At 42.9% G+C, this 69684-nt stretch overlaps 1 protein-coding gene, 1 non-coding gene and 2 pseudogenes across 3 annotated transcripts; all 4 read left to right on the plus strand.

The window, feature by feature from the left end:
- The first annotated feature begins 29170 nt into the window (after nt 1–29170).
- LOC136520319 (peptidyl-prolyl cis-trans isomerase CYP59-like) lies at nt 29171–34769 on the plus strand. Of its 2 annotated transcripts, none has more exons than XM_066513785.1 (14): nt 29171–29535; nt 30182–30286; nt 30531–30648; nt 30756–30806; nt 30904–30995; nt 31119–31218; nt 31705–31824; nt 31920–31997; nt 32195–32241; nt 32321–32415; nt 33056–33096; nt 33601–33706; nt 33813–33945; nt 34037–34769. In XM_066513785.1, exons 1-14 carry the CDS (start codon nt 29438–29440, stop codon nt 34557–34559), a joined length of 1707 nt encoding a protein of 568 aa, XP_066369882.1. In that variant the 5' UTR covers nt 29171–29437; the 3' UTR covers nt 34560–34769. The 2 variants fall into 2 exon arrangements, with proteins under 2 accessions (XP_066369882.1, XP_066369883.1); XM_066513786.1 differs by having other exon boundaries at nt 32321–32376.
- A 245-nt stretch (nt 34770–35014) lies between these two features.
- LOC136524986 (U5 spliceosomal RNA) lies at nt 35015–35133 on the plus strand. Its single transcript, XR_010776326.1, has one exon. It is a non-coding gene; the product is annotated as a U5 spliceosomal RNA (small nuclear RNA).
- Nucleotides 35134–36454: 1321 nt separating this feature from the next.
- Nucleotides 36455–49823, plus strand: LOC136520320 (peptidyl-prolyl cis-trans isomerase CYP59-like; annotated as a pseudogene).
- A 72-nt stretch (nt 49824–49895) lies between these two features.
- Nucleotides 49896–50006, plus strand: LOC136524999 (U5 spliceosomal RNA; annotated as a pseudogene).
- Nucleotides 50007–69684: the final 19678 nt, after the last annotated feature.

A 69684-nucleotide genomic window follows, 5' to 3' on the forward strand; every position in this document is an offset into this window, starting at 1 on the left:
TTGATCTCCGTGGCTCAGCGCAAAGCTTCTACCTCCTCCAGATGTTGTCTTCCTAGTCCAAGCCTCATCACGCCGCCGCCACCACTTTTGTGTGCTCCTCGTAGTAGGTGATTTGCTTCCTTCACTTGTTAGCTGCGGTGACTGGTTGTTACAGTGAGCTGAGATTTTTGTTTTATCTAAGCATTGGGTTAATGACTTTGAATGCATAGATTAGAACATGATGAATTTTGCTGAGATTACAGTTCTTTTCTTTCTAGTTTCTGATTTTGCCTTGTAGCTATGGCAATTAGCAATTCATAAATAGTATGTTCCATATGAATCTGCTGAAACAAAATGAATGCATTGAAATGTTCTGTTGTCTTACTTATGAGGAGCTGGTACTTCTTGATCAAGAGTGTAGTGAGCATAAGTATTGTATTGTTTAGTATTTTCTTTTCAGGTGTGGTGTATACAGATATTGCCTTTATGAATAATACTTATGTATTGCCTCTTCTTCTTGTTGTAGAAGAGTACTGATGTTAGCTTTGTCTCTAGCATGTTGGTTTGCTTCTAGCATTTAATAGAAAAAGTTGCATTATGAAGTTCATCATTTGAAAGTGCTTTTTGGCTGACTATTAGACTACTCCTTTATTTCATTTACAATTTCTATACCGATCTGTTAGTTCTTTCTTCAACTTCTTTACAGAAACTGAATCCAGTTTTTGCTCTTTCTGCGTTTCATCATAATATGTATTAGAAGAAATGCCAAAAACAAAGTATGAGCAGGAGAGGGACGGGAATGTTAAGAAGGTTCATGATGTTTTTAAGTCTTTGGGTATTCTAGTGTTAGCACAGACTATTAGGGATGTTATTTCAAAAGGGAAAGAGGGCAAAGGGAAGAGACTAGTGTCTGACAAACCAGAATATGACATTGAATATGATCCATCCTCTAACATTGATAACCAATCTGACAGTGATGATGACCTCAATACTGAGGTGAGATGGATTACTAGGCCAATTTACAAGTTTACATATCCTTCTATTTAAAACATATACTTCATTGTAGTTATTTAATCTATTGTCGTCTTCTTAATTTATAAGATGCATGTTTCTCTTGCCAGGTAAGACCGATGGTTCCTGAAACTCACCCTCAATAGATGAAGCAAAAGGCGGCTACAATGGCAGCTACCAACCAGCAGCCATCATGCATGCCAACCAGATTCACCAGGGCCAGTGCAGCCATGTCTTCACCTAGTGCAAAAACTAGGACCACTAGAGGTTGTCCGCCACCTAGGCCAAGACAGAACTTGCCTACTAGGAACAATTTGAAAGCCAACCCTAATACAAATGTCATTTCTAGTAGTAGCCATTTGCAAGGCCATCTCACTACAAGCGTTAGCCAGACCACAAAAACTATAAACATAGTACCTAGTTCTCCTAGATTCACCAGGATCAGTGCAGCCATGTCTTCGCCTAGTCCAAACATAGTGCCTAGTCCTCCTAGATTCACCAGGAGCAGTGCAGCCATGTCTTCCTCTGGTGCAAACAGAGTGCCTAGTCCTACCAGACCCACTACTAACCTATCTCAGCAACCTACTCCCACAAACAGTGTTAACCGAATAGTTCATATGGACAACTCACCAGGTGGACAAAGCTTTAGGCAAAGCAACGACATCAATGAGTCGGCTGAGCAATTTGATGCTGCTAATTTAGAGGGTCATACAACTGAAGGAGAACCAGTCCATGACTCAGTTCCAGGTAAACAATGTGTTTCCAAGCATTAGTTTCTCCATTCAATATCTACAATTGCTACTGCTATAATAAAATATTTCTATTATTATTTGCCAATGCAGCGCCCCAAAAGAATGTCCACAAGAAAACCATAGGTCATGGCTTAGAGAAGATGATTAATAGAGGAAAGAAGCTGGCTATTGAGGTGGCTAAAGGGAAGAAAAGACCTGAGGTCCCACTTCAAGCCGCGAAGCTGGCATCAGAATGTGGTGTTGCCCTTAGAGACAACCTGCCTATCTACACATCTTGGAAAGATTATGATAATGAGCAGGGGCAGGCTAAAGTATCAAAAGTGCTTAGGAAAGTGGCGGTCAGACAGCTATTTCATTCTTCCAAATATTTTCATGCATTACAATACTCCCATGTGAAAATTGTGTCTAATAATTCATTTGTGTGGCTTTAGTCAAGGTTGGATGTGGATGTTAGGAATGAGGGACCAAGCAAAGCTGCATGCACTGATATCATTAAGAGGGGAGTAAGGTAGCAGAGGTATCACCTTAAAAGGAAGTACTTCGATGACTCACTGACAATAGAACAGTTGTTGGCCAAAGAACATCCACCTAAAATGAAGAAAGAGGAACGGATCCAGCTGGTTGAGTACTGGTGTGACCCAAAGAATTAGGTCTATGCCTGCATTATCTGCTTTTGTTAATATGCAATGCAAACTATGCATGTGAATGAAACCTCTATATTGCATTTGTGGTGCAGGATAAATGTGCTAAGAATAAAGTAAACCAAGGCCAAGTGCAGCTTCACCAAAGGACTGGATCTAGGTCCTATATTTCCCATCGATACAGCCTGGTACTGATACTATTGCTTTCTGTGTATTCCAATTATAAGGAACTATGTGCCATTAATTAGTTCTTGCACTGAAATGTGAAATGTTATGGAGACAAACCTGATTGCCTGATGTTTGGTTGGATCGAATCTGTCCAGGTTGCATTGGTGCATGTTTCTATGTTGTTTTTCTTGATCTATCCTGGTTGCATTGATGCATAATTTTTTTTATGTCGATGGCCAACTGGGAATCAAATACATGTGAATGTTGATTGTCAAAGCATAGTAGTAATTAGTTGACTATGCCAGTGATTGCATTTGTTGTTGGCATAAAAAATCTGGAGGCTGATACTTGTATGATCTGTAGTGCATACATATTTTGGTATCTTGCTGTTGACATGTAAAAATAATTTATGGCAAATCTTATATCCCATGTTTGTCCAGCCCTCTCTTTACCTTCATGGATATCATTGTAATCCAAATTTTTTGCATGCTGCAGAGGCCTAAGTACAACAACATGGATCTAGATCCTATTGATTTCTTTGGGGAATGTATGAATAGTCCGCAAAATGGTCGTACTCCTCTTACAAATGAGATATATGTAAGTTACATATTTATTGGATACATGTACTGTCCTTAAGTAAATGCCTGGTTGAACACTATTGTATGGCCTTGTTAAGTGGATTCATTCTATGTAGGAACATATGGTTGCAGAGAAGGAAAGAGAACCAGAAGAAGGAGAAGCACAAAAGTCTCCATCCAAGATTGTTGCTGACAGTCTGAGCCAGATTAGTCATTCATCCACCTTCCTTCCAAACATTGGTATCGCTCGAGTGTCGAAGACTGCTCGGTCTACATCGACAACCGTAGAAGCATACCTGCAAGCTCAGTTTGAGGCAACACTCCAAGCAGAAAGAGAGAAAGCTGCTAGGAAGCAGGAACAGTTGGAAGCACAGCTTCTTGCTCAGTAGGCCTCACTTGAAGCCAACCAAGTAGCACTTGAAGAAAACCAAAATTTGCTACGCTAGACCCAAGTGAAGGGGATGCATACCAAGTTTGAAGAGACTAATGCACTGCTGCGAGCTGTGTTGAAACTTTAGAAAGATTGAGGTAGGTCTAAATGCAGTTTCTGTTGATGATGCCTTTGCCTAAGCTTTTGCTACCTTGCTAGAACACCAAACTTTCTCTGTTGCAACTTTGTTCACTATGTTGTTAGAACCTATGTGCAATATGTTTGTATGTTTGAACCTGTGTGGTGGAACCGTTTTAACCTGTGTGGTGGAACCTGGAACTATGTGATGTTTGAACCTGCAAGCACTATCTTATGCTCTAGAATGTATGTCTATGATGGCTTGGCTGAATTGTGTATGATTTATGAGCTGTGATAAGAATGTTGTGGATGATGACTTGGCTGGTATGTGTATGCTTTTTATGAGCTGTGATGAAAGATCTGTGTGACATTCGTCATTGAATTAGCACATATGGCTGCCACATTTGTCATCGAATGAAAGGAAAATTTATGACGTCCTACAATTGTCTGAAGATGTCTCTAACTACTATACATAACAAGACACAATCAGAATGTCACAAAATCTGCACACTTATATATGATGTTACCGTGTCGTCACAATAACTAGTCTAAATCAGGGCTCCTAACGTACAATTTGTGATGGTTCATGTATTAGGTGATGAGTTGACCAACCAATATGCGACAGTTACAGTTGGCATTAAATGACAATAATATATGACAACACAACAAAACCGTCACAAAAGGTCATCACATTTTGTGACGGTTTTCCATATTATCGTCACAAGGTACTTTTTATGACGGTCGTTATATGACGATCGGTATGACGCTACTTTTTCATCATAAGATTCTTTTTATGACCAATCCTATATTTACCATGATATTTTCAGTTTGTCATACAAACCCAGATTTTTTGTAATGATCCCTGAGGGTTCGGCGCTGATCGGACCCACGACTGTACCTGAATTGTACCAAAGGGAACCCGACTCGACCCCGACGGGGAAAGTATGGATTTGTGTTAGGAATAACTCCCCAGCTGGTTGGAATCGATTCGAGTTGCCGTCTCTTCCGGATAGTGAGAACTTGACTGAGCAGTGATAACATAGCATTAATTGATGGAACTTGATGGTTATGATGATGCTCAAATTAATACACCGGATATGGTTACTAATGCTTGTTAGCTTAATCACGTGATTGCTTTAGTACAGGTGCTAATCTAGAGGTGCTTAATTGAATAGTTATTCAATTTGATGATAAAGATATTAAATCTCCAAGTTTTGTTACTTCAGCTTTTATGCAAAATGTTGTCAAGCTAACTCCACCGATAAAGCCTTGCATACTCCTTTGTGTCATATTATTTCTAGTTTACGATGGGTAAGTCTAGCTGAGTATATTCTCGTACTCAGGGTTTATTCCCTCTTGTTGCAGATGATATGATGTATCATGGGTACTGTAAGAACTGCCTTCATCCTACCGTGGATGAGGAATAAACCATGGGGCATGGTACTCCTAAGTTATCCTCTCTGTTATGCTTTTGCTAGAAATGACCGTGGTACTGGAATGTATTTGAACTAAGTGTGATGTTGATGTCAAACTACTTTGCTTCCGCCATTTGAACTTAGTTTGTAATAATTATGTGAACTCCGATGTATGTGAGATACTTGTGAACCATTTGTGAACTATGATGTAACATGTGATTTGTTATGTTCAATCATGTACGATCTTGGTTTGTATGTTGGTTGGTTTGAGATCCTTCATGATTTTATTAGACTACCGGGTTTATATGGGCTCAAGTATGATAGTTTGATCGCTTCAATGATTGCTATTGTACTTGTGCTCTTATAAATTGGATGATTCTGTTACATGGTTTACCCGGTTTTAGAGTTCAGGGTGGAAAAGTAGACTTTCGGCAAAAGTTGAGTGATATAATGTGGACTTTTTCTTTTTTTGTCTTGGGAAGTTGATGGGACTTGGACTGGGCTGTAGCGGCCCAACTGCCCAAGAGAGCCACGTAGGACACACGGTTTAATGTAGACAGGTCACATTTTCCTTCAACGGCGTACGCGAGCGACGCGCGACGAGCGGGGGACGACGCACGCACCAGATTTAGTTGGACAAAAGTGTTCCCTATTTTTTAGGTGGTAGTAGATAGAGGCAACTCCTGATTGAGGCACCCTATCAAACAAGCCAGCTCTGAAGATGATTTACAGAGGCGGCTCCAACCCCAGTCATCTCTATAAAATAATCTTCAGATGCGACTGTTATCTGTAGTTGTCTCTAAAAGTAGGGCATTTTTAGAGGCGGCTGGAGACAACAGTGCAGTTGGAGCCGCCTCTTGATATCTTCAGATGCGGCTCTATACAAATCGTCCAGTGCATAAGTAGCAGTCCCCTTCTTTCTTCTTGGTATTTTTAGTGTACACTGAGAAGGAGGAAGGTGGAGCCTCGGGCTACCTCCCCAAAAAACAAAAATCTAAGGGACAAGATTTTCATCTTGATTTCTTTGGTGGAGGCTTTAAATGGTAAGTAGATGCTAGTCCAAGCCCCATTTTGAAGTTTTAGTGGTAGATTGGTGTAATTATATATGGTTCTCGTTGTCTCTCTTCCATGGTGGTTTAGAAATTTATGGGTGCATGTATATCAAATCTTCGAAGGTGATAGGATAAATTTAGTAGGGTAACAAGATTGTACCATCATTTAGCGGCCATGTCTTCATTTTAGTGGTCTATTTAATAGTTTTTAGGGAGAGATGGTTGCATCTAGATCTAGATCTAGGACTAGGGTTTGTGATTAGTTTTTATATTGTTAACATTCGTATTATTTTATTTAGTATATAGGATTACTTTTTCATGAACAATAACAAGTGAAATATTAACTGGTGCTAATTCATTTCTTAATTTAAAATTGTTTATTTCAATTAAGAAAAGTAAAAAAATAGTAGTTTAGTGGTACATTATATTATTTTGTTAACTAGGTTGTATTAATATCTTGCTTGAAGAACACGATGAAAAAAGTTGAAAATATATATTATCTATAATTTTAAATAAGAATGGTCTTCCATAATATATTGTTACATGCTAATTATTATAATCTTTTGGTTTATTAATTATTCTTATACATAACTTTGTATTTTTGTTTTTGCTTTGTTGATCATTGTAGGAAATGATGGAGCACATGAAGTCATGGGTGTATGGTTCTGTAAGGTGGAAGACAGATTTCCAATAAGAAGTGGATGCATTTCTTAAAGCCGCAGAGAAGCATTCAATGGCGACAAAGAACAGAATCAAAATTCTTTGTTTGTGTAGCGATTACAAGAATGGTATAGCATGGAATGAGGTGACTAGAATTAGATCACACTTGATCATGCGAGGTTTTGTAACAGACTATATAGTTTGGATCCATCATGGTGAATTAAAACACCAGTTAGCATTGAGACACGAGATGTAGGAACTACAACAAAAGATCTTGATGCATTTACAGATGGGCTTGATGGAGAAGTATTGTTTACTCATGGCCATGAAGATTTTGGTGTTGGTGGTGGTGGTTGGATTGCTGAGGATGAAGCTGGTGGGAGTGATGGTTGAGGGCATTTGGGGGATGAAGCTAGCGACAATAATGATGGTGGAGGGCGTGAGGGGGATGAAGCTGATGGTGATTATTTAGAGGAAATGCTTCGGGCCAATGGACCAGAGGTGATACTCAAGAGAGCAAAAGGTTTAGAAAATTTAGAAAGGGGTTAAGATGGCAGCAAAGGAGAATCTATATGGTGTCGAAAAGGGTTGTCCGACACACTGGACAGTGCTACGTTTTATGCTTGAGTTGCTCATCCTGAAGGCTAAGTACACTTGGTTGGACCGTCTGTTGCAACTCTTGTCATGGTTGCTCCCATAGCCAAATTCAATTCCTACCGACACATACGAGAGAAGAAGGTTATGAGTCCATTGATAATGGGGGTTGAAAAAAATCCATGCATGCCCGAACCATTGTATCCTTTACCATGGTGATATGTTCAAGTCACTAGATAAATGCCCCATGTGTGGCGCCAGTCGGTACGAGGGCAATGACCTTTACAACAGGGATGAAGCCTCCGTAAGGAAAAAGAGGAAGAAGGGTGGGAAAAAGGTGGTACATGATTCTCAACCCCAAGAGGACACTCCTTTAGGCAACGATGCGAAGCAAAGGAGAATTCCTACCTTGGTAATATGGTACCTACCAGTCATTGATCGCTTGAGGCGTATGTTCCTAAATCCTAAGGAAGCTGCACTAATGACATGGTGGGATGATGAATGCAAGGTGGAGGGGGGTAAGATTGGACACCTGGCTGATGGTACCAGTGGCAATTTGATGCAAAGCACACTGACTTTAGCTCGGACCCAAGGAATGTACGGTTTGGCTTGAGTACCGATGGAATGAATCCCTTCAATGAGAGGATGAGCGACCACAACACATGGCCAGTGATCTTAACCATGTACAACATCCATCCCCACGTGGCTATGTTAGAAGTGAAAGTACCGTTTGCTCACTATTCTCATCCAAGGGCCCAAGTAACTAGGCATTGATATAGATGTGTTCCTCGAGCCTTTGATGCAAAAAATGGAGAACCTATGGAGGTACGTGAAAGGGTCGAGATGGCGACTAGAGGGGGGTGAATAGTCTTTTCTAAAATTAATCGCGTCGGCTAACCGATATAAATGCAGAATTAAAACAATCGGTCTAACCAATACTACACCCCTCTATATATGTTCACTAGCACCTTGCAAAGATACTAATTATGCAACTAAGGTGACGGGCTAGCTAGAGCTCTCCTAAACAATTATAGGAGCAAGGTCACACAAACCTATGCTACTAGTACTTTAAGCAACAAGGGAGCTCCTATACATGCTAGTAAGCAAAAGCACAAAGCTAACTAAGCTTACTTGCAATGCTCAATAACAAGGCAACCAATGCCTAATTAGAGAGCGCAAATACTTAGCTACACAAACTAAGCAATATGACTAACAAGGTTACTAAAACCAAATTAGCCACGTAAGGGAGCTACTTCAATGCTACACAAGCAAGAAGGTAATTAGCAAGCTACACAAGCTATCTAATTACAAGAGCAACTACACAAGCTTAATATGTATAAAAGTAATTGCAAGCTTATGTCATGGGGATGCAAACCAACGGGAAGAACAAGGTTGACACGATGATTTTTCTCCCGAGGTTCACGTGTTTGCCAACACGCTAGTCCCCGTTGTGTCAACCGCTCACTTGGTGGTTCGGTGGCTAATTAGTATCACCCGCTAAGCCCGCATGTTGGGCACCACAAGAACCTACCCCGGAAGTGAGGGTAGCTCGATGACACGCTTTACTAAAGTTGCTCTTCGTGGCTCCCGTGGGGCGAGCACAATGCCCCTCACAAAGCTCCTCTTCGGAGCGCCGCACTTCTTACGGGCTTCGACGGAGACCACCACCAAGCCATCTAGGAGGTGGCAACCTCCAAGAGTAACAAGAACCACCGGCTTGCAACTCGATCACCTAGTGCCACTCGATGCAACCTCACGATGCAATCGCACTAGAATTGCTCACTCACACAATCGAATGATCACTATCAAGTATGTGTGAGATGGAGGGCTCCCAAGCACTCTCAAGCATGGACACAAAGTCCCCCGAGGTGCTCATCCCCAGCCATGGCCGAAGGCCACTTCTATTTATAGCCCCAAGGGCTAAACTAGCCGTTACCCCTTCACTAGGCAACTATCGGGTCGACCGGACGCTCCGGTCATGTTGACCGGACGCTGGACCTCAGTGTCCGGTCGCCCACAGACGGCCACGTGTCCTGATTCCAACGGTCACTTGACCTAACTGGACACAGCAGCTTCAACTGACCGAACGCAGAAACCCCAGCATCCGATCGTTTCCAGTAAGGTACCGGTCATGACCGGACACGTCCAGTCGGACGTGATCGGACACAGCACCAGCGTCCGGTCACTCTCTAGCTTCTCTGCTCTGCCTGCGTCACCATACGTCACTCTGACCGGATGCAAGACCCTAGTGTCCGGTCACTACGTGACCAGTGTCTGGTCCACTCTGTGAGACCCGTCTTTTCTGTCTAGGGCACCGGTGGCACCGTCGGACTGTTCACACTCTACGGACGGACACTCCACCGGTGGAGTTCCTTCACCAAGTTGATCCACATCAACTCCAACTTTTTCTCCTTTGTAAATGTGCCAACACCACCAAGTGTACACCACCATGTGTATGTGTGTTAGCATTTTCACAATCATTTCCCAAAGGATGTTAGCCACTCAACTTGCCACGCCACTCGATCCTAGCGACGATGCAAAGTTAGATCACTCGAGTGGCACTAGATGAACGATATGCAAACAAGTTTGCCCCTCTTGATAGTACGGCCATCTATCCTAAACCCGGTCATAAACTTCTCTACACACCTATGACCGATGAAATGAAATGCCCTAGGTTATACCTTTGCCTTGCGCATTCCATTCCATCTCCTCCAATGTCGATGCAACACATGCACCAACACGATCAACAATGATATGATCCACTTCATATCATCACATGATCATATTGGTTCATCGATCTTGACTTCACTTGCTTTTCACCATTGACTTCGTCCATCGGCACCAAGTCTTGCTCAAGCTTCACCGCCACGTGGTCCATCACTCCAAAGCCTCCGACTTGCCCTTCACGCTTGCAACCGGTCCATTAAGCCAAGTCTTGTCTTGATCTTCTCCACCTTGATCACATGACTCAATGTCATGTCTCATGTGCAATAAGCTCCTTCATCATCACATGTGTGAGCTTTGCAACATCTCTAAGCTATTTTCACCTTCATGGCATATGTTGCTCACACACATGTACCTGTGGACTAATTACCTGTGTATCTCACATAAACACAATTAGTCCACCTAGGTTGTCACTCAATTACCAAAACCATACAAGGACCTTTCAGTACGGGGAGCTAATGTTCGATGCGTTCCGAAAGGACTTCATATTCATTGGTATGGACTTTCAAGAAGCAGTCCATCTTCTTTAAGTATCTGCCTTATTGGCCAGACTTGGAGGTCCCTCATGCCATTGATTATATACACATGCAAAATAATGTGTTTGAGAGCCTCATTGCACCCTTGATGGACATACCGAGCAAAACAAAGCATGGTCTAAAATCACAAAGAGACATGGTGTAGCTAAATTAGATGCCAAAGCTTCACATGGATCCTTAGGGTAACGATAAATACCTGCTTTCTATGGTAGCTTCAACCTTACACTAGAAGAGAGGAGGGTAGTGTGAAATTTATTGAGGGAGGTAAAAGTTCCCACCAGGTTTTTAGCTAACGTGAAGAGACTACTAGTGTCAATGAAGTACCTATCGATGACATACTTGAAGGCTCACGATTGCCATGTTATGCTGACAGTGCTACTACCTATTGCAATCATGGCTATAAAGCTAGAGTTTTTAAAGATGGTCATCACCTGCATGTGTTACTTCTTTACCAAGATCTCGTAGAAGATGATCAATAAAACTAAGCTTCGTGACTTATGGAAATTCGCGGTGGAGACCCAAAACCAACTGTAGATGTGCTTACCTCCTGTTTTTTTCAATATAATGTCACATCTCATGATTCACATGGTTGATCAGATATTAGCGCTAGGCCCTTCCTACTTACATGAAATATGGCCCTACGAGCGGTTCATGTCAGTTCTTAACCGTTATGTACTAAATCAAGCATACCTAGAGGGCTCCATGATAGAGGGCTACAATACTGAAGAAGTCGTCGAGTGCTGTCAAGAGTACCTAAAAGATAAGGAAGGGATTGGCCAACGAGATTCTTGCCACAAGGGAAGGCTTGCTAGGAAGGGTTGCAAGGGAAAAAATTCTTCATCCACAATGATTATAAAGAAGTGAGTCGAGCACATTATAGTGTCCTACAAAGTGTTGAATTGATGCAACCATATATTGATGAACACTTGGATACCATTAGAGTGGAGAGTCATGGCCGTATAGAGGAATGGGTCATGAAACAACACAAGCTTTGATTGACTAAATGGTTGAGGGAACAGGACATACCAGATGGCGAAACCACAAATGATATTACTAGAAAAAGATCGAATGTGGGCCCATCGAGCCAGGTGATGTCATGGCAGTCTTTTTTATTTTCCTCTATTACATAACTTTTTTATTTTTGTTTCTCTTATGCTTTGTTCTATCTTTTATTATTTTTTTATTTGTTTTATGTTATTTATTTATCTATTTCTATATATTTCATAGCTTTTGTTGTTTCTTTATTTTGACGAATATTACAATACAAATCACATGAACCTATAATTTGTTCTTCTAGATCTGGAATAATATTCACCTAAATCAAGAACAATTTTTCTATCAAGACGAAACATTGTTTCCTAAACCTAGAATACTGCCTCTGCTCAACAAAAACATTCTATCTTCATAAGATAAATATTTGTCAACAAAAATTTAGCTAAATCTAATTCATATGGGGTCTTGCTTCGAAGGATTTATTGCAAGAAACGTAATGATATAATCAAAATTTAATTTGGATGATCGGTTTAACAACTATGGCTTCTTTTGTTTACTAGATACATGCCCGTGCGTTGCACGGTGTCCAAATTTTTTTTGAGTGAACCTTAGTATTTGGACGTAAACGTGTGAGCTATGAGGACTTTGTACTGGATGTGGATACGTAGATTTTGTCTTTGTATTGGAATCGGGTAGGACATGAACGCGTGAGCTTTGAAGACTTCGTATCGAACGTGGATGCATAGATTTGGTCTTTGTATCAGAACCTAGTAGAACACGAACACATGTCGAATGAAGGATGAATAGTGATCTTTACATGATCACTTGAAATCGATTAATTCCATTTATAGTGCAACCCATGTGTTCACTACATCTATCTAAGTCGAATTTAAGTGAATTGTTATTTGCATATGTTTACTTTAGTTAAACTTCTTATATCTTATTTAAACTATTTTATTTGATTTTTTAGGAGATTGATTTATTTTTGCACAGAGAGAGTTTATTGATATGTTTCGTCAGTGTCAGCAAAGATTATCTGTGTACGAATATGTGTGTCCTCTTTTTGAATAGAGTTAAATGCACTCTAGGTCCACAAACTTGTTTAGGGGTGCCAGATAGGTCCATAAACTTGGAAAATGCATTTGTGGCACAGTAATCTTGAGTTTTGGTTCACTCTAGGTCCATGTTGCCAAATAAGTAGGTTTATGCTGATGTGGCGTGTCCAGCTGTGTCACGTGAGCGGCGCATGATGCACCCAGCCAGCCCGGTAGCCCGCATCCTCACCAATATGCAGAAAGCCCCCGCCGCATCCTCCTTTGCTCTCTCTCGGTCACTGTCTCTCTCTCGGGCTCCCCTGCTCCCCTCATTCTCTCTGCCCTTGCCTACACCCTCCACTCTGTCGATCTCCTCCATGGCGCAATAGTGGATCGGCTCGGTCCTGAATCGGCGCAACCTTGACCTCCCTCTCATCATATGCTTGGATTGCAGCCGGCGAAGGGTGGTGCGGCGGGTTTCAACGTAGGAGCACAGCTGAGGGCAAGTTTTTTTTACTGTTGCCCCTTCCATAAGGTAAGTTAGGGTTTGGAAAGTTTGATTCTTGGTTGCCTGTGAGCTGCATCTCGATCTTGATTTCATTTTGGCTGCAGAGGAATTCGGGTTGTCCTTTTTTCTACTGGGAAGATGAGTATGAGGAGCATCTGAAGGTGCTAGCCAGGGAAGTACTGTTGGCTCCATTGTTGGCAAGTGATGGAGAGCACAGCACTAGAGTTCCCAAAGTGGAGGCAGTAGCTTCTGAGATGAAGGATATTGGGCTGGTAGCACCTAGGGAAGAACCAATGGTGAAGGAGTCAGGAGTGTTAGCAGTAACACCTAGGGAAGAACTGCTTGTGACATTGAAAGCTCTGTGTTTTGTGTGTGTTTGTATGCTAGTAGTTTAGGTGCTGATCTTGTTAGTGTTGTTAGTGAAGTGAATGGCACCATGTAGTGTTAGTACTGTTAGTGTAGTCAATGACATCATGTAAATTGTTAGTCTGTACTTTTGTTAACCATAATGATGCAATGGAATGGCAGTTAGTATCATGCCATTGATCTTGAAATATTTGACACAAATTGTGAACCTAGTAATCTTTGAGGCTGACAGAAATATTTGACAGGCAATGTGAACCCAAGCAAAATTTTAACAGAAATTATGGACATAGGAAATATTTGACACCAACTGAGCTTGACATTGCATTGAAAAAGTTCACAAGCAGCATTCATGGCAACCAAGTCACCAACAGTAGCACTTTCATCTTAAAGAACCAAAAGCATGTCATCTGTGCGTAACTGGTATCACCACCAGTCAATCAAAAGCATCTATCACCACCTGTGTGTACTAGTGCCACCACCACTAAGTTACTCTAGTAATCTGACTTCCACTAAGTTACTCTAGTACCAAAATGATATCAGCATCCAAGTGTTACATCACATTGTTTTGGGTGCTACATCACATATTTACAGACAACAGCTAGATCAGGCGGTTTTTTCTGTTGGAGTAGTCTTCTTCCCTGGCTTCTTTGCAACTTGAGGTTTCTCCTTGGGATTTGTAAGCACCTTGCGCTTTCCTACTGCGGCTCTTCCTTTCTTGGTAGCAGTAGATGGTGCTACAGGTCTTGCAGCAGGCAGGTTTGACATGATGAAGGTTGAGTCAGGCAGAGGTTGAGGTTAGACGCTTGATGTTGCAACCTGTGTGTACTAGTATAATTCTATAGTCAGGTTGTGAAATGCAAAGGAAAATAGTAATAGTCATGATGTTCTATACATACCTCTTGGTCCAGATGTGAAATCATTGTCTCTATTACCTCTACACTTCCTTCTGTAATCTGAGACCATGGTGGCTGACTCCCATCTACAAAATGGTACACAATCTGCAATAGAATAATGTCAGTGAAATGAGACAAATTTGTTGCATGGTAGTGAAATGAGACAAATTTGTAGCACTGCAAGTACCTAAGCCCTTGCATAATCATACATGTCTTCTTCATGCATATTACTTGGCATTGCTTCCCCTTGATCTGACTGTCTTATTTCTTCATCTTCAGCATTGGTCTATGGCTATTTTTTGGGCATCAGTCCTGCTTTCCTAAGCTGACAGCCCTTCTTATTGTGGCCTTTGTCTCCACAGTAGCTGCATGTCATAGCCACTCCATGTTTTGACAGTTTACTTCCTGTAGCAGTTTCTATTTCTGTTGGTAGTTTCCTTCTATTCTTTGAAGGCCTACCCACCTTTTTCTCATACTTGGGAGGTAGAACCTTGGGTGCAGATACCTTCTCCTAGGTGGTCTTATCACTACATGTCATGATCTTAGGACCATATGCTACAAGGAACCTTGCAGAACTGTAACAGTCATGGACCATTGATTATGTAGGAATTCTTTCATGCCTAAGACATGAGATGGCATGAGAGCAAGGTATTCCAGTGAGATCCCATCTCCTGCACTCACATTTCTTGAGTCCTATATCAACTATGTAACTATGGTCCCTATCTTGAACCTGAAAGCTTTACCAGAAGGGATGGTATAACATGTGTTTGCCCACTCAGAAATCTTATTGACCTTTTTCCTTATTTTGGGACATATTGGACCCTGCCACATATCTCCATGTTCTTTCTCCTTGGAGTAGTGCCTTGCCATCAATTGATTCTTAATTTGCTCTATCATACTCAACACATGCATTTCTCTAGCATCTAGGATGAATTTGTTGAAAACCTCACAACTGTTATTCAATAGAATGTCACACTTGCTGTAAGTACTAAAAACGATCTAGACCATGTGTTAGGGGGCATTTTCTCAACTCACTTATAAGCCTTCTCATCTAGCACCCTAAGTTTGTCCATGTTTTTTGTCCACTGAACTACAGTACTAGATCTTGCACATGCCCAGAGTTGTTTTTTCAAGTTCTCACCTTTGAAGTGTTGTTGGAAGTTGGAGTACATGTGTCTAACACAAAATCTGTGCTCAGACTCTGGAAATACTTCACCCATAGCTTTAATTAGGCCCTGCAAAATTCAAGTACACAGATTGTCATAAGTATACAACAATCACACACAGTTGTCATAAGTTCATAGATTTAACATAACTTGGACTACAATGAATGGAAAATTCCTCACCTTCTGCTTGTCAGTCATTAGTGTCCAGGGGTATGTGTTCTCAATCCCTAAATCCTACTTCAGTGTTGTCAAGAACCATCTCCAAGAATCTAAACATTCCACCTCAACTACACCAAAAGCAATAGGGAAGATGCAATCATTAGGATCAATTCCAACTGCACTAAGCATTATACCACCATACTTAGTCATCAAATGGCACCCATCCAAACAAATAAGAGGTTGAATATGTTGCCATCTAGGTTAAGGTAGAAGGTGCTATAAGGATTGGTCTTCCTCAACTCATGTGCATAATCCCAAAGCATGTTATATTGTTCCTCTTCATCTCCCAGCACCTTTTTCATAGCCAACCTTCTAGCTCTAGCAAGCTTGGTCCTTGATGGAGTAAGATTCCACTCCTTCTGCACTGTCCTAGAAAAGTTGGACAGTGACATTTTTTGGTCTGCTCTGAATGTCTCAATGTATTTCTCAGCAAGCCAAGTAGATGTGCAACTCTTCAAGACCCATTGCTTCTGGCAATTGTGTTTCCTAGTATAAGTCTTGATCATCATGCAATTAGCCCTCTTATCATATGATGCATAAAGGAACCAAGGACATCATTCTGAACAGTTAGCTTGAAGCCTTTTCTGTTCATTCCTAGGCATCTTGATATCCACTCTGTTCCTAAGACTGTATTCAATTATAGCCTTCCTTAGCATCTCAACAGTGTCAAACATCATACCCACCTTAAACACTGGGTGGGACATGTCCTCTGGTTTGAATGACTTGAATTTGAATGCTGGTTCACATTCACCATCAGACTGAGGTAATTCTAGCCTATCATCATCAGTTGACTCCTCATTTTCATCATCATCATGAGCAACTACTGAAGTTCCAGTACTAGTCCTTCCTGTTGCCCTCTTGGTTCCCTTAGCTATCTTCCTCCCTTTGGCAACACCTTCATCTGTCACATGTTCATCAACATTGTCAACAAAAAGGTACTCATCATCCTCTAAGTCATAATCACTATCATCAAAATCATTGTCATCACTTGAGCTATCATGTGCATCTTCAGGGCCTTCATCATCTGCTGCCTCATTGTTTCTCTGCCTTGTCTGACCTTTGGATGGGCTGAGCACTCTAGGCAAGAATGCAACAGGGTTTGCAACTACATCATCCCAATCTGAGCCTAATGTAATGGCCTCATGATCAAAATACAATACAAGTGTCTTCACTTTGTGCACAACTAAAGCCATCACTGAAGTGTCTTCTTCTGAAATAATCAGCCTGATGCCATCTGGGAAATCCTTTCTAGGAAGTAACCAAAACACCTTCAATTATGGATTCCTTGGATAGTGAAGCATGAAACTGAGGTCATGAAAGGTCTGTGGACACAAAGTTTGAGCTTGAACATGATCGATAAAGCTCACTCTCTCATCAATGTATGCCCGATTCGTACCATGACCAACAAAGAAACCATTGTGATGTATCTCAACTGTAAACTGATCACTAATTCCACCTACATGAACAACAACAGAACATATTCAGGCATCCATCCATCTAATTCGACCTAGAACAACCAAGTCAGAAACCCTAGCCTAGGCAAAAAAGCTTCTATATGACCCCATCCATGAATCCTTCTCAAGAAATCAGTGATAAACACTATGACACACAACCAAGATTGGACCTTGGAGGCACTTATTGTAATCAGGGGGTGGCTCCCCTTTCCGCCGCACTCTAGCCTTCATTCTACACTTCCACCAGGATCGCCGGGGAAGATTGCCCTCACCGCGGGGAGAACGACCCGTCGTCGCTGCACAACACTCCAATCGCGATGCCGATTTCACTCCACGGTCGCCTCTCCCGCTCGCCTGTCTCTTTGCCTCCCGCACGACGAACTCGAGAACAAAACCCTCGGTCAAATGGGGAAAAGGAGGTGCGGCATGGGCTTTCTGCATATTGGCGAGGATACGGGCTGCCGGGCTGGCTAGGTGCATCACGCGCCGCTCACGTGACACAGCTGGACACGCCACATCAGCATAAACCTGCTTATTTGGCAACATGGACCTAGAGTGAACCAAAACTCAAGATTACTGTGCCACAAATGCATTTTCCAAGTTTATGGACCTATCTGGCACCCCTAAACAAGTTTGTGGACCTAGAGTGCATTTAACTCTTTTGAATATGTGCCTGATTTGTTTCATCGGCATGTAATCAGTTCTTTATATGATTTTGAACGTGGAAGAATCTGTTTCGTATAGGGCGGGGGCGTGGGGCACGCAGACGATACATTTTATTATTTTTTAGGTGGTAGTAGATAGATAGAAAATATGACATACATCCATGGAAGTTCCTAGTCTCTCGTGTGTTGCTTGTGGTGGAGCGAGAGGCTTGTCGGCGCATATCTCGATATCGACAGGTGGGCCTCTACTAGAATCGATGCAAATAAGATAGATCCTCAAGACTAGTGTAGGAGATGTCTCAAATCAAAAGTAAGAATCCTGACTTGTCTCCTGTTGAAGATGCTCTTACTTGTGGTCCTATTTTCTGACATGGCGGTTGATTGGGCTCCTAAGGCTAATGTGGTTACGGGTCCCATGCTGACTAGCTTCTAGGGCTGATGTCATTTGATGCATCTGCTGGTTTCGCCTGCGAGTCCTTAACGAGCTAAAACTGGATGGATCTTGGGCTTTCCTCCTAGCTGGGCCGGGACATACAGCCTGTTCGGTTGGCTGGTTCGTTTCGTTGCTGGTTCGTGAAGAAGTACTGCTGGCTGGTTTGTGTGAGAGAAAAATACTATTCCGGCTGAAAATTTACGATCGTTTACAACAAGCCACAGCCAAACGAACAAGCTGATAATTTGTTTACCAGGCTAGCAAGGAAGGGAGAGGGGAGGGTTGGGGACTTGGGGGCGCACACAAGGTGCTCGGTGAAATGACCCCGACGGGTTGGCCGTGCTCGAGCGCGACACCGTGTCCTGGCTGCGGCGCACCAGCACGCGTGCAGTGTGCAGGGCTCGCGAGACAAGAAAGAGGGCCAGGAGCTCAGGAAGGAGACAAGAGTGAAGAACACTCGGGGCGGCTGGTGGCGGCGCGCATGCATGCGGCGGGGCGCCGTGGCGAGGCAACCGTGTGAGTTCAATTCTATTCCTCTCGTTGAATTCAGAAAAGTTTCTTTCAGCAGCCACTCTGAACTGAAACAACTGAACTGTTGCTGCGAGTGCAGGAGCCGGACTACAAGTCTACAGGCGCGACCCGGACGCGGACGACGGCGAGTCGGCAACAACCTCTATGTAAAAGAGTACAGTGAGCTGTCATGTTCGGATGTTCTCACCGCGGCGTGAGGGTCGGCGTCCAAGGCTGCCTGGGCCTCGGCGTCGGCATCGGTGCTGGCCTCCTCGCATTAGCGCTTATCTAGAGATGCTGCCATCGTCAATACCAGCAACGAGGTCTCGATTCCTGTTCCACCTCCTCGCGTTACTGCTGCGAATTGGGTTGAATTGTGGTCCTAGCTCCTGACTTTGTTCTCAGGTTTTATGCAGAGCACAGTACAGTGGTCCCAGGCTACGTGCCGCTGCCGCGTCATTGTTCACCGTGGAGTGTGTTACCTTAAGCTGCAGGCGCTGAAGAAATTTATTTCAGTTGGAACCCATTAAGATGGGCATCTACTGGTAAATTTCATAGTTTCGGCAGTATGCTATGAGCATGCTAAGCGTGTTAAGAGTTTAAATGAGCAGCTCACAGTTCTTAATTTTTTTATTACCTCGGCAGCACTTCTGTCTAATGCAATAACTGTACCAAATTTTCTGTACCTTAGTTATGTGATGCTTTCTATATTCTCATTATAGTTGCATGAGAGACAAAATAACTTTGCAGAATTTTTTCTTTTAAAGATCGAGAGCAGTCTGCATAGATGAATTTAGGTAAATATATTCAGCTTTGTTTTTTTTTCCTTTCATTCCTCTCCGAAGAGCATTCTGACACCTTGCATGGGTGCAGGCAGGAAGTTTGGTGAGTGTGGTGTAACTACCTGCTTATTTTCTGATAAAATCAAATCAATTTCAATGTCCTTTGCGGTAGTGTCTCTGGCTTCGGTTGTCATGGTTAGCTTGGTTTAGGACCAGCTGTTTTTTCTGTGTCTCTGTTTCTGAACTATCTAAAACTTCTGTATTTCTGTTACTTTGTCAATAGAAATGGAGTAAGCCTCGGTTCGAAAAAAATTCAATGTCCTTTGCCTTTCTGACTGCTGATCATGTGTTATTTTCAACCGCAGGATATTCTACCCTAAATTCTTTCCCTGTCAAGTCCTTTTGTTTTCTGTGTTACGCTGCACTATGTTGCTCTCTAAATCTGAATGATCTTTGGCCAGGGCATTACCTCTGAGAGAACTGTTCATGATTGACAAGGAGGGAGTGGACTCAGCGCTCTACCATTAACAACCATGCCATCAGGTGCTGTGTAGATGACCCTTCAGGTGTGCTCCATTTTGGTTGTGCTACAATTCTGATAGGTCATTGCTCTATGCTTGAGAAATTTAAGTTCTTTTGGAATTACTAAAAGATAAAATAAAAAGAAGATATACTTCTGTGTTCATAGTGCTTGTGATACACTATGCAACTTGAACAAGATTCAACATTGCTGTGAATGTTACATGATTAGTTGTTTGTCAATGTTTAACAGTGCAATACAGTTTTCCTGTCACGTGGACTTTGGATGATTATGGAACATGCTTTTCTGGGTTCTCGACTTAAGTTGCCAGTTCCCGTCCGTCTCCGTTGCATTCCCCGAGCATGTTTATTCGTTTTAGTATACCCATACATCCTGTTCTCAGCTGTCCTGCCCCTAGTAAAGAAATGCAGAAACGGAAATGGCTGAGGGCTTTTCAGCCCATTCCCATCCATTTTCTTTCCTACGTCCAAAGAACCCAAATGAGTTATGCCGTGTGCCCGGTTGGATGGAAGCCAGGGGAGAAGTCGATGAAGGCTGACCCTAGGGAGGCAAAGAGGTACCAGTCATACCACAGTCATCAAGACATACCGACACTGAGACTGAGCTGTGCTGCTATTTGCAGTGGATCCTTGCGGAGTCTTGCTGTGCTCCTCTGTTAATTGTAAGCTACAAATTTAAAAAGAAGAAAAGAGTAAATAGAACTGGAGTTATGGACATGAAGATTATGCTTGGGTTTGTGTAGGGCATAAGAACCATGGATAATGCAGAAGAAGATATTTTTAGACCCAACATTAGAAAAATAAAGTGCCCAGTACAAACTCCGCCTATGTTGTCTCAACATAGCAGGTCAGCAAGCCCTGGTAAATAATGAGGGTTGTAATAGGCGTGGCGAGCCAACGTTAAATCTAGCCATTCTAATGGAGATGAAACCCGAAAGAAAACGTAACCCTCTTAGCGACGCGCCATATCGGAACCCGGATATGGTGTTAAATGGGCAAGGGCCGGGTCGGCACCCCCTTGGTAACGCGCCGTGTCGTGATCTGGGCATGGTGTCAAGTGAGCAAGGATCGGGTCGTCGCTTCCTTAGTGGTGCGCTACATAGGCATCCGGGTGTAGTGAAAAATGAGTAAGGGTCTTCACATCTGAGTCGACGAGTGCGAAGGGTAAGGAAGCTATTCGAACCAACTAGGATCCGTTTAGGTAGTTGGAATGTAGGGTCGCTTACAGGTAAGTTAAGAGAATTAGTTGATACCGCGACTAGGAGGCGTGTAAATATATTGTGCGTTCAAGAGACTAAATGGAAGGGTCAGAAGGCGAAGGAGGTGGACAATACAGGTTTCAAGCTTTGGTACACAGGGACAGTCGCGAATAGAAATGGAGTAGGAGTTTTGATTGATAAGAGCCTCAAGAATAGTGTGGTGGGAGTGAGAAGGCAAGGAGATAGGATTATCTTAGTCAAACTTGTCGTTGGTGATATGGTCTTGAACGTAATTAGTGCGTATACCCCCCAAGTAGGCCTCAACGAGAGTGCTAAGAAACAGTTCTAGAAAGACTTAGATGGCCTGATTAGAGCTGTACCTAGTAGTGAGAAGCTTTTTATAGGAGAAGATCTTAATGGGCATGTAGGTACTATAAGCGCAGGTTTCGAGACAGTTCATGGAGATTTTGGGTATGGTAGTAGGAATTAGGAGGGGGAGGAAGTTCTGAACTTCACGGTAGCTTTTGACCTGATGATAGCCAACACTTTCTTTAGAAAGAGAGAATCTCATCTAATGACCTTCAGTAGCGAACAACACTTTAGCCAGATTGACTTTGTCCTCGCAAGGAGAAAGAACAAACGAGCATGCTTGGTTTGCAAGGTGATACTAGGGGAGTGTGTTGTTTCTCAACATAAGCTTTTGGTGGTAGACTTTCATTTTCAGGTGCGTGTCCATAGGGATAAACAAGCTAAGATTGAAAGAACAAAGTTGTGGAAACTGAAAGGGGAGACGTCAGAGGTATTCAGGGAAAGGGTTATCAAAGAGGGCTCTTGGAATGAAGAAGAGGACATAAACAACATGTGGGAGAAGATGGCAACCAACATTCGAAAGGTAGCCTCAGAGGTGTGTGGAGTAACCAAAGGAAGTGGAGACGAGGCTAAAGATACTTGGTGGTGGAACGAGGAAGTCCAAAGGGCTATTAAGGAGAAGAAAGAATGTTATAGACACTTGTACCATGACAGGAGTGTGGACAAAATAGAGAAGTACAAGGTGGCAAAGAAGACTGCAAAGCGAGCTGTAAGTGTGGCAAAGGGTAGAGCGTACGAGGATCTTTACCAATATTTGAGTACGAAGGAAGGAGAGAAGGACATTTATATGATGGCTAGGGTTCGTGAGAGAAAGACAAGGGACTTCAACCAAGTTAAGTGCATTAAGGATGAAAGAGAGCATCTCTTGGTGAAGGAGGATAAGATCCGACATCAATGGCAAGAATATTTTGACAAATTGTTCAATGGTGAGAATATGGACACAGCCTTTCAGTTGGATGACTCTTTTGATGACAACAATATGCGCTTTGTGTGGAGAATCCAAGAATCTGAGGTCAGAGAGGCGTTGAAAAGGATGAAAGGAAGTAAGACGATGGGACCGAATGGTATCCCAATCGAGGTGTGGAGATGCCTCGGGGACATAGCTATAGTATGGCTAACCAAGCTGTTCAACCATATTTTTCGATCGAACAAGATGTCTGATGAGTGGAGGAGAAGTATATTGGTACCAATCCACAAGAATAAAGAGGATATTCAAAGTTGTACTAATTACCGAGGAATTAAGTTGATAAGCCATACTATGAAGCTATGGGAGAGAGTTATCGAGCATCGCTTGAGAGCAATAACGCGGGTCTCTATGAACCAATTTGGTTTCATGCCCGGAAGGTCAACCATGGAAGCCATTTTCTTAATAAGACAAGTTATGGAGCGGTATAGGGAGAAGAAGAAGGACCTACATATGGTTTTTATTGACTTGAAGAAGGCTTATGATAAAATACCAAGGAATGTTATGTGGTACGCTTTGGACAAACATAAAGTCCCAACGAAGTACGTCGGGCTCATTAAGGACATGTACAATAATGTTGTGACTAGAGTTCGAACAAGTGATGGAGACACGGATGACATCCCGATAGGATAGGACTACATCAAAGGTCAGCTTTGAGCCCTTATTTGTTTGCTTTAGTGATGGATGAGGTCATAAGGGACATACAAGGGGACATCCCTTGGTGTATGCTTTTTGCGGACGATGTAGTGCTAGTTGATGAAAGCCAAACATGAGTGAATCAGAAACTGGAGTTATGGTGGGAGACTTTGGAGTCCAAAGGTTTTAGACTCAGTAGAACTAAAACTGAGTATATGAGATGTGACTTCGGCACTACTACTCGGGATGAGGAAGATATTAGTTTGGAAGGTCAAGTAGTACCTAGGAAGGATACCTTTCGATATTTAGGATCAATACTACGGAGAGACGGAGATATTGATGAAGATGTTAGCCATAGAATCAAAGCAGGGTGGATGAAGTGGCGGCAAGCATCTGGTGTCCTATGTGATAAAAGGGTACCACAGAAGCTAAAAGTCAAGTTTTATAGGATGACGATTAGACCTGCTATGTTATATGGTGCAGAATATTGGCCTACGAAAAGACGACATGTTCAATAGATAAGTGTCGCGGAAATGCGTATGTTGCGTTGGATTTGCGGTCATACAAGAAGGGATCGAGTTCGGAATAATGATATACGTGATAGATTAGGGGTAGCACCAATTGAAGAAAAACTTGTCTAACACTGGTTGAGATGGTTTGGACATGTCCAACGGAGATCTCCAGAGGCACCGGTGCGTAGTGGAATCCTAAGCCAGGATAGTAACGTGAAGAGAGGCAGAGGAAGATCGAAGTTGACTTGGGTAGAGACAATAAAAGGAGTCTTGAAAGGATGGAATATACCCAAAGACTTAGCTTTAGATAGAAGTGCTTTGAAGACAACTATTCACGTGCCTGAACCTTGATTGCTTCTGCTGGGTTTTAACTCTAGGCTACCCCATTTTGTTTGGGACTTAAAGGCTTTGTTGTTGTACAAACTGATCCAAAAGGCTCAATATGAATGTTATGTTGTTGCAGGCTAATATCCTGTAGCAAAGCGCAGAGTCTCCAGTTTGCTCATTGACATTGGTTCAAGAATCTTTATATTCGACTTCTGATTAAGTACAAGGCCATGTTTAGATGCCCACTGAATTGGCGCCGTCAAATTTCAGCGATACACTGTAGCTACTGTAGCGTTTTGTTTTTATTTGATAATAATTATCCAATCGTTGACTAATTAGGCTCAAAACGTTCGTCTCGCAAAGTACAACCAAACTGTGCAATTAGTTTTTGATTTCGTCAACATTTAGTACTCCATACATGTACCGTAAGTTTGATGTGACGGGGAATCTTCTTTTTGCATAGTGCCAAATTCTAGAATTTGAGGGAACTAAACATGGCCCAAATACCATCACAAATTGCTTGTCCCCATGTGCACAGAATAATAATCCTCGAAACTCACACAACCTCCCTGCACCTCGGACAGGTGGCGCTAATGCCGTCTCCAATCCACTTTCGGATGCACCCGACGTGGAACCTGTGGGTGCAAGGTAGTCGACCAAGTCGATCTCCCTCGGCATACCCTTTCAGGCAGATGTTGCACTCCCCCCCCCCCTGCGTCAGCCTCGGTGTCCATAGCCTGCTCAGTTATCCTTGCCAGTGACTGTGCTCTGACATTCCGAATAGCCTGCTGCTGCCGCCTCTCATGCCAGAACTTGTACGTCACCGCCACACAAAATATTGCATACACAGCAGCGATGAGGCCACAAATGATGGCCACGGTGTGGTGGCTGTTGAGGCTGCCATCGTACGAGGCAGATCCGAACTGTAACACAAAAGTTAAACATAAGATTGTGAAATCACATATATAGTTTGAAGTTTGCACAACTGATTAGTTCATTTGTACAGCCCCCTTCTTTATAGAAAACAACCAATTGTGTTCCATATTGTGCCCCTGTAAAATAATTGTCATCAGCTCGCTGGCCCAACTTTTTTTATTCCAGTCTGAAGACAACTATTATATGAAACTACAAAGCCTGTATTAACCAAACAAATGATTCAGTCGGAGTAGGATTTCTTTTTCTTATATGTTTCCTTCAGCAAAAACACATAAAAAAACACATCAAGTAACAGGAAAGAAGCAGTTATGCAAACTCTGATGCTCATGAGTCCTTCAATGATAGGTATTTGGGTTTACCAATTCACATCGGCAGGGAGAGAACCCATACCTTTTCATACATAAAAGATAGTGTGGAAGGAGAGGTTCCTATCCTATGCTGGAAAAGAAATCATGATAAAGGCAGTCACTCAAGCGTTCCCAACGTATGCAATGGGATGTTTTGATCTGACAAAGGAATTGTGTGACCAAATTGGTAGGCAAATCTGTAGGTACTGGTGGAGCCAAAATGAAAAAGAGTGAGGAATGCATTTGCTAGGGTGGGAAAAACTTAAAATGTCAAAGAAGCAAGGGGGGCTGGGTTTCCGAGATATCCATGCCTTTAGGGCCTGTTTGGATGACGTCCTGGCCCCTGGCTGCCTGCCAAGCAACGCATCCTGGCCACAGGCACAAGAAATCGGACGCTTGGCATTCTTGCCTGTCTTCTGAGTTGCCTGGCAGTCACCATCCAGGCATGGAGGGCCTGGAGGCTGTTACAGAATCCTGATTCTTCTTTGTGTGCAAAAATCCTGAAAGCAAAGTATTTCCATTCGAGTATCTGCTAAATGCAAAACCAGCAAATGGCATGTCGTATACATGGAGGAGTATTCTCAAAGGATTGGAGTTGATCTGCTGAAAAAGGGGATTATCTGGCGAGTTGGTGATGGGGCAACCATACGTATCTGGGACGACCCATGGCTGCCGTGTGGAACCACCTGAAGGCCAGTCACACTGAGAGGGGGGGGGGGGGGGGGTCTGTACTGACAAAGGTTGAGGATCTAATTGATCTGGCAACAGGGCAATGGGATACAGAACTAGTCCAGGAACATTTCTGGGAAGAGCACAGGGCTGTGATTCTAGCACTACCGACCCACATGGATATGGAGGACATCATTGCTTGGCATTTCGACCCCAAAGGGATTTTCTTGGATAAGTGCTAACATGTAATGTTTACTCTTAGTATTATTATCATAATAGAAATTGCAATTTCTGAACTATCTACCTAATTCCGTACTGCAAACAAGCAAGATAGCAATCTGCTATCCAAAATAATTTTGCGAGGTTTGCCCCATTACTATCCCATCAGTCCATCACAGAACACAAATGCTTTCAGAAAACGTGCTATCTCTAGTTGAAGAATTGTTAGCTAAGTCAGGACAAAGATACTATCTTTTTGCTCTAAGTTTCTCTGGTCGAATTTCAGGGTACAGTGTGGCATTGCAATTTTCACAACAGCTTATACAATCAAGGAAGGAGAATGGTTAAGCCTCCTATTCACGCCATTGTTGGGTGGCACCTGGTGCTACACTGTCTTTATTCTGAAGACTGGGTATATTCTTTTTAGTTGGCAAATTTCGCATATTTGTGTATTCTTTTTAGTTGGCAAATTTCGCATATTTTCAGTCTTGCAGATAAATGCTATTATTAAATAGCCCATTGAATAACTGACAAAGAAGCCTAAAAGACAACAGATATAAATACCGATGGTAGTTATTTAAGAAAATTGTCATACTGCTATCATCTTGAGCTATAGATAGTTTTAATGCTAAATTTGCCAAAAAAAAAAGAGAGAAAACTTTAGCAAGTCAGATTCCGAACTGATTCCGCAAATTTCAACACACATCACCATGAATACAACAGTTTTATCTTCAAATATGCACTTGTAAAATTAATGAAAATATAAAGCTACTTCTACTTCTGAACTTCTAGCACTTGAACCTCTACTAATGTAGGTTGATACAAAGTCGAGTGTTTAACACTGAACACCCTGTTGATCACGTACTATGCAATTCAGCCTCTGTAGCTAATCTAAAATCTTATAATATTTCTAACCATTTTATGTTTCGCATTAAGGATAAAATTTAGTATTAACACAGCTGCACTATCTGTTACAGCCTTCTACGCAATTGGCTTCACAATGCGGGCAAGCGCATGCAGCCGGGCGGCATTGCCGCGCGTTATGCATAGATTCGGGGAAAAAAAAGAACAAGTATCACCTGCGCTGAAGCAGGGGAGGAGATGTCGACATTGGCAAAGAGCAGGAGGTTGACGATGAGTTGATGATCCCGCTGGATGGCTGCGGATGCGCTGAAGCACTCAACAATCATGTGCATCATCAAACCGGGGTCAGGGGCGGATCCAACCGGGGGGGGGGGGGGGGCTCGAGCCTCCCCTACTCATACCTAAGCAGTGGACCCTCTGAAGTCTCCATAAATTTTTAGGTAAAGTTCTATAGTGTATGTGGGGCTAAGACTTAAGATTGAGCAGCAGTCGAAGTCGAAGATATATAACCCCCTAAAATTTTTTCTGAATCCGCTGCTGACCGGGTTATGCAAACTCCCACACGGAACGTGTTTCTATTTCTAAAAAAACGTGCTAAGATGTAGTAAGACGTTTAGAGTGGCTGTTGATGCACTTATAGATATATGTGAATATATAATATAATAATATGGTGGTGGCTATTTATTCTTCCTATATTATATAATCGATCTCTTTAAGCGCCCTTGCGGTTTGGGCTAGTCGGTCGGCTCTAGTGGGCAGTGGCCCGCTCCGCGCCGCCCTTCTTCTCTTCGAGAGATTTTTAACTTTTTGTCATCTTACGGACGACACTTTTTCGTTTACCATTTTTATACGCATTTCTACATAATTGTCATCGTAAATAGTGAATCTCCGACGTTTTTGCCATTTAAGGCCTACAGAGCATGCGGAATGACCTATTTACCCCTGTTGCTTCTCTCCCTCTACTCGCTGACGTGTGGGCCAGCTTTGTCTTCAACCTCCAGCCATCACCCGAAGTCGAGCGACCCGACAGCGAGCGGGCTCTGGCGGCGGAGGGAGGAGGAGTGGCGCGCTGGCACCTAGGCCGTGCTTGCTACAGAGTTGCTGCCTCATAAAAGCTCCCTGCGCTTGCTCCTGTTTGCAGTTTCCACGGAGGCGGGGTAGAAGACAGGAGCTTCCACGGAGATGCGGCCATAACTGGAGCTCCATCGTCACCATTGATCTCCCCCATCCAGCAGTCTCTGCTACTCTCAACGGGCTCTGCGAGTTCGTAGTGGCATGACGACTTCACCCCGCTACTCGTCGTTCGGCAACCCCCGCCCCATCGCCGTGATCCACCGCCGTCGCCGCCATTGCCGTCTCGAGGTCGAGCTCACCGATCTCCGCATACACAGCAGCTCTCGCCTCCTCGTCTTCTTCGTTGGCGCCGCAAGGACCCGCCGCGGCCGCCTATCCACATCTCAGCACCAATCCATGGCCGCAGTGGCGTCTTCCACCTCAACCGAAGCACTCCGCCGGAGAGCCTCGCTTCTACCCGTGGCTGGCTGCCACCAACCCCTTTTTGCCGCAAGAACTCCTCCATCGACTTCGCGCGCGGTGCCTTGCTCGTTGTCCTCAGCTGCTCAGCAACCATGGAGGGATGACGGAGCTGGAGGTGTGAGATGAAGCTGGAGGTGCCTGGCTCCCATATGTGGCTGGAGGTTGAAGATAAAGCTGACATGTGGGGCCCACGAGTCAGCGAGTAGAGGGAGAGAAGCAACGGGGTAAATAGGTCATTTCGCATGCTCTGTAGGCCTTCTCAGCCTCACCGCTATGCTGGCGTGTCCACTTAGCGTGCCATGTAAGTAAAAATGATAAAAACATAGAAGATTTACTGTTTACGATGACAATTTTGTAGGAGAGCGTATAAAAGTGACAAAAACTAAGGAGCGTCATCCTAAGATGGCAAAAAGTTAAAAATCCCTCTCTTCGACGGCTTCCACACACTCGACGGTCGCCGCCCTCCGCGCTCCCTTCCCGTCCGCCGGTCCGAGTGGGTTGCCTCCTCCATCCCGGCTAGGGCAGGATACCCAACGCGCCACCTTGTACGGCTTCTGCCTGGTTTGAGTCTTTGACGAAACCTCAGAATCATCCGGCGCTCGCGCTAGCCTCGTTCTCCCCCAAGCACTGTTTCGCCGCCGTTCGATAGCCGAGGCAAGAGGCGGATAAGTCTCGGAGATGTCGGTGCTCATCGTCACCAGCGTGGGCGACATCGAGGTGGATCTCCACACCGACCGGTGCCCCCTCACCACCAAGAACTTCCTCAAGCTCTGCAAGTAAGCATCCCGCGTCTAGGGCTTGTTCGATCTCTCGGGTTCGTCTGTAGTTTCTGACAACACAGCGCGGTTGATGATTTATGTACTTTCCTGTATCAAGCTGTTCAGTTGTTCAATTCGGCGTTGTAGGGCCACTATTGGCTTGATTGTAATTTTTGGGTTGCAATTGCAATAGGTATAAGTTGGTGAAGCTAGTCGATAGTGGTGATCCTGCATCTATTCATAATTTACATCTAGTTTCGTGGGATTCCTAATTCCAAATGTATTTAGCTGCTTACTGATTTCTAGGCTCGAAGGTATGCTACCAGAAATTTTGAAATTATTGCGTTGCAAGCTTAGTACTGGACCTTTATAGAGATGATAGAGCCACAGCGATGACCTTAGGCGCCATCAAATGATTGTATTCTGTTTCTTAGGTTTCTTGTTATCAATTTTTATGGCATTATGGGAACTGGATTCCTGCACTCAATTTCTTCCACAGAAACTTGAATTTTCACCATTGGTGAAGTGTTTGAAGAATCGAAGATTATGCCTGGCTGCTCTTTTGTTATCACTTAATAATGGAAAATACCATCTCATGAATGTGAGATTATCATTTCAGATAATTAGGGTACTTATTCTCTGTTTCTCTTCTTTGACCGACCAGAATGAAGTACTACAATGGGTGTCTGTTCCACAAGGTGGAGAAGGATTTCTTGGCGCAAACTGGCGATCCAACTGGAATTGGCACCGGTGGTGATTCTGTATACAAGTAAGTGATTCTTTTGATTTGAACTCTTGAAATGTCTCCGAAGTTTCATCTCTGAACCATATAATGCGGTATCCTGCATCTAGATATAACTAGTGTCTTCAATGGATACAATACACGTATAGTTTTGATAGAGCCTTTCTTAGATGTTTGCTCTTTTTCATATGTATACTGTTATTATTATTGAGGTATCTTATTATTACATATTGTTAAATGTATGCCTGAAAACTATATCTTATTTCCTCAGATTTCTCTATGGTGATCAAGCTCGATTTTTTGATGATGAGATCCGTCCAGAGTTAAGGCATTCAAAAACTGGAACTGTTGCTATGGCCAGTGCTGGTGAAAACTGCAATGCCTCGCAGGTGCAGTGCCTGCCCTAGTGTCTTAATTGATAATATTGGATGTTCCATTTTTCAGTATTTTGTTGCTTGTTTTGGCCTTCTATTTATGTGTTTTTTAATGTTTTCAGTTCTACATTACCTTGCGGGATGACGTGGATTACCTTGATGATAAACACACTGTGAGTAGTAATTGATTCTGTTAACTGATATATTTTTTTTCTTATGAACAGAATTCCTTTATTTGAACAATTCCTGTGTTTGTTCTGTTGACCATAGGTGTTTGGGATGGTTGCCGAAGGTTTTGATACGCTGACAAAAATAAATGAAGCTTATGTTGATGATAAAGGAAGACCATTCAAGGACATAAGGTGGAGTATTGATTAATGCCTTAGTTACAACATTAAACGAATGTTTCACTTCTTCTCCAGCATTAGTCTCCTTTGTCATTTTTATTCCTGTTTGCTGACCTTATACAACTTAATTATTTGCAGAATTAAGCATACATATGTCTTGGATGATCCTTTCGATGATCCTCCTCAGCTTGCTGAACTTATTCCTGAGAATTCTCCTACAGGAAAGCCACGTGATGAGGTAATTGAGTATCCCAATCATGTTCATTTCAGTAATAAGAGAGGATGAGTAGAGATGCATCATTCTTAATCACAGGCCATGGTTCATTCATTCTCTTTTTGGTTTCTTTTCCTAAATTAGCAATCGTTAAGAATCATTAGATGTCAAGAATTCTGTTTCTTTGTCCATGCACCTGTTTTTTTTTTTTATTCCAAATTATTGTCAAGGCAGACTGCAGTTTTTTTTCACCTATTTCCTTTTATTGTCTGTGTACCTCTTAATTTCATTTGAAAGTTTGGGCATGGTATTTATTGGGTGTGCATTCATTTCATTTAGTGTTGAAATCTTCCCCGTGTTCTATCTATACCAACTTGTGCTACAATTGTGGCATATTTCAACCCTATAAAAGAGATCATATCTTGAATCCAATAGTAATCTGGCAACATGGCAACATGCCAACATGAGTATGTCCTCATATTTTTCCCTTTTTTTGTTTCAAATTGACAGGTTGCAGAAGAGCGTTTAGAGGATACTTGGGTTCCTTTGGACCAAACAGTGGCCCCTGAACAACTTGAGGAGATGATCCGCTCTAAAGAGGCACACACAAATGCAGTAATACTTGAGAGTGTAAGTCCTGGTTTCATATGAAAGTTGGCAACTTATTTATTTCTAATTAGTACTTATATCATCTTTTATGACTGGTTAATACCTTTTTTGTGCAGTTGGCAGATATTCCAGATGCTGAGATTAAACCGCCAGAAAATGTCTTATTTGTTTGTAAACTCAACCCAGTAACACAGGTTAGTGTTAGTTCCTGATTGCTTGTAGCTTGCCTTCCACTTCTCCATTTCATTGGAGTTTTTAAGATGTACTTGTACATTTCTTCAGCCTTTGTTCATACAAGTGTTTGGTTTTCTACTGCTGTGCCTACATTGCTGATCATTTTAGGCCTGAAAATTTGAACATCTTTTGCTGATTAACTTCAATTGTTTTGCAGGATGAAGATTTGTACACAATCTTTTCTCGTTTCGGAACTGTGACATCGTGAGTGCCTTTCTTATAACTAATTGTGTGCATTTACTTGTTTATTCTCGTCTTTCAATTTCTTAACTTTTGTTTGCAGTGCTGAAATAATTCGTGACTACAAGACTGGAGATAGTTTATGCTATGCTTTTATTGGTATGTTTCGTCCCTTGAAGACTCTTACTGTGCTGACAAGTACTGTTTGCTATTTGGCTAGATACCTAGTTCCAGTTTGTTCATTGCACAATTGCATTGGCTTAAGTAGCTGGCCAAGGCAACTGTGATCTATTTTGTCAGCTGTGTTACACATGTATGTGTTAGCCTCTTTAGGATAGTTGGTTATCCTTTGAACGGGCAACTGGGATTGCTGATTGTACGAGGTTGAAAGATGAGTGAGTAGTATACAGGGAAAGAAACAATTCCTTGCTCATCTACTAAAGTATTGTTTCCTGTCTCTCTTTTTTATTTCATAAATAACATATTCTAAGAGTTGCACTCTATTGAAGAGTAGAAAACCTCCCAGTATTTCCTCAAAGTTCCATTTGGTACAGTCTGGAGCCATTTATGTGCTGACAATAATAATAACTTAAAAAACTCAACCAACCTAGGAGGAAGTAGGTGTTGTTGTAAATAAGAAATATACACCCAAATTTGAGCCAAAGAGGACTTGAACCTAGGTGGTAGGGGGTGTACACCCACACCTCAGATTCTCACCAATCTAGCTAGGTTCAGTTCGTGTGCTGACAGTATTTGTGAATGCTCCTAGATTCATGATGCTTAGCTCTTAGCTGAGTGGCCTAGTATGACATGCTAACAATTTATCTTGATCTGTCAGAATTTGATACAAAGGAGGCTTGTGAGCGTGCATATTTCAAGGTCAGTATCTCAGATTGCCATATGGGTGTGTATTTACAGTGGTACTATAGCATTTTTCATGCATAATTTATAGATTATATCCTCACTACATGTTTATTTTTTTCCATGATGAGTCCTGCCCTACTTAGGATGTGCCCAACAACGACTATATACCTTTTTTAAGGATAGGGTAGAGTCGACCTTTTAGTTCCATTGATTTTAGTTAGCCATGCAAGCAGTGCAAAAGACCAAGAAAAAAAAAAGACTGAACAAAGCTAAAGCAACCTGATAGAAGAAGAAAAAGGGGAAAAGAAACTAAATAAACTAAAATGAAAACTGCAAGAACTGTGAACTGAAAAAAAGTGGAAAATGAAACAAAGATCTTAAAAGACTGCTCAGTGAACTTTTTTGCCCAGCGGAGAGTCCGAGTTTTGCATCTAACACAATAGCCATATTAATTCTCATGTGGTGTTCCATTATGAATAATCTGAAGAGAGTATTATTTACACGGTGTTATGCTTGTAGATGGACAATTGTCTGATTGATGACCGAAGGATCCATGTTGATTTTAGTCAGAGTGTTTCAAAGCTGTGGGGTCAGTTCAGACAAAGTAAAAGAAATGCAAAGAAAGGTAAAAGATCTGAAACTATATTGTCCATAACCCGGTTGTCCATTTTATGTGTATTGAAAGTTTTGTCATCTTTAGTCTCACATTGAGCCATTGTTTCTGACTGCAGATGGGTGTTTTAAGTGTGGTGCCCCTGATCACCTAGCCAGAGACTGCGATCAAGATGGCGAGCAGAAAAACAAAGGCCCAAATTATGTTCTGAAAGATGAAAACACACAGCGTGGTGGAAATCACCGTCGAAGGTCAGTCCCTACCCTCTTTGGTTCTTTCTTCTGTTGCACAAAAAACATTGAACACTGTGTCATACTGTGATACTCCACTCTTATTCTGCAGCTATGATCTAGTCTTTGACGAAGACGAAGCTGATTATTCTGATAAGAGAGATCACGAAAATGGCCACAGAAGAAAGAATCGAAGAATAGATGATCGAAAATCAGAGCTGCCACCTCACGGTGATCGTGGTAGAAATAGCCATGAGAGAACACACAGTGATGAGAAAGGAAGCAGGCATGGGAAAGATGATAGGAACCGTGGGGGTCAGAAACATGATGACTACCACAGTTACAGTAGATCTGGTGATAGAAGCTCTGGTAGATATGATGATCGTGATTATAGAAAGCACTCTAATAGAGGCAGAAGTGGGGAGGAAGAGGAAGGCTACAGACGAAGGGATAAATCTGATGGAGAGCGGCGCCATAGAGATGAGAAGAGCGATCTCCACCGGAGAGATGAAGACGGCCACAGGAAAAGGAGCCCAGATAGTAGACATAGAAGAGAAGACGGAGGACACCATGTGAAAAACCAGCAGTCTGATGATAGGTCCTATAAGGAGATAAGGCACAGAGATGGTAGATAAGATAGGTTTCTGTACGACACTCGGTTTAGTTGCCTGCTTTCCACTGACGTCCCTGTAAGCGGTATTCTTAGCTCAACTTTTTTTGGAAGTCAATGTAACTGCCTGGAATATGTTGAATTGTTGTAGTGTCCAGATCTGAATCTTTTCTCTGTGTTTACAGCTTTTGCTGGATATTTTGTTGCAATAAAAAAATTGCTAATTTTGACTGTTTGCTCTTATTCTATTGTAAGAATTGACATGGCAAACCTATGGGGTTATGTTGCTGATTAAATAATTCTTCATTTGCGCTTTGCTAATTCCTTGCGTCTCTCTAAATGGTGTATTAGCTTAGATCCGCGGTCCGCACACACCCAACCCGGAGAATGATGTTTAGTCCCACACCGGTGAGTCTAGAAGAGATTAGCCAAACCATCCAGCATCTTATTAAGCAGCAGGTGAGGGCAACCAACTCAAGCAGCTGCGTGGTGAGCACAAAGCGAACTATTCTTTCGCCTTTTTACTAAAGAAGAATACCGTGTGCATGCCTCAGAAAGCAGCGTACTCTGATTTTTAGAGGGTACTTTCTCAATATTATGATTATTATAAATTATGATTATTAAGAATTCTGATTTTTAATTTTTGAGATTTAAATTTTACCATTACTATATTAAGATTTTTAAGCTTTTAAGATGGGATCTTCTGGTTTTTTGCTATGAGGAAATGGATAATCCCTCATTGCTGTCTGGGGGTTGGGGAAGAAAAGCAAGAGGAAGCAATGTAGTTGGGAAGAACAGCGAGAAGATGTCTGGTCTTTTACATAGCCATCCCATAGGTTCCTTGCACACGCTTTACTTGTATTGAAAGGAGCATCGGCCTTATGTTGGGCAATTTGGCTTACAAGAAATGATTCCGTTTTTAACAAATGTTAATTTTTTTCGAGAGACATATTGGCTCTGATTCTAGACTCAAATATAGCACTTGCATGAGCACAAAGACATCCATTGTGAAGGCATGCAGGCTTTTGAAGGCTAGTGCTATATTTTTGTTTGCTTCTTATGGCTGGAGTTTCATTTATCGTCTTGGATATTAGAAGTGGTTCCCTGATTTTTTAATGTGAGTTGGTTATAATTGGTCTGATTCTTCCTCCTAGAGGAACGATGAATCCGGAACTTTTGTTTCCATTGTTTTTAAAAAAATAAACTGCACCTTAGCATCATACAAGTTTTATATGAAGAAGCTATGATTTTCAAACTATGCTGCCAAAACATCTCACCGTTATATTCCATGGCGACAAGTACAAAATGTGGCAGGGCAAGAAGTCAGCGTTTATGGTTCGGTGGTGCCCACCATTTCACTATTTTATCAGTCAGACGTTTTTAAACAAATCTCAATTAAAATGGCGAGATTTAGATCTCACGGTCACTCCAGTAGACGAGAGGTGCTATATTTTTGCTAAATTTAGATTCGAAAGTTAATTTTGTAAAAGCAAAAAACGAAAAGATTAATAAACTTTATAACAAGTTCCTCTCATCGCTTTGGACCCACTGGCAGACGTTTTTTTTTTTTTTTGAGAATTACAAACTGGCAGACGTGTGGTCATGTGGATGAGGCTGGGCTAAAACCCGGCCCAACCCGTCTGCGTCTGGGACTCTGTCTGCTCTGGGCGACTGGGCCACTGAGTTTGGGACTTGGCTGGGTTTGGGACCGGGCGTCCAGTACTCCAGTCCAGGGCCCTCCCGCCAGTTGAGTCGAGTTGGGGTCGGTCCTCCTGCGCCGCCCTTCGCTTCGACCGTTCGACGGCTTCACGTTGATCCCCGCCTGGCGCCTCCTCCTCCCAACTCACAATTCCCACACGCGCCGCGCTTGCCTCAGTAGGAGAGGAAGGAGGAGGAGGAGGAGAGGAGGAAAGCTTCGGAGATGTCAGTACTGATCGTGACCAGCGTGGGGGACATCTCGGTTGATCTCCACAGCGACCTGTGCCCCTTCACCACCAAAAACTTCCTCAAGCTCTGCAAGTAAGCATCCTAGAGCAGTACCGCGGTAGGGTTTGGTCTATGTGCGGATTCGTTTGAGCAGTTACGGCAACGCAATTTCCATTTGATGGGTTGTTCCCGTATGTATCGTGATGGATTTCAGGATTTGGCGTTGTAGCCTTGTAGGAATGGTAGGTTTTGTAGTGTTAGAGCTGTGCGGGCGTGTGGATTGGTGACGCTAATTGATAGTGTGAACCGGGATATGTTGATAAATTGACTAGTGATATTCTGGGTGTCAGATAATTTTATATGTAATTGCTCAGTAGTCGTGTTTCTCTGTTTTGGAGTTATGGTACAAGAAGATTCAAATTTGTTTGGCTTACATTGTCCCATCTTATATGGCCCAATTGAAGTTAGCCTAATTGAACTGCTGCTGTCATGTTCATCGCCAAAAAAAAAAAAGAACTACTGCTGTCATGCTCATGCACCTGAGCTTGATTCTGGTATCCGTGCTTTTAAGGGCCATCAGGGGACTGATTTCTGATGCTTAAGTTACATATCTGGTTACTCTTTTGTTATCAGAAAATCATGGAAAATGCCAGTGCATGAATCTGAGATCATCGTGAAAATAAATAGGGCACTTATTTTTTTTTGTTTTCTTCTTTGACTGGCCAGAATGAAGTACTACAATGGGTGCCTATTCCACGACGTAAAGAAGGATTTCTTGGCACAAACTAGTGATCCAACTGGAACTGGCGCTGGGGGTGATTCCGTATACATGTAAGTAATTCTTTTGATTGAACTTCCCAAATATGTCTTCATTCCAGTTACCTCCACCCAAGTTTTATTTAGGCCTCGTTTAGATTGCAAAAAAAATGAACCCGATGAATAGTACCATTTTCGTCTTATTTGGCAAATATTGTCCAATCGTGGACCAACTAGGCTCAAAAGATTCATCTCGTGATTTCCAACTAAACTGTGTAATTAGTTATTTTTTTACCTACATTTAATACTCCATTCAAGCGGCTAAAAATTGATGTGATGGAGAGAGAGTGAAAAAACTTGGAATTTGGATGGCATCTAAACAAGGCCTTAACCCCCTACTTGCCTTCAAAATCCTGACCTCTGAACCATATAATTTGGTATCCTGCATCATAGATTAACTAATATTTTTGATGATTACTATACATGTATGGTCTTCCCTTTCTTGTCTGCTTATTTCTTTTTCATATGTGCACAATCATTATTGTTACATATTGTCTTAGGTGTATATATTATTTCGAGAATCTGTAAATGAGAAGCTTGGGAGATGACTTCCGACCTCTCCTCTCCCGACGTCCCGCCTCCCCCCAGCCCCTCGCCGGCGCCCGCCCCGGGTCCGGCGACCACCTCCACGACTGCCAGCGCTCCTTCCTCCTCTCCTCAGGCGTCGGTTTCCACCTCCACCTTGTCCCCTCACGCGGCGTCGTTCGTCCCTCGTGGCCGCTCCAAGCGGGAGCGGTGGAACGACAACTACCCGTCGGCGTCAAGTTCCGATGGTTCCCCTCGCTCCTACCGCGATATCGTGCTGTCCTCCACGGGACCTGCTTCCTCGGCGGCGTCAGCGGCGGCTGGCGCGCCCAAGGCGGTTGGGGCGTCCGCGGCGGCTGCTGCGCAGCGGGGCGCGGCGGTTGGTGCTTCTAGAGGCCCCACGGCGGTTCTCCAGAGGGCCCCTCCTCCTCGGCGCCATGCCTACGCCCAGCCCCGTCGTGCTGCAGCTCCCGATGCAGAGGGATGGCAAAAGTTCGAGTCCCGCGCCGCCCGACGCCGGCGGCGGCGCGTGGTTCGCCCCCGTCGTCAAGTTCCGGCCGATCTCGCTGGTCTGTGCTTCAACTGCTTCTCGCAGGCGCACAGCGCGGCCCAGTGCCGCCAGAAGACTAGATGCTTCCATTGCAAGGCCCTGGGACACCGATCTTACGTGTGCCCCGGCACCACTAGTTGCGGCGAGGCGGCCCCTCGCCGACGGCCGGCACCGCGCGTCCCGGTCTGGCGGCGGATCACCCCGGCTCCGGGGTCAGCTGCCGCCCTCGTCTCGCATCCGCCCGAGGACTTGGTGCGCCTTGGGGCGGGGCACCACCCTGGGTCTGGGCGTCGTTGGCGGGCGGCCCCTCGTCGACGGCCGGCTCTGCGCGTCCCGGTTTGGCGGCGGATCACCCCGGCTCCAGGGTCAGCTGACGCCATCGTCTTGCATCCGCCCGAGGACTTGGTGCGCCATGAGGCGGAACACCACCCTGGGTCTAGGCGTCGTCGGCGGCGTCGCCGGCCGCGTAACCGTCGCCCATCGAGTACGGCTCGTCCGGTGTCCCCGCCAGCTGATGGTTCCCAGCAAATGGTCCTCCCTCCGGAGGCATCAAGGGCCGTGTTCATCTCTGTCATCGGTGAGGCGGCGGCGGTTGAGGAGCTGGCTGCGGTGATCGCCTTGAGGCTGGGTGTTGAAGATGACCCGCTGGCCCTTCGTCGTGCCTCCCCGGCTAGCTTTCTGCTAGTCCTCCCTGACGGGGCCGCGGTGGCGCGCCGTGTCCGGTCTCTTTCCCCGCAGTTAAATTCGGGTCCGGCGGGCGGTGCTGATGCTTTCCGCGGCGGTTCGGGGCGGCGGCCGGTCTGGGTGCGGTTGGGCCCCACGGCTTCTTGCGACTCCTACGTGGAAGCTACTCCTTCGGCAGCAGCCTCCACTCCAGCCGTTGGAACAGAGGAGCCGCGTCTTAACTCGCGGGGGAATCGCGACGTGCGCGACGTGCCATTAATTGAAGCCCTTGAATTGACCTCGACGCCCAAGGTCGGCGCAGCAACGTCTACTGCCCACCGGATACGCCTTAATGAAGAAGTTTCGCGGCCAATCGGCAAGCAGGGATTGGGGGACGAGTTGACTCCCTCGATGAAGGGCTCGGCGGCTGATTTGATGACTGAATTGGTCCAGCCTAGCCCGGCAAATGTTGCTCCTCCTGGGCTGATGGATGGGGCTGATCCTGGACCTGATGAGGCGCAAGGCCCAATCGCTGACAACTTCGTCATGGGCCATGGTGAGGCAACGGAGGGGAATCCCCTAATCTTGCCGGCCTCACCATGCTTACCGCCGCACCCCACCTCAGGCTTGGCCACCGAAGAAAATCCCCCAAGGTCGCCGGCTGTTCTTGGCTCCCCATGGACCTCTCCCCCACCGGAGTTCAGGTCTCTGAGTTCGCCTCCGGGTTTGGGCAAACGCTCTGCGAACCCGCTACAAGTCTACTCGCGTCGCCGCTCTCGCCCGCGCGGGGCTGCTCTTCCAGAGAGCTCCACGTTGGCGCCGACGATAGAGCTGGAGGCCGAGGTCTCCGCCAAATCTCCATGTATACCGGCGGGGGATGTGGCAGCTCCGGCTCCGTCCCCAGCCGCGACGCCTTTGAACCACGACACCTTCATCAGCAACCTCTCCCGTCGGACAGCAGGCCTGCTGCCAATCCCCACCATCAGCAAACGTCGCGCAAAAGCTCTGCCACCTGGTGAGACTCCACGGCGTAGTCGACGTCTTGCGGGGGCAGTGGCTGAGTTCCAACCGGTGGACTGGGCAAGGCGGTCGAAAATGAAGGTTATGCGCTCGCTGGAAATCATTAGTGAGCAGAATGGTGTCTGTCAGCAGGCTGAAGAGGAGTATTGTAAGCTTTTTGAAAACCCACTTCCTGACGTCCATCTGATTGGTTTGGCTGCCCTGTTCAACTGGTCCATCCCCGAGTTCTGTGAGGATGATGATCAAGTTGGTGAAGATGTAGTAGCCACATAAGCTGCTCTGGTCTGTGCTCTTGGTCGTTTTTTCACAATCTTGTAATGGATCCAGCTAAAATTTTAATTTGGAATGTAAGGGGCCTCAATTCTACAGCAAGGCAAGATTCTCTCCGCACTCTTGTGGAAGCTTCCCGGTCAGATATTGTGTGCATCCAGGAAACAAAAATCTCTACGTCAGCCAGGCGAGTGATCCTGTCTGCTCTGGGGACTGATTTCTCAGAGTTTGCTGAGCTCCCCTCTGTAGGTGCTAGCGGTGGTATTCTTGTTGCTTGGCGTCGTCATCTTGGTACTGCAGGGGCCTGCCATGTGAATAACAACAGCGTAACTGTTCAACTATGCCCGGTTAATGGTGTTTCCTGGTGGTTAACCTGTGTGTATGGTCCTCAGGGCATGGATGAGAAAATCCAGTTTCTACAGGAACTGAGAGATATCAGAGGGGGCTGTCCTGATCCATGGGTTCTTGTTGGCGATTTCAACTTGATTTACAAAGAGGAAGACAAGAATAATGATAACTATAACCGAGCAATGATGGGTCGTTTCAGACGTTTAATTAATGATCTTGCTATCAAGGAAATTCCTCTACATGGTCGCAAGTATACATGGTCAAATCAGCAAAATAATCCTACTTTGGTAAAGCTGGACAGGGTGTTTTGTTCAATGGACTGGGAGGATCTTTTCCCAAACTGTCTGCTGCAAAGCATGGCTTCGGAGGACTCAGACCATTGCCCTCTTTTGCTTGGACTTCAGGATAATAAATCAGGTCGCAGACGCTTTCATTTTGAAGCTTTTTGGACTAAGCTTGAGGGGTTTCAGGAAACTATAGCAGCTGCTTGGGCCTCAGTGCCGGCTGGTCCTTGTCCTTTCTCCACCTTGAACCTCAAGTTCAAAGCTGCCACTAAAGCTTTACAGAGTTGGAGTGATAAATCAGTGGGTCACGTTAATTCTCAGCTAGCCCTTGCCCGTGAAATCCTCCATCAGCTGGAGATCGCCCAGGACAGTCGCACCCTCTCACCAAGAGAAGACTGGCTGAAAAACAATCTTAAGAAGCATTGCCTTGCTCTTGCATCCCTCAAACGGACAATTGCCCGTCTTCGCTCAAGAATTGATTGGGTACGTGATGGGGACGCCAACACAAAGTTTTTCCAACTCCATGCCCGTCACCGCAAGAGGAAGAACTTCATAGGCAAGCTGGTTTCAGGTGACCAGATCTACACCAAACATGAAGACAAAGCAAGATTGTTAGATGAATTCTATGAGGGCTTGCTTGGGACAAGCCTGGACAGAGCGCGTACTATCAACCTTGATGCGCTTGGGATCCTCTCCCATGATTTGGCTGATCTTGAGCTCCCTTTTACTGAAGAAGAGGTGTGGAAAACAATTAAGCAGCTGCCTCCGGACAAAGCGCCCGGTCCAGATGGTTTTACTGGCAGATTTTACAAGGCTTGCTGGCCGGTTATAAAGAAAGATATTATGGCTGCAGTTTCTGCTGTATGGTGTAGGAGATTTGCTGGTTTTGAGGTGCTTAATGCAGCTTACATCACTCTTCTACCCAAAAAGGAGGAAGCTGAGCAGCCACAAGACTTTCGGCCTATCAGCTTGGTACATAGTTTTGCTAAGTTGATCACTAAAATGTTGGCGAATCGACTTGCATGTCGGCTGCAGCAGATGGTGTCTCCCAATCAAAGTGCTTTTATTAAAGGGCGTTTCATACAGGACAACTTCATGCTCATTCAGCAAACGGCAAGATTTCTCAATCAACAAAAGCAGCCTAGAATCCTTCTAAAATTAGACATCTCAAAGGCATTTGATTCAGTTTCTTGGCCCTTTTTGCTTGAGGTTCTGCAGCACTTAGGCTTTGGCCAAATCTGGAGGGACATAATCAGCGGGTTACTCTCCTCCTCTTCTACTCAAGTAATTTTGAATGGAATACCTGGGGAGCGTATTTCTCACCGGAGAGGACTAAGGCAAGGTGATCCGTTATCACCCATGCTTTTTATTCTTGTTATGGATGTGTTGGGACATATGGTAGCCAAGGCAGCCGCTGCTGTTTTGTTGCAGCCACTATCATCTCGTACTCTTCAACATCGTATATCTCTCTATGCCGATGATGTGGTTCTTTTTCTCCGGCCGGAGGCAACGGATATTGCTGTCATAATGAACATCCTCCAACTTTTTGGTGATGCTTCAGGTCTCAAAACCAATTTGCAGAAAAGCAATGTGTTATCAATCAGGTGTGGGCATACAGAACTGGCCTTGGTACAGCAACTTCTCCCCTGTGCGCTCATGGATTTTCCCTGCAAATATTTGGGGTTGCCTCTCTCTCTCAAGAAGTTAACTAAGGAACAGATCCAACCTATTATAGATAGAATAGCTGATCGGCTTCCGGGATGGAAAGCAGACCTCATGACACGGGCAGGACGAAGGATTCAGGTGCAGTTTGTCCTCACAGCCATGCTTATTTATTTGGCAATGGCAGTTGATTTCCCACCATGGGCAATTAAAGCCGTGGACAAACTGCGGAGAAGTTTTCTTTGGAGGGGCCGCAAAGATGCTCGTGGAGGACACTGTCTTGTGGCTTGGGGAAAGGTTACCCGTCCACTTGAACTAGGTGGGCTTGGCATTTCTGACCTCAAGCATCTTTGTTGGGCACTAAGGATGAGATGGGTTTGGTTGAAAAAAACTGAACCTCAGCGCCCATGGGCAGCCCTTCCTATTCAGATCCCGGGCCAAGTTTATGCCTTCTTCTCGATAGCCGTTATATCGGAAGTGGGCAATGGGAATCACACTTTGTTCTGGACTGATCGTTGGATCCATGGACAGTGTATCGCTGACCTTGCACCGAGACTACTCGAAGCCATCCCGAAGAGAAGGGTGAAGCAACGTACGGTACAGGAAGCTCTTACTGGTCGCAGCTGGGTTTTGGATATTAAGGGAGCCCGCACTGTAGGTGTTATTGTCGACTTCCTCCATCTCTGGGATTTGCTGTACAATTTTGAGTTAGAGCCTGATGTTGAAGATGTCCACATATGGCGTTTCTCTGCTAGTGGGAAATACTCAGCCAAGTCTGCCTATGAGGGTTTCTTCCAGGGATCTACTGAGTTTGGTCCATACGAGAGGATTTGGAGAACCTGGGCACCGCCCAAATGTCGTTTTTTTCTTTGGTTAGTGGCCCACAATCGGTGCTGGACAGCAGACCGCCTTGCGTGTCGTGGGCTGCCTCATCCTGTGCACTGCCCTCTCTGTGATCAGGAGGATGAGACTATCAACCACCTCCTAGTCTCCTGTGTCTTTGCTAGACAATTTTGGTATCTCCTTTTGAGACAGGTCGGCCTACACTCCTTGTCACCACAGCCTTCTGATTCTTCCTTTGATATATGGTGGGAAAAGGCTATTCGAGCAACAAGTGGATTAATGCAAAAAGGTCTCAACTCTCTTATTGTGCTTGGTGCTTGGACTCTTTGGAATCACCGGAATCGTTGCGTTTTTGATGGAATTACCCCCAACCTTGGTCGGGCTCTCTCCCTTGCTGGAGATGAGCGCCGGTTGTGGAGTGTAGCAGGAGCCTAGGGTCTGTCATCTTTGACAGCCCCTCTCTTTGGCAGTTAGCTTAGTCATAGTGTTTGGTCGCCTTCTGTCCTTGCCAGGCGCGAATGTTATTTGTGTGGGGTTGTGTGTGGTGTGTGTTGTAGGGCTCTAACCCCTTTCTTTCTTCTTAATATAATGATGCGCAGCTCTCCTGCGTTTTCGAAAAAAAAAAAAAAAAGTATATATTATTTCGTCAGATTTCTTTATGGTGATCAAACTCGATTTTTTCATCATGAGATCCATCCAAAGTTAAGGCACTCAAAACCTGGAACTGTAGCTATGGCAAGTGCTGGTGAAAACTGCAATGCCTCACAGGTGAAGTGTCTGTCCAAACTGCTCCACTTGTAAATATTTGATATTTCTTTTTTCAGGATCTCATTGTTTATTTTGACTTTCCATTTATGTATTTTTATAAAATACTTTTAGTTCTACATTACTCTACGGGATGATTTGGATTACCTTGATGATAAACACACTGTGAGTACTTCATTCCATTAACTGATATTTTTAATGAACTGAATTCGTCCTTTGTCTGCAGAATCTCATACGTTTCTTCTGTGAACCATAGGTGTTTGGGATGGTTGCTGAAGGTTTCGATACACTGCTGAAAATAAATGAAGCTTATGTTGACGATAAAGGAAGACCATTCAAGAATATAAGGTGGAGCGTTAATAGTGTCTGTGTCTTAGCTACAGCATTAATACTAAAGTTCACTCTTCACCAGCATCAGTTTCCTTCTTTGTTTAATTTTTTTCCTTGTTGCTGACCTTTTGCAATATATTTATTTGCAGGATTAAACATACATATGTCTTGGATGATCCTTTTGATGATCCTCCTCAGCTTGCTGAACTTATTCCTGATAATTCCCCCAAAAGAAAGCCACGTGATGAGGTAACAAGTATTCTAATCGTGTTCATTTCCAAAATGTGAGATGATAAGTCGGAATTTCTGTTTATTTGCTTTTTCTGTGTGTCTGTTTTGCATTTTAGTTCAAAATTCCAGTTGTGGCAAATTAGCAGTTACCGAGTGTACATACTCTCTCTGTCCCTTAATGTTGGTCGTTCTAGCTCTGAAAGGTTGTCCCTAAATGTTTGTCGTTGGCGTACTAATCGAGTCCCCGTATAGGTGTGTCATACTACCAGAGCACTTGCATGTCACCAGTGCAGCAGCCTTTATCTCTTCCCCCTCTCACAACCAAGCATTAATGGCAATGTTCTGCAGCTGGTGAAGGACTATTTTATAGGGTTGTTTAGGCCTTGTCTCATGAATATTGGTCTCTGCGCAGAATGCTTGGGCGACGGACATAAAGGGACGGAGGGAGTATGTTTCAACTGTCTATCTGATTTGTTGGCTATCGAGAATTTCTGATTTGTCTGTCTGTTCATAATTTTTATTTTGGCCATGGCAGTTTTTAGTGTGCATCCATTTCATTTGGGATTGAAACCTTCCCCCATTGTCCTCTGAAGACAAATTTGTGCAAATTGACTAATTGAGCATGTTTCAGCCAATCCGCCTTATAAAAGAGGTTGTGTCTTGAATGCCATAGTAGTTCTGTCAACGCGAGTATACCCTCATATTTTACTTTTGTGCTGCATGCAGATTGGAGAAGAGCACTTAGAGGATAATTATGTTCCTTCGGACGAAACAGCGGCTCCTGAAAAACTTGAGGAGATGATCCGTGCTAAAGAGGCACATACAAATGCAGTAGCCCTTCAGATTGTAAGTCCTAGTGATAAATCAAAAGTCAGCAGCTTATATTCGTTAGTGTTTTAGTACTGATATCATGCTTACAAGTGATGCTGAGATCAAACCTCCAGACAATGTCTTATTTGTTCGCCCAATTAACCCAGTAACGCAAGTTAGTATTATTCCTAATTGCTTGCCTTTAGGTTACTTCGTTGGAGTTTTTTGGTGGAACTATAGTATGTTTCTTCAGCTATTATTCTTAGAAATGCTTTTTTCCCCCAGTGTGTTGGGTGTGTTGCTGATTATTTTGGATACTGAAACTGAACTTATCCAGAACTGCCCAGTCAAGATTATTACCAAAATTCTCACAACAAGGCTGCAGAGACACATCCAGAAACTCATTGATATCGACCAGACTGGTTTTATTAGGGGCCGTTCCATCTCAGAAAACTTTGTGTATGCCACCGAACTAGTTTAGCACTGCCACCGCAACAAAATCCCGACAGTGGTACTCAAGTTAGACTTTGCAAAAGCTTTTGACTCTGTCTCATGGGACAGTACTATAAAAATCCTGGCTGCTAGAGCTTTCCCAGATAGATGGCTACAATGGATGCAAATGTTGTTCTCTTCATCTCACTCAGCTGTTTTGATCAATGGCTGCCCGGGGAATTGGATTACCTGCAAGAGAGGTTTGAGACAGGGGGATGCTTTCACCGTATCTGTTCGCGTTGGTAGCTGATGTTCTTCAACGACTCATTAAGCATTTCAACATCAGACACCCTGCTGTAGATGGCCCCTGCCCAGTGTTGCAGTACGCCGATGACACCCTCCTACTGGTGCGAGCGGAAATAGTAGACATCCGGAGACTCAAAGTTACTTTGGATAGGTTTGCCATGGCCACTGGTCTCAAGATCAATTACTCCAAGAGCACGCTTGTGCCTATGCACGTACCGCAAGACCGCTTGGAACGGATCGTCCGGCTCCTCCAGTGCCAGCAAGCAAGCTTTCCTCAGGTGTACCTTGGCTTACCACTCTCAAATGTCAAGCTTAACCTCGCCGCCTTCGCGCCCTTGATCTCCAAGGTCGACCGACGGCTCTCTGGGTGGCAGGCTGCGCTGCTCAACCACCAAAGCAGACTTGTTCTCATCAACTCAATTCTAGACGGTCTAGCCACCTATATGATGCAGGCTCTTGCGCTGCCCCCGGGAATCATCTCGGCCATTGATAGCAGACGGCGAGCTTTCCTTTGGTCCGGCAAAGATAAGACATCCGGTGCAAAATGCCTGGTCAAGTGGGACGATGTTCAGCGGCCTTCCTTGGAAGGAGGCCTCGGGGTAAAGGACCTTGCCACTCAAAATGCTTGCCTCCTTTTGAAGCTTCTCCACCGTCTTCACCATCCTGAACAGTCAGCTTGGGCTGCTTGGGTCAGAGAGCACAAAGACATCCTCAACATGTCCGACCATGGTGATGGCAGTCACTGGTCGGCCCTCAGATCCTTGCTACCAGCTTACCGGTGTATCACCAAGGTGCAGCTGGGCGACGGGCGGACTACGTCCTTCTGGCATGACTCTTGGTTTGATGGTTCGCCTCTCGCTACTGTCTTCCCCTGCCTTTTCTCCCACTGCACGAAGCCGGATGCCTCTGCCTCCGAGGTCCTCACCATCGGTTTGCAACCGATGTTGGTCTCCAGGCTGTCACCCCAAGCAAGTGAAGAGCTGCATGCCCTCAATGAAATGATCAGCAACATCACTTTAACACAAGCTTCGGACAGCAGATATTCCAAATTTGTCGGCCAGCTAGGAACTCTCCATGCTTCAGCCGTGTATCAGGCATCCAAGACCATGGGCTCCCCGTGCAATTTCTCTAGCTTCGTTTGGAGAAACCGAGCGCCCCCCAGGGTACGTTTTTTCGGCTGGTTATTGGTAAACAACCGCATACAGTGCCGTTACAACCTCCACCTCAAGCATGTCCTCGACGACGACATTTGCCAAGTCTGTGGTAATGCGGCAGAGACTGCCGATCACCTCATCTTTCGCTGCCTGGTTCCTTCGGCTTTCTGGAATCATATTGGCTGGACTGGGGTCAACCTTCCGGAGCCAACTCACCTATGGGAGATGCCACGGCCACCACATATCCCGGCTAAGCACTTCCCGATGATGATACTACTGTGTTGCTGGCAGATTTGGAACCATCGCCACGACGTCGTCTTTCGCCATCAGCAACCCTGTCTGAGCCGCCTCCTGTACAGCTGCAGGGAAACATGTCGCCTATGGAGCAGCCGCCTTCATTCCCAAGACCGTTCCATTGCTAATCACTGGTGTAATTTATTTGTCATGAATTAATGCCCTGTACGATTAAGACCATGTAAACTCTAGGTGCCTGGCACCCTCCATTTACCGGCTTGCCGGAATCTATGGAAAATCATTCAGGTGGGGCTCTCCCCCCTCCGGTGAAGTCTTCTAAAAAAAAAACTTATCAAATCAATGTCTTCAATGTTAACAATTTTGCTGAATAACTTCAATTCTTTTGAAGGATGAAGATTTATATACAATTTTCTCTCGTTTTGGAACTGTGACATCGTGAGTGCCTTTCTTAGCTCTGATTAATGCTTACATCTCCTTGTTTATTCTCTTCAATTTTATTTCTTTTCTTTTTGCAGGGCTGAAATAATTCGTGACAAGAAGACTGGACACAGCTTAGGTTTTTGCTTTCATCGGTATGTTTCATTCCTGTAAAACTCTTGCTGTATACTGTATTGCACATGCATCATCCGTTTTGTCAACTGCATTGCATGTTTATTTGTTGGCTATGCCTCTTTGGTTGATTATCATTTGAATAGGCAACAAGGATGGCTGATTCATCTGATTGTTGAAAGAACAGCAAGTAGTAAATAAACAGGGAAAATATATTTACTTTCTCATCCTCTGTCTTATGCTTCTTTTTTGTAAGTAACCACCCATTGTTTCCACAAGCTTTCATTAGGTATAGTTTAAATCCATATAATCTGTCAGAGAATCCATAGTTCCTGCTAAATACCTTATACTTAGCTGAGTTGTCTGATATGTCATGCTAACATTTCTCTTGATGGTATTCTGTCAGAATTCGAAACAAAGGAGGCTTGCGAATGTGCATATTCCCAGTTCCAGGTCAGAATCACATATTCCCATGTGAATGTGTATTTGCAGTAATGGTATTCTACCATTTTGACGGCATGATGATTTATTGATTAGAGTACTCCTTACTAGTGAATGTCACACGTTTATTAGTGCTTTGATAGAGTCATGCTTTGTTTACGCCCAAAAAGTGACTACTGTTTTTTTAAGTGTAAGAAAGAGTAACCTTCTGGTTTCATCACTGATTTAGTTAGCCCGGTACAAGCAGTGGAAATGAGAAGAAAATAACAGACTTAAAACGTAGAAGCAACCTGATAAGAAAGATGAAATTGAAACAAAGAGCTTATAAGACTAGTCAGTGAAATTGCCTTGAATAGTCCCAAATCAAGATTTCTTACAGAGTATTCTGCATTTAGATGAAAAAATGTTTGATTGATGACCGGAGGATCGAGGTTGATTTCTGTCAGAGTGCTTTTAAGTCATGGAGCCAATTCAGACAAAGCAAAAGATATGCAAAGAGAGGTAAAAGATCATAAACCAGATCGTTTCTTTCGCACTATATTGTTATATCATTTTATATATCTATATTGAAAGTTGTCTTAGTATTCTTCCCGTCCAACTATTCTCTGGATAGAGATTACATGATAACCATTCCTCAACCGTAAACCGTTCCTTGATAAAGCTTATATGATACCATTCCTCCTCATTGCAGATGGGTGCTTCAGGTGTGGTGCCCCTCGTCACCTAGCCAGGAATTGCGACAAGATGGTGGCCAGAAAAACAAAGGCTTCTGAAAGGCAAAAACAAAGCACAGTGGAAATTACGGTCGATGGTAACTCTCTACCCTTTCTTCTTTATGTGTTTAATTTGCACTAAATTTATTCTGATCATTAACCTCATGCTTTGACAAATTCTCATTGTGCAGCTATGATCTAGTCTTTCACGCAGACAGCACCCATTCTGATACAAATGATCACGTGAGTTGCAACTCTTTTCGGGGGAAAAAGCGTGAGCTGCGATGTTGCGTCCACTTAAGCAGGGGCCATGGTCTGTATCACTGGGTTGCTTACCCATTAGGCCAGCTTTGAAACAACAGGCCCATGTACAAGGGCATTCGCAAAGCAAGACAGCCCGGGAAATTATGTTCAGTCCCACACCGGTCACTCTCAAGGAGATTAGCCAACCAACTCAACTCAAGCAGCTGTGTGGTGAGCACAAAGCGAATTATTCTTTCGCCTTTTACTAAAGAATACTGTGTGAAAGCGCGCAACAAATCGAGATTTCTAAATTTTGAGATATGAAGATTTTTAATTTTTGAGATTGAGATGGGATGTTCTGTTTTAATTTACGGAATTTAGGTGTTGGCCCTGTTGCTGTGAGGAAATGGACAATCACACATTGCTATCTAGGGTTGGTGAAGAACAGCAAGAAGAAGCTCAGTAGTTGGGGAGTGTATTACCTTTGGATTTCATTTCACGTAATCAGTGATTGCGGCCAACCTTCCAGGAAGTGGGCCTACATATAGTAGTTTGTCTAATGGGCCTTCCCCTCACACATTCCTGTTAGAATACGACCCAAGGCCGAATACGTACACTAGACAAGATCATAAGAATGGGCTTCTGCTCCAAGGCACTCCTCTCTGTCTTGACTATTGAACCTGCCTAGTCTGTCAACCTGCATCTGCATCAAGTATACTCCCCCGGGCTCCATCCCAATTCCCAAAATAAATGTTCATTTCGCTTTACGAGAAGTCAACCGATTGCAAGTTTAACTAGAATTATAGAAACAAATATCAATATATGTATCTTAAAATATGTGTACTATGAAAATATATTTTGTAATTAATCTAATGATAATTATTTAGTATTATAAATATTAGTACTTTTTAAATACATTTGGATAAACTTTAGAATATTTGACTCCTTAAAATGCGAGATGCATATTTATTTTGGAACAGAGAGAGTACACGACAACCTCCACCTTCGCTTGTTCAAGGATATCTGAGGTGGAGAAAATTGGATATTTACCTTCCTCTATGATAGGCTTTGCAAATTTGCCCTCCTATCGTTGACTTTGCAAAAATATCATATAGTACAAGGTTAATTTGATTTCTTTGACATATCACCTATTTAATTTCTTTTCTTATCCTTTTCCTAATACCAAGCACAAGAAAGGACAAATTTGCCCCTGGGTATATATATAATAAGACATGTTCCATTTGAGCTCGTATCCTAAAAATCAATGAAAAGTAAAGTGCTTTGTTAGAGATTACTCGAAGTTATGTTTTGGTGAGTCCGACGAAAAAATGAATAATATCGTAAAGTGGTATGAGAATCCTAAAAATTGGCATGGGCCCATAATATAGGTGTATAACCTTTTCATAAAAATTTCAAAACCATTTCAATAAAGTAGGACCATACATTGTTCATAAATGGATACATCTCTCACATAAATATATATACTATGTAAGAGATGTATCTTTATTTGTGAAGAGCGTATTGTACTCCTTTGTTAAAATCATTTAATTTTTTTTAATGAAAATATCATACACCAAAAACAAGTTGTCATACAAGTTTGCAGATTTTTCTAAACAATTTTATATATTATTACAACTATTCTATGGTAATTTGGAGTTAATCGGATGAATTATCCCCAGCAAACAAATGTTTTTGTCTATCTCTTGGGTATGGTCTAAAGTGAAACGTATGAGCCTGAATACATTATTATAAAATTTTTAAAATGATTTGCTATTTTCTAAGATTTTAAGTGATATGAATTTTGGAGATGTTGGTTGTTAGTTTAATTAAAAAAAAATTAAAAAGAAACTCGTGGGCTGGACTCCATGGATGAAACGGTAAATGCCAACAATCCTGCATAATACTTTCGATCAGCCCGTTTTTGCAGTCGTATATTTCTTGGAAGTATATATGTACGTGGTAGCTTGCCCATATATACATAGGTCTCTCACTTCACTTCGGTTTGTTTGGTCTATCTGAACCATCTTTGTCCTTTACATCAGACTCTTCTTCTCTTGTTTTCAATGTCTACCTACATGTAGTTACTATTATTTTTTGTCCTCAAAACTGCATTTACAGTTTGTTTTACTAGATTAATAGTTACGGATAGTAAAAAAAAAAAGGAACACTGCAAACTTATACTATTGGTGGTGGTGCAGGGACTTCAGAAAGCGACGCTTTTACCGGCACACTAGAGCTTCGGACTATGGCGATCTCCCTCTGCATTTCACCTGTATATGTGTACAAGAACATCTCCTCTGGGAAGCTGCGTCTGCATAGGGGGTATTTGGTTCAGCTAGGAGCTCCTAAATTTAGTCTCATTTAATCACTTTTTGTCCAAATACTGTGACTAAATAGGACTAAATGGACTTTAGTCCTCTCTAATAACTCTGAAGTGACTAAATAGGACTAAACCATTTAGAAGGGACTAAAGTTTAACAACCCAAATCAAACACCCCCTAAGGAGGACGAGGAGATCCTTGGGTTGCTATCTCTCGTCTTCTGGAGCCTCACGCTCAAACCACTACTCAAATACACCATCTTTGTTCTTGGAGCAAACGACGGTGAAGGTACATACTCTTGTTTTGTGTCCGGTTCTTTTAGCTACCGGTTTATTTCCGTATGAGAAAAGTGGGTCCATGGGTGCTGACAAACTGTTTGAGTTTACTGGTGTATGTGGATGATTTAGATAAAATTAAAGGTGTTACTTTATATTATCTTTTCTAATGACATACATGGATAATTTAAATTTAAATTTATGGGATACTTGCATTATATTTTGTAATAGCACATGTGAGTAATTTATATATAAATTAAGGGTTTCTTTATATTCTTGCAGTGCCGTGTTCAATACCCTTGACACGATATGCACTAATTGTTGCAGGAACAACTTGTAGCCAACTACTGAGGGTGACCATCCGTCGACAGCGAAGTGGGAAAAGGTGTGGACGATGATCTTGTTAAGCTTTCATTAATGGTTTCTTCAGTTTGAGGGGCCATAGGGAATAACATGTTTCAGATGTACTTTTCTTGCTTGACAACGAGATTAACATGTCCGTATATAGCTGCCATGTGGAACAAAGTGGATAGAATGTAGTGTTCCTGAAAAAAGCATGACTCATGTACTGTTTTCCTGCTTTCCTTGAAGTAGTAAACAAGGTAAAATGACACAAAAAGAGTGCCCAAAATATGCACTTCTGGCAGTGTGTTGCTTGTTTTCCTTCTAGATCCCTGTTTCTTTCAGAGATGCAACATTTGAATCTGCATAGACGCTAGCATCAGAGATGAAACCAACAGCCGATTTGGAGGCATAGTATCAATAAAACTCCTTCCACTAGCACAAATGATCCACTGCTCATGACTGGAAAGATATGCACTCCAGTCGATCTACTCTTGGAAATAAAAGTTCTGAGGGATGAACAGCACGAAGAAAGGTAGTCCGGTTACTTCCATGCATTGTTGGTGCAAGAGTATAAACAAGTGACATATCAGCAGGAGAAAAGGGACCCTCCTTTTCTCGAACACCATTGCCGAAGACTTGGTTGTAGTGGCTTCACAACGGTTGACGCTGACGGTCAAGGTTATTTTTTCCTGAGCACATGAGTGGCGATCTAGTCTCACTATTACAAAAAGGATTTGTAGCAACGTCCACTAGTACAGCGGAGCCTAGCACTGGCGGTTCCAGAGCCATTTCTATTGGCGTCTGATCCCACCGCCAATGTGAAAGGCCAGTACAAATCAACAATACTACAGGCGGTTACTTTAGATGCGCCAGTGTTAACGGCTTTTCACTGGCGGCTGCCTTAATGTGACCGCTAGTGTTAATTGGATTTACACTGGCGGTTGGTGTCCTTAAGTGAACCGCCAATGTAACAAATTTTACACAGGCGGATCACATAAAGCCGACGCCTCTGGAATTTGATTTTTAGAGGCAGTTTGTTACGAGAGGCCCTAGTGTATTGTGTTTAAAAATTCAAATCTTGGTGCCATATATTTCCTGCCAATGAATTGTTTTTATTTTTAAAAATTGCAACAAACCCATAATCACATAAAATTATATTTGCATGCATGAAAAAAGAAGTATTTATTACAATCTACCATAGTCATCACACCTTAATAATAATGTAACAATAAAGTTTTTTCCACTGGTAGCTAGGTCCCATCTAATAATCATCGTGGTTTAGCTCTGGCCTGGCAATATCTACGAGATCTCGGTACTATGGTTGAGCTAATTCCGACTACGGATCAAAATACTTCCCATCAAAGTGAATTATTTATTTCATGATGAACCGGCCAAAGTCATCGCAAATGTTCATGAGCTCTTTATTCTAGAGACGCCTACTCGTGGGATCACACTTGTATACCTGCAAACTATAATAAGTCATCATACATTTACAACTAACCAATACGGAGAAGGCATAAGTAGTGACAAAGCTTCACATATGACTATTACTTACTCTGCTAGGGTTGTTAGTGTATCTCCTATTTTCTCTAAGAAACTCGCACACATAGTACCCACAGTGATCCTGGTGGTTACTTGGAGCACTATATAAGAATTGGCAAGTGGTTACATAGTTGCTACATATACATATATACAAGACAAATATGTATCTTTATTTAAAATTTATCTTAAAGTTAGTCCGCACATGTAGCGATTTTTTGGCTTTTTTAAATCGTACCGTCCACCCTTGAACTTATAGAACTTGTATGCCTTGCAGACCTCGAATGAATTCAACGAGTCATATCCAAACTCTCATAGATAATATAGAAATGTGGAAAAGCACGCATGCAAATCTGCGCGTAATAGTCTACTTCTTCATTGCCAGTGGTTTTTGAACTCTCTTTGGTCCTTTTTGTGTCTTCTTTTGCTTCTTTCCTATCTTTACGCAAGCTCCATTCTCTTCCTCCCGATAGTCTTTATTCGTCTTGTACCTACTCGCACCACAATTCAGACAACTCTCTAAGTCTTTGTAATCGTCACCTCGATATAGGATACAATGATTCCTGCACGCATCGATCTTTTCGATACAAATAGTCAGTGAACTGATTAGCTTCTTTGCACAGTATGTGTTAGCGGACACTTTGTTCCCCTTTGGAAGGAGTTTTGCAAGAACACGCAAAAACTCATTGAAGCTAGCATCAGACCAGCCATATCGAGATTTTAACATAAAAAAACTGAAGGACAACTCTCAGTGTGGTGAATTCATCGATACAACCCTTAGACTCTTTGTACAAATGCTATGTTGTTGCCTTCTTCAAGGCCTCCATTCCTTTGATAAGGACATAGAAGGATCAAAATAACGGTACAACAATGCCTCGAAAAACTCTGCTTGTTCACTTTCATCGACGACTTGAACTTTGTTGACGTCTTCACATGCATTTTGGACGCCGACATCTCATCACCACTAAGATCCACCATAACAGGATCAGCCTGGAGCCTATGGTGTTGTGTCCCATCATCCATATTCAGTCCATCTGCATGCACTGGGTTGGCTTCTGCAGAAGGCGCGGAACTACCCTCTCCATGTTTCAACCAAATCAAGTAATCCTTCATAAAACCTCGGCGAACAAAATGAGAACTGATTTCTTCTGCGTCCTCAAATACAGCAACATTTTTGCATTCGATGCACGGACAACATATGTACTTCGTCTTCTGTTTGCATGCATGCTTCCTAGCGGCATCAATAAACTTACAAACCTCCAAATGGTATACGGGTCTAATCTTGATAACTTGTACATCCATAACGATCTTTCCATCTTCAGTTGTACAAGAATTATTATAATAGTAATGTGTAATTAAATGGTTATATTTAAAATTATTTGATTAAAATTAAAATTATTTTAATTATTTGAATAAACTAAAAATTATTGTAATTTCAAAAAATCTAGTTTAGTGTATAAACTAGATTGTTTAACATTTTTTAAACAATATTTCACTAGCCAAATGTAGTTTTAACAATATTTAACATTTTTTTGAAAACATATTTTAACTCCCACATTAGTTATAACAACCATGATTTATGATATAATACCAATTCTCTATTTATAATACTACCATTTCTCTCTCTCCCCATGAAACCCTAGGTCTAATTTTGAATCAAATTTATAATGGAGAATCAACTATGAGAGGTGCACCACTAATCCAAACCTTCTAAGACACCATGCATTGAAACCCTAAACAAAAATCTACTACCATTCTCTCTCTCTCAAAACACAAGCATGAAACTCTCTCTCTCTCTCTAGCTAGATCTAGTTTTAGCTCAAATTGAGAAGCATTAATGCAAAAAGAGCTATGAGAGGCATTAACTAACCTTCTTAAGCCACCTCCTCTGAAGAAATGAAGAGCAAAACCTGTCCCCTTGTATTTTGCGATTTTTGGACCTCCAAGTTCGCCACCAATGGAAGGTGGCTCGGCTGAACAGTGCGGGTCGGGGGAGGAAGAATGTCACACCCAATTTTAAGGATAAAATGGGGTGCAAAACCTTATGTGCGCCCAGAGATCAGTCACACACATAAGCCGACAAATTATGAATAGTATCATCACCAATGTTTATTACATCACGAATAAGACAGAGTTATTACATAAGTATAGCGGAAATAATAAAAAGATCTATCGCGGAAGCTCCAATTCACAGGGACGTCGACTGGTTGAACACAAGTCTAGTAGTCCTCAGGGAAATCATCATTCTCAAGGTCATCTGTTACCCATCCAAGATTTTTATCCAAATAATGAAAATAAACAAGCGTAAGTACATGTTGTACTCAACAAGTGTAACACGGGGTTCATGAGACTCAAAAGGCTAGACACAGGTTTAACAGCGTTTAGCTTTTAGTTGTCACAAATTTTAGCTTATGAGTAGCATCAAGTTGTTTCAAATCCCATTGCAAAACACATGATCAAATGTAAACATGAGTAATGAATAGCATAAACAGATATTACTTAGTGATCATCTATTCCATAAGGGTTCCAAGGCCGCTCGTGACCGTGAGCACGGCTGATATACTAGTTTTACACTCTGCAGAGGTTATACATTTTCACTGTGAGTCGTGATTCCCATATGCCCGGGTTTATAACTCCCAAAACACTTCCAAGGTGAGCAGGCAGGGGTCACTACGAAGCCTTTTAAAGGTTCGTCTAACAAGTTAGGGCCATTAGATTCACTCGGCAAACAGTTATAGGAACCCCCTGTCAAATGGCACAATTCCTTCACGGCTATACACATAAGAGTAGAGGCTGTCCTACACCCGATTCGGCAAGCCATTCTTACGCCAATAAAGGTAACCCCTAACAAGCTAGAAAAGGTCCTCATACTGAGCTAAAGCCAGAGCCATATAGCCCTCACAGCTGTACTGTAAGTCCTGGATCATCACTTACAGATAAGTCCTTAGGGAGAGGAATCTGAAGCATTTAGAAAGTAGCTAAACACTCCAACCCCCTGTTTCCATATTGCTAAAAAGTCATGTTTTAACGTTTATTGCATATACCATTAGTCAAGTTACACGATCATGGTTTAATTAAGCACTAGCAATGCTACCCAATGCATAACCCTTAGGTGACAAGGTAATAGTTCAATTCTAGGAAATCCTTATCAAGATGACGCATGCAACATGTATTTAATGAATTAAAGTGGATAGGAAACAAGGATGATCCCATGCTATACTTGCCTTGAGCAACGTACTCCTGCTGGTCCTGCTCGTCAAAGTCGTACCCTTGACCTTCCGAGAACTGCTCACCGTCTATACTCGATAACCACAGCAACATACAAGCATCCAGGAGCAATCATGCAAAGCAAACAAGGCTACAGATTAGAACAGTACACCAACAGCAAAGAATCAAGATGAAAAGTTTGGAAAGCGAATCTACATCTCGCTACGAACACACGGACGCGAAGATCACAAAAATCGGATCTAAAACAGAAAAGTTATGGATTCAATAAGCTTTCCTTTAGCAAAATAATAGATTAAATCTACTCTCAAATTTTGAAAGTTGGAAATCTACTTTATAGTAACATAAACATGTAGATTACTTAATTACGAACCTAACGCAACTTGAACGGATCAAATCGGAGTTAAAACGGAGAAATTATGGCAAAAACAAGTTGAATGGCAAAACTGTAAATAACTGAAAACGTATTTCAGTCCAACCGAACGAAAATACGCTTTTGAAAGAAAGAAACATAAACTATGAAACGTGCAAAGGACCACGGGTTAACACCGAAGTAATTATAAGGGTGTAACTGCAAAATCGGCATCGAAAGGGTATCTTTAGATCTGAGCCGTTGGATTAGAAACCGACGGCTGAAAACTGATCTGGCGGAAATAGAAAGAGAGGGGCGCCGGAACAGTGCTTCGGCGGCTTGAGCAACAGCGGCGCCATGGCCGGCCAAACGGAGCTCGCGGTTCCCGGCTTGTAGCGCACTACTCGACGAAAGAAAAATACAGGGGGAGAGAGGAAGGGACGGGGATCTCACCCGAACTGGATTGCGCGAACGGGAAGCAGCGACGACGGCTCGGTGCTCAGTGGCAACGGAGGTCGGCGGCGGCGCTCAAGCGAGAAGCGGCTGCGGCTGCTTGGCGAAGAAAAACGGCCGCCAGATGGGATAGGGGATAGAGGAGGGGTGCGGGCGCTATTTATGGGGCCAGGATCCCTTGGGCGCCACGGCACCACGGATCGTGGCAGCGTTGGACTCAACGGCGGCGGCACAGTGTCCGCCTGGGACACAAACAAGAGGAAGGAGGTGGGTCTGACTTGCAGGCCTGGCTGGTCAGCGGCGGAGGGAGGCTTGCGCGGGTGCAGCTGGGTGTCAGGTTGGGCCAGCGAAACTGGGCTTCGGCTTGCGGCGCGGGGCCGGCGATGCTGGGCTGCGCGAGCTAGGCTGGCTCCAGAGCAAAGCCGAGCGGGCCTCAGCGGGAAAGAAGCAAAGCAGGCCAGCGGACGGAAAAGCAGGCCTACAGGCCAAAACTGAGGATGGAGAAGAAGTTTATTCTTTTCTTTTTTCTAATTTTTTTTCAAAGCAAGTTCAAAATGCAATTTCAACTCAATTCAAAATCTGACTTCAAACCAAGCAATTCAAAATAATATGCAGCGACATGAATGCACATTCATGGTTGTTGACATATATTTGATTTTATCCCTAATAAAATTATTATTTCCTAAATTCAAATGCCCATAAAATGCTTAACAAATCAATTTCCCCTATTTAAAAATATTGTAAAATTTAGGGTGTTACAAAGAAGCAGCATTTATAGCAGATATCTTACAGGCGGTTGACATAAAAAACTGCCACTGTAAATGATAATCACCGTCGTTTGTCCATCTTTTCATGAGAATGTGTTTTACCTATTTGAATTTTGAATTTCAATAAATGGCAACTTCAAACATCATTTTGAAATATTATATGATTTCAACTAAAAAGTTATGAACATAAAAGTTGTAGAATTCATCAAGATCTACAACTTTTATTTTGGTCATTTCTTCATCCGACAAAGTGACAGTAACATTGTTCACAAAATTTACATAAATCTCTTAGAGGGATATGTAAAATTTGTGAACAATGTTACTACCACTATGTCAGATGATCAAATGACCAAAATAAAAGTTGTAGATCTCGAAAAGTTTTAGAACTTTGTAGTTGACAACTTTTTTTTTGAATTCATTTTATCAAGAAAAAATACGTTTGAATTTTTTTAAATTTGAATTTCAAATTTTTCAAAAACCTCGGATGGAGAAACAACCAAAATGAAAGTGGTAGATCCCAAAAAGTTGTACAACTTTGTAGTTGACAACTTTTTGATTTGAGATCATTTTGTCATGGAAAACTACGTTTGAATTTCCAAAAAAAATTGAAATTTAAATTTTTTAAACGGCCTCGGATGGACAAATAACCAAAATGAAAGTTGTAGATCTCGAAAAGTTATAAAATTTTATAGTTGACAATTTTTTTAATTTGAAATCATCTTGTCAAGGAAAACTGTGTTTGAATTTCTGAAATTTGAAATTCAAATTTTGGAAACGACCTCGGATGGAGAAACTTTCAAAATAAAAGTTGTAGATCTCGAAAAGTTATGAAACTTTTTAGTTGACAACATTTTCATTTGAATTCGTTTAGGGCCTCAAACAATCAATTTAAACTTAGTTCAGGATAATATGTGGGGAACCAAAATCCAATATAGACATAAGTGAGTGTGAGATGTAGTGGTAGAGGAGGGTACTCTTGAGGGGGAGGTTGTGATTTTTTTGATTTGTAGGGGCGGTTTGGCCAGCCGCCCCTACCCATCCTGAACCGCCCCTACAAATCGCTAGGGGCGTAGTGTCTTCGTATTGATAGTCACTAGAGTGTTCATGGTGTTCTATCTTTTTATGATTGTGTTCTTTATTCAAGCAGACTGAAAGAATTTTTTCAAGACTTTGTATCATCTCGATGTAATGTTCTTGAAAATTAATAAAAATCTTCCTTTATTGAAAAAACTTCTAGTTTAATTGAAGGGACAATGATGCCAAGTTGTTTCAAGCCCATTGTTTTGGATGGATTTCGCATTGTACATGCACTATTTTGCTCCTTGGGGCCACTTTCTTTTTAGATTGGGAAAATTACATCAAATTGATGCTCCACACAAAGGAATGAAGAACCAGAACTCCAAAGAAAATGTTGAAATTACATATAGGCGTATAGCTGTGAGCCCATGACTGTAGCAACAGTTATATGAATATGTAGGGGGGAACCATATATAATCCACGGAAGGGATGTGCGAACTACCTGTTGGGTGAGTCTATAGGTTGCTATGAGTAGAAGATGTAGCGCAATGTAGCATCTCTGTGGTATCCCCTCGTACAAGGATGGAACATGCATATCAAATGACCAATAATATCAGTCGTGACAAGAGAACACACAACATAATTCAGACTTCATTCACTTGCTGAATAGATCAAGAAGTGAAGATAAGGAAACATGAATAAACAAGCCGATTCCTTATTATTCCTATCAAATTTGCCAAAGTAGTGAAGAAACCTAGAGATGACCTATAGAAGGGTAGATAGTCATCTCAACATCTTGGCCCTATGAAATTATGTATCTTGATGACCTTTGGTAAGGTCATAAAGAAAACTTATAACTACAATAGCAAAATTTGTACCAGAAGGTATCGACAATTCAGAGACTTGTGGAAGATATGAAAAAATATAGCTCTAATATCTCCAAGTCATATGTAGAAATTAAACCATGATGGGCACCAAGAATGTGGCTCTTCGTAACAACACCAGTCTTTGATCGACGTTATGCTTCTTTTGTAGAGGTGTTTTTATTTCCAAAATTTTAATCAATATAAATGAAATTATTAACAGTGTGCTCACTGCACCCTAGCATAAGCAAACCAAAAACAACAATCCTTAGAATTCCAACCTCAAGCAAGAAAATATGGGGAAATGATTTTATGAGGTTAACCATTACGAGTACCAGATCCGAGATTTAATGAAAACAACTTTGAAAGTAGTCCACAAATGAGGTATCCAAAACTATGTTTTGCACTAGGCATTTCCAATAACAACCAATCCTTCCACAATATGGTTCATTTTGTTGTATTCCATCAAACCTCAGATCTGATAGTCGTAATAGTTAATAACATAAAAGTATTTTTCCACATCTTTCTGCTTGAGGTTGGACTACAAGGATTAGTGCCATTTTTGGAGTTGCTTATGCCAGTATGCAGTGTTAATAAGCACATTGATGACAATTTCATTTGTATTGATAAAAAAATTAGAAGAAAAAACCTTACAAAAGAAGCACAATGCTGATCAATGACTGATGTTATTATGAAAGTCGCATTCATGGTGCTCCACCATGGTTTAATTTCCACCTATGCCTTGGAGACATTAGTTCTATAGATTCTCCATACCTTCGACAAGTCTCTGAATGGTCCAATAGCTGTAAATTTTGGCATAAATTTTGTTGTTGTAGTTATAGGTTTTTCCACCTTATCAATGTTCTTCAAGATAGATAATTACCAAGGGTTAAATCACTATATTCCCTTCTGCATGTCCTCTATTGGTTTCTTGACTACTATAGCAAATTTGACTGGGATAATAAAGGAATTTGCTTGTTAGTTCCTGACTCCATGTCTTCACATCCTGATGTAGTTAGTAAGTGAATGAACTCTGAATTATGTGGTGTGTTCGCATGTTTTGATTGAACCTATTGATCATTCATTCATTTGACAAGGCTTGTCCATTATTTGGTGGTTCTAGATCCTAGAATTTTCCATCTCTACGATGTCAGCTTTCTGCTCATTGGTAATCCTTTAGTGTGAACTGCAACAGAAAAGCAAGATCTCTTGTGGCCAAAGGATGGTTGTGTCATCCTTCACATACCACTGCCATGATTCTTGCCTCGTGCAATGACCATTTTGGCTTTACACCCAACACAACTTATATTCCATGGCTTAATCTCCTTTTCTCTTTCTTCATGTGCTTGGCTTCACGCTCATGGAAACCTTCCCAACCATAAACAAATTTCCTCAAGATAATCTATTGGTTGGCATTGTCCCACTCAACATAGCTTTTCCGCACATTGAACTCTTTATCAAGAGCATATTTGATATAAAACAGAAAGCCTTCATTCTCGCTAACAAACATCTTGCTGACAATTTCATAGTACTCAAGTATATTGGTGGTTGCAGGCTAATTTCATAGTCCATGTGGTCATGAGTTAGGGTAGGATGAGAAATTAGGGGCTACTATAACCATTATATCCTTAAGTCCATATAAATCTAATATTACTAATTATCTTCCTTAAATTAACAATGAATGAAAATTAGAAAGGAAAGTAACTAAAAGTACTTCTACTTTCTAACTACCGTAACAAACCTCATATAGAGAGCAAAAGGAAATCTTCCAATTTAATCAAATATACTTGCAAAATGATTTTGAGGGCCTATAATAAGTGCACATTTTTTTTCACATTCCACAGCAATGTATCTACTACAAATGGCAAAAATAAAAGGGAAACAGATTAATCCAGAACAGTGCAGTGGCTAAATTAAATGTGTTCCGACAAACCCAAACTTTACCATCACAATTTCAGCAGCATTTAATTGCGTGCATGGTCATGTATTCTCTAATTTGTGGAGTTCAATTTAGTTCCTCTTTTATCAACAAGTTGTGTCTTTCCTCTTCAGTAGCGTATCTAAAACAGTCAAGAAATTCTTAAAAGTCGTCATGTATTTTTCAAACATTTCTTTTAACTAAGTGTGGTTTGATATGGGACAGGTCAAGATATTGTGACAAATTCAGGTGTATACCTTTAATTTGTTATTAATCAAACTTTAATTTCTTTTATTTTGTTATCTGCTAGAGTCTTTGTTGTGTGCTATTGCTCGATGTGGCATGATATCAGGTGTCATGTTATTTTTATTTTCTTAACAATTCTATGCTTGTGTATCTTAGCTATAAAAACCCAAGAGTGGTTATATTTGTATCATCTTTACGTGGTTATCTAAGATTAGTAAATTAAGCTTCCACATTAAAAACCTATATATATACTTCCAGGGTTGTCAAAACCTATATATACTTTAAAAAAACTATATATACTTTTAAAAAAAACCTATATATATATACTTTTTTAAAAAAAATTATCACTCTGTTCTTCAGCACTACTTTAGCAGTACTTTTCAGCGAACGAAAAGTGTTTTTCTCTCACAACAAATCAGCATAAGTATCAGCATAAGCCAAATTTCAGCGAAACGAACAAGGTATATATATAGGAGTATTTTGATGTGCCATCATGCATAGGTATATATGTTCATTGCATGATGGCACGTCAAAATACTCGTATATAGGAGACGCTTGCACTGAACAAATGTTGGTGGAAAAATCTACCTACCTCAAGCATAAATGCAGTGGGTGTGATATTGAAGTACTTCTACATACCCTGCATTACTTGCATGTTGTTCTGCTAGTGTCGTCAGTGACTAAATAACGGTAGTGGAACCTTGTAAGTCATTGACAAAAGCGGCTAGGTCCAAAGTGATCGTGTATGACATATTTGATATCTCCTGTCATCAAATGGGTTAAGGAATAGTATATTATTAAGAGCACAAATCAGCAAACCAACTCGGTTGCAACAATGACAGTACAACAACATTATACCCTTGTTGCTCAAAGATTTAACCGGATACAAAAAATCAAAGGAGTGGAATATCAAAAGCTTTCCACTTCGTTAAAGCATGCTAAACTACATTAAATTCTGCCTTAGAATACTTCAAACCTTAATATGAACATGTGTCTTTTCTTTTCCCAGCAATAAGAGTAGGAAGCAGCTAACTTAGGCATGGCCGTGCTATTAAAGCATGCCGCACACATGCATCTTCTCTGTTGAACGCTCCTGCCTCCATCTCCTCCCACCTGGCTCCGACGGCGAAATGATGCCTCCATCGCCAACCCGAATCACAACATCCATCTCCTCCCACTCACGTGAACACCCCCATCACTGGAACCATCCAACTACCTCTCCCACCACCCGGCGAGCGACGTCCCCGTCGCCCCGCCCCTACCATAGTCTCGACCACCACCACCTTCGGTCCTTTGACCTCCACAAACTTTCCTTTACAGACAGAGAACACATAAATCCCCAACCCCGAAACCCTAACCACAAACCTAGCTCAGGTCATTAGATCCGCTCGAGCCGTCGGAAGAGGCTTGGGGTCGCTAGATCTGCTCGAGTCGTGAGAGGAGGAGACCTCGAGTCCTCGGTAGCCATGGATTTAAGGAGGGTACAGAAAGATGGCTGAGATGGAGAATGGTGGAGGAAGACGAGAGGACCAGTTTGCATGACAAGAGATATGGTGGGCTCACCCGCCGCCGGCACCATCGATTTGGCCTCTCCCACCGCCCAATGGGAAGCGTCCCCACAGCGGTGCCCCCACTGCAATCTCAACTGCCACCACTACTAATCCATTGACCTCCCCAAACTTTCCTTTATAGCCGGAGAACACATACGTCCCGAACCCCAAACCCCAAAACTATAACCACTAACCTGGCTCGCATTCGCCGGATCTGCTCGACTCGGAGGAGGAGGCTTAGACTCGCCATGTCTGCTCGACTTGTCGTTGGTGGTGCATGGATCCCCCCCCCCCCCCCGCCGCCGCCATTGGTGGCCGGATCCACGTTGGTTGTGGCTGGATCCATGCCCTCATCGCCGTTGGTGGACGGATCCGCGTCGGTGGTAGCTGGATCCGCGCCCTTGCCACCGTGGTGGCCGGATCCACGTCACTTATAGCTGGAACCGTGCCCACACCGCCGTTGGTGTCCAGATCCACGTCGGAGGTGGATGGATCTGTGCCCCATCGGATGGGGGAGCCGTGTGTGCTCACCGTTACTGGAGTGGAGAGCCCCTGTGTGCGTGCCACCACCAGAGTGGAGAGCTCCCGTGTGCGCGCAACTTGGATGGGAGATGAGAGGGAGCCCCTGTGCTTGCATCTTCCTATGACGGGAAGAGAGACGGGTAGGAGAGGAGAGAGAGCTGGAGGTGCGGCGGCCAGTGGGAGATGAGAGTGAGTGAAAACCCTGGCTGGGTGTTTATATAGTCGAGGGATTCTAGGCTCAGAGATGGGCCGGTTGGGCTGCACACCCATTAACAGAGGGGGGCCACTTAAGAGGCCCGCCTCCAAAAATGGCATCCATTTTCAGAGGCGGGTCTCTTTGGAGGCTCGTCTCCGTAAATCAATTTTAGGAGACGGGCAAAAATCTGATCGCCTGCGTAAATAAAATATATGCCTCCGTAAATTCATTTTGCGAGACGAGCGATGGTGACCGCCTCCATAAATAAAAAAACCACCTCCGAAAATCCTCAGATATTTTAGGAGATGGTTGTATTTTGTGACCGCCTCCGTTAATGTTTGGGTAGTGTCCCGCAAAATCATTTTTGTAGTAGTGAGACCTTGGTTCCTTGGTAGCCATGTATTTGAGGGAGAGAGAGTGAAACGAGGAAGATGGAGAAAGGTGGAGGCAGGCAGGAGGACTGGTTCGCGTGAGAAGAAATAAGGTGGACTCGCCCAACAGCGGCACCACGGAATCGGCCTCTGCGGGGATGCCACCCTCCTCCACCGCCTTCTCGATTGTCACCATGACCAGTCCGCTGGCCTTCCCAAACTTTCATATATACACAACTGGAAAACACATAAATTCCAGGCCCCAATCCCAAAACCCTAACCACTAACCTGGTTCGAGGTCCTTGGATCCGCTTGACTCGTCGAAGGAGGCTCAGGGTTATCGGACTTGACTCGTCATCGGAGGAAACCTTGGATCCTAGGCAGCCGTGGATTTGAGGGAGAGAGGGGTGAGGAAGTCTGGAGGACTGGTTCGCATGAGAAGAGATAAGGTGGACTCACCTGCGTGCGTGTTGTACCTAAAAAGCACGAACTACTTGGGGAAAGCCACTTTTGCCATGAGAGTAATCTTTTTTCACACAAAAAAACAACTGTACGTAGGGGTAATCTAGTCTAACAGAGGCAATTTCGCCTTAGACTTAGAGATAGGTGAACTTCACCAAAACTCAAATCACAAAGGCTGATAAGGAAGACAAGCAGGTGTTAGCTAGTGTCCGCACAAGAAGAAAGAAGAGCAGTTCCCAATTTTTCAGAAAAAAAACATGGTTAATTAGTTGGCCATGGTGGCCCCCCTGCGCCTGACCATTTAGCGTTAGCGCTCCTCCTCAACTGATTCGCTCCTTCGTCTCTGATCACTCAGTCGCTCCCGGCCTCCCCAAACTCCGTCGCGTTGTGCGTGGTTGCACCCAACGCAGCCAAATAAACGCCCAGCAGCCCACGCCGAAGTCAAGGGCCAATGCATCGAGCCAGCGTCGTCGTTTATCCATCGGGTTATCAGGGAAATGGACGTGGAGGATGGTGGCCGGCCGGCGGTGCACCTGCAGTCCACGAGGATGCGGACGGCGAGCTCACCATGGGTATAAGCTAATTCAGTTGCATGGGTTTTCATCGTTTTGATTGTTTGTGGTCGTGTGGTGTGATGGTGTATTGGTTCCTCGAGTCTGGTAGAAAGGAGCAGTGCGTTGTTCTGCAATGCAACCGGCGGTTCTTGGTTGGGTTCCTTCTGGGTGTTTGGTCTTTTTTCTGTTTTTTGGTTTTTTTTTAGAAATGAGTGAACTGTGAATCTTAGCCTCTGCAAAACTTCTGCTGCTGTGTGATTCCACTGTCGTTTTGAGCCATGTTTATACCTGACTGATATCCGCAGCCCATGCATGAGCTGGACTCCATGGATGAAATAAACAGTAAATGCCAACGATCTCTGCATTCGTGTATTTCTTGGAAGTATATGTAGGTAGAGCTTCGGAGTTGTGTATTGGCGAGCTCTGCATTTAACCAATCTATATGTACAAGAACAACTTCTCTGGAAAGTTGCTTCTACACGAGGAGCACGAGGAGATCCTTGGGGACTTGGGGTGCTATCAAGGTACTAAATAGCGGTGGTAGCGGCCACAATAGCGACAGTGCTCTCCTACCGTTACCACTATGACATAGCGGACTGAATTTAGCAAGCCGGAACTTAGCGGCCGCTATTTGAGTTAGCTGGCCTCTATAGCACTCCGCGGTTCTTCATAGCGGCCACAATAGCATGGTATGGTATGTAACAAATGATGCTTTAATTGACCATGAGAATAATAATATTGCAAGTTTTTAACAATGGTAATGAATGATGGTCTTATAAACTATTTATGGCTCTCATAATCTATTTTTTATAAACTCTGATATATAATGACTTATATAAGTTGCGGAACACTTTTTTTCTTAATTTAAGTATGTGAGACATCAGTTCTTTGAGTTGTGTGTAGTTAAATGTCTATTTATGTGCAACTCTTCTGACCCTTGGGGCGCCGCTAAGGCGTGTTGTATTAAATTTTTTCTCCATCTTAATACAAAGACGCGCAAACATTTTGCGTGATCGAGAAAAAAATATCTATTTATACCTATTATTCACGGTATATACACTTAAATTTATATGTAAGTATCATATGCCGCTATTGGAACTTAGCATCCGCTATCCGTGATCCGCTACCTCGACAGTAATCCACTACCAACCTATACGCTATTTAGTATCTTGGGTGCTGTCTTTCGTCTTTTGGAGCCTGACGCAGATGACGATGGAGAAGGTACATGCTCTTTTATTGGTCCAGTTCTTTTAGCTCATTATTTTCTTCATTCAATTATCGTTTTAACACCGTTTTATTTCCATATGGGAAGAGTGAGTCCATGGATGCTGAGTTGCTGACAAATAAACTATCTGAGCTTATTGGCAATGTGTTGTGTATGGATGCAGGTCGGACATTTTCATTGTGCTATAGCATTGGACATATCACATATCTCATCAACACAACCATGTAAAATGGTGGCACCATATGGTGCCAGACCTGCCACTAACCGGGGTGCGTGGTATTTTTGGACCAAGATGGCACACCAAAATAGATTAGAGAGCCTAAACTGTAGTATGTTAATTCAGGGATCTAGATGAGAACTCAACAATAGTTTACGTACCGGTCATGTAGTTTTACTTTAAAATAAATATTTATCCTAATATTTGCATGTTTAGTTGGTCTATAACACATATCTTTATACTTCCTTTAATTTAACTATGTTAGAATCAAGTAATTTAGAAATATAACACATATCTTCATACTTTGTGGTTATTGAACTATTTTTATTATAGCTTATATTAATATATATATATATACACACACACACACACACACACACACACACGTAGGTCTTAGAAATATTTCAGTTTATTTTAATTTAGATAAAAACTAATGGTGTTACTTTATATTATCTTTTATAATGACATATGTGGGTAATTTAGATGTAAATCTCCACATTATGTTTTGTAATAGCAGAGGTGAGTAGTTTATATACAAATTTAAGGTCCCTTTATATAATGCAGTGAGGTTTTTTTTCGTCTCGTAATACCCTTGACACGACATGAACTGATTATTGCAGGTACAACTTGTAGCCAACTGTTTAGGGTGACGATCGCCCTCGACGGTGAAGTGGGAAATGTTGTGGACGATGATCTTGTCGAGCTTCCGTGGCTCAACTGATTGGAGCAGTGGATATGTCCACCACACCAACAACCGGTTCACTAGCATTGGGAACAGTTGCTGAGGATGTATCATTGGTGGTTTCTTCAATTTCAAGGGCTATAGGGTATGGCATGTTTCATCTGTACTTTTCTTGCTTCAGAATGAGATTAACATGTCTGTATGTAGCAGCCATGTGGAACAAAGTGGATAGAATGTAGCGTTCTTGGAAAATGCATGAGTCATCTACTATTTTCCTGGTTTCTTGAAGTAGTAAACACGGTAAAATGACACACACAAAAAGAGTGCTCAAAATATGCACTTCTAACATTGAGTTGCTTGTTTTCCTTCTAGATCCCTGTTTCTTTTAAGATATGACATTTGAATCTGCATAGACGCTAGCATTGGAATGGAATCAAACAACCCAATTCGGAGCATACTATCAACATAACTCCTTTCCACAAGCGCAAATTTTTAGGTGCAAGAGTATAAATAGACGACTTCCAGCAGAGGAAACAAGCTGGCCCCTCCTTTTCTCTAACACCGTTGCAATGCTGGATGCAATGCTGAAAGCTTGAACCACTGGGTAGCAGAAGCTAAAGTTTGAAACCACTGGGTAGCTGACTAGTCTGCAGTTACCCGATCCTCGAAATATGACCAACTGAATGAAAGATACAAATGTATCTACTATATAAGCAAAGCAACTCATGCAGTTACCCTATCCTTGAAATATGCCCACGTTGCCCCTTGCTCGGTTTCCTTCATGAACTCACTTTAGTTTCATTGAAGGAAAAATGAAGCTAAGTTTATTTCACGTCCATTGTTTTGAATGGATCTCACGTCCATTGTCCAGGCCCTATTTTGCTCCCTCGACCATTTTTGTTTTCAGAATGAAA

Source organism: Miscanthus floridulus, chromosome 18 (genome assembly GCF_019320115.1).
Source record: "Miscanthus floridulus cultivar M001 chromosome 18, ASM1932011v1, whole genome shotgun sequence".
NCBI classification, from domain to species: domain Eukaryota; kingdom Viridiplantae; phylum Streptophyta; class Magnoliopsida; order Poales; family Poaceae; genus Miscanthus; species Miscanthus floridulus.

Excerpts from the sequence above, each read along its gene's own strand:
- LOC136520319 (XM_066513785.1), top strand. The coding sequence starts at position 29,438 with ATGTCGGTGCTCATCGTCACCAGCGTGGGCGACATCGAGGTGGATCTC. Across the intron at positions 30,996-31,118 it reads AGACCATTCAAGGACATAAG|AATTAAGCATACATATGTCT; the intron begins GTGGAGTATTGA and ends AATTATTTGCAG. Across the intron at positions 32,242-32,320 it reads CGTTTCGGAACTGTGACATC|TGCTGAAATAATTCGTGACT; the intron begins GTGAGTGCCTTT and ends TTTTGTTTGCAG.